Source organism: Cydia splendana, chromosome 11, assembly GCF_910591565.1.
Source record: "Cydia splendana chromosome 11, ilCydSple1.2, whole genome shotgun sequence".
NCBI classification, from domain to species: Eukaryota; Metazoa; Arthropoda; class Insecta; order Lepidoptera; family Tortricidae; genus Cydia; species Cydia splendana.
The window spans coordinates 7,952,250-8,024,338 of record NC_085970.1 but is presented as its reverse complement, the minus strand read 5'-3'; the positions used below and the strand labels follow the sequence as shown (position 1 = coordinate 8,024,338).

Sequence of the window (72,089 nt, the reverse complement as noted above, 5' to 3'; positions counted from 1 at the left end):
GCCCCTCCCGCTCAACCTCCCGTAGCCCGCACCGCATACCTACCTATTTAACCGAATCTACTTTTCTAGTAGCATTTCGTTATGCTACTAGAAAAGTAAGTTAAACTGCTATCAGTTAAGTGGGTTAGGTTAGGTTAGCACTGCGACCCTTACAGAAACGAAATGGTACTAGAAAAGTAGGTTAGGTTAAGTTTCAACTGCTGCCCATACAGATACGAAACGCTACTAGAAAAGTGGGTTAGGTTAGGTTTGAACTGCGACCCTTACAGAAAAGAAATGCTACTAGAAAAGTGGGTTAGGTTAGGTTTGAACTGCGACCCATATAGAAACAAAATGCTACTAGAAAAGTGGGTTAGGTTAGGTTTGAACTGCGACCCTTGCAGAAAAGAAATGCTACTAGAAAAGTGGGTTAGGTTAGAACTGCGACTGTTACAGAAATAAAATGCTACTAGAAAAAGGTGACGAAGTGGATTAATTAATTTAATAGGATAACGATATATTAAATGATTGCACATTTTTAATTAAAATGTGGTTACAATTTTGTGATCATTTACTATTTTTGCGTTTACAATGATTATTTTGGAGCCATTTGCTTTAATAGGATAGCAAGATTTAAAAATTTGGTTATCATTTTACATTAAAATGGAGTTCTAATTTTGGTGGTCATTTACTATTTTTGGGTTTACAATGATTATTTTGGTGTCATTTTCTTTAATAGGATAGCAAGATGTAAAAATTTGGTTATCATTTCACATTAAAATGGGGATTGAAATTTGGTAATCATTGACTATTTTTGGGTTAATAATGATTATTTTGGTGTCATTTCCTTTAAAAGGATAGTAAAATGTAATAAAATTGGTAATCATTTCACATTAAAATGGTGTTATAATTTTGGTGATCATTCATGATTTTAGGGTGGTAAAATAGATTTTTTTGGTATTAAATTTTACTAAATCTGGTGATCAGTTAAATAGCAGCCCTTGTTTTTGCTCCCGCGATAACGATGTATGGTTATATTACAATTTATGTAGTCATCTACACGATTTGTTAGATGTATTTTCCGATATATTTTTTTTCTTGTATAATAAATTCCGATCGTCTTTTTTCCCTGTATAAAAATTTCCGCACGCCTTTTTTCCCTATAGATATATTTCCTGGTATATTTTTTTTCTTGTATATATAAATCTGAACGCCTTCTTTCCGTATAGACATATTTTCCGATAGATTTATTTTCTTATACACAAATATCTGAACGCCTTCTTTCCCTGTATTTTTGTTGTTTAACGAAAAATTTCATGGTCATTCATTTTACTAGGGGCAAAACTTCTTATTTGCTTGGACCCTGTTTGCAATCTTGTGTGGAATATTTTGTGTATCATGGTTAGTTATCTTTAAAGGAATTTTACCAATCAGTAATCAAATCAAACGAGTGAAACGTTGTACTTAGTTAGGCACTTGACAGAAGTACGCCTATTAATCCTCTATACAGTTTATACGTGTAGATAACTTTCTGTCTATTTAGTTTATTACATGTTTGTCTTTGACTTTGTAATTGTCATTTATTGTTACTTGCATTATCTTCGCCTTGAATTTAATTTTGTAAGTACGAACAAATTGTGAAAATGGAGCCTGCTGGCCCCAGTGAAGTAAATGTTCAGTTGAAGTTTATTGAGAGTAGTCACGGCGGCGAAATTTTGATTCGTGGTGGCTATAGATACCATCATAAAAGGTGTAACAAAAGTGGTACATCGGTCTGGACGTGTGCTAGAAGTATTTGTAAAGGTTCGGTGGTATTGGACGGCAATCATTCAAAAATAATAAGAGAAACCTACCATAGTTGTGTTCCCGACTTCGAAAGTATTGACATTGAACAAAGTCTCATAGATTTAAAAAAAAAAGTTTCCACTGATTACCGACCAATACCACAAATTTGGAAAGAAGAAATGGCAAAGTATATGTCCGAGCCCTACGCTGACAAATTACCATCTTTTTATCAAAATAGAGACTGTCTTTACAAACACCGGCGTGCCCAATGGGCCAAAGTTAATGTACAATCTTGTGACGACGTACAGCTACCAGAAGAGTTAGCCAAAGACTTTTTATGCACAAATAAAGGCGGCATACTGATTTTTATAACACCTGACTCCCAAAACAATTTAAAAAATATAGAAAATTTCTTCATGGATGGGACGTTCAAAATTACCCCGAAACCCTATGTTCAATTATACACAGTTCACGGAGACATCGGGAGCGACTTGGAGTTCACAAAAATGGTACCATTTTTTTCGTATTACTGCCTAACAAAAAGCAGCGAACCTATGAAATGATGTTTCAATCAATTAAAGAACTTGTGCCTAACTTCAATCCAAAAAATGTTAAAGTGGACTTCGAATTAGCTGCCAAGAATGCCCTGCAAATTGTATTTCCTTCAACGAAAATAACTGGTTGCTATTTTCATTTCTCCAAGGCAGTATGGACAAATGCAGGCGAATTCGGTATTTGCAACAGTCGGGACGGCTGCATTTACGTCAGAAAATGTGTTCAGTTAGCTCACCTACCTAATTCGAAAATTATGGAAGGTTGGTTCGGTTTACAGGCGAAAGCACCGGCCATCAACAATATTGGAACTTTTAATGAATATTTAGAGGGTCAGTGGTTCACGTTTAAAAATATAGATTTACTGTCATGCTACAACCACCGCCACCGCACGACTAATGTCGTCGAAGGGTGGCATAGTAAACTAAACAAAACGATAAGAAATGATTTAAATTTATTACATTTCATATGGACACTTAAAGAAGAAGCAATTTCGCAAGACTTTAAATTTAGTCAACACGAATTAAACCATGACGTGTATCGCAAGAGGGCTCGAAAATATATCGAAATTGACAAGAAAATTCAAAGAATTGTTAATGCTATGTTAGTTGGTGACATAACCTTAGATAGGTGCATAGATAAGTTGTCATACTTAAAATACTGACTTTCCTTAAGTTTAAACATTAATTACAAGCAGCTTATTTTTCAAACTTGTCCGGTCACATTGCCGCGGTGCCGTGTGTCTAGATTAAGCTTTTTTTGTTGACAATAAGTATCATTTAAGTTAAGTTTAATAATATTGTGTGAGATATGCGTGAAATGCTTCTCTCTATTGTTTATCTATTTTATACACTGTGCCCGTTAATAACCCGAAAGATTCTAACCACTTATTATCGTTAGACTAGGCGCCACAGTGGTAAAATCGTCTTTGTACGGGCATATTTCATTGAGTTACAATAATTTTTATGTTTTTTTTTAATTGGCATTAACTCCGGAACTCAGGCGAATTTGACCTAAAGTCATATAATGTTTTTTCCTTTCTTTTGACCTCAGGAATGCTTGTTATGAATCTTTCGGGTTATTGACGGGCACGGTGTATATGATGTTTAATTCAAAATTGGATTTAGAATAAATGCTTAAAAAATATCGCCGTCGATTTTTACTAACTTTTTACAGGATTATCATGTATGTATTACAAAGTTCAGAGAACTTCAAACAATGTATTACCGAAGTGTAAGCATTTTTTTTTTGATGTAGGTACAAAAAAACCTAACCTAGTAGATTAATAAAATAACCTAATCAGGGGCCTTATTCTACTTTGGTTTTACACCTATTGTACAGACGACCACAGAGCTGAGTGACCATTGAAGACAAACTGTCAAAAACTGTCTCTGTCCCGCACGTGACATTAATATGTAAAATCTATATTCATCTCTTTTTACAGTTTCTCAGTTCCGTCTTTAATGGTCATATAGGAGTGTGGCCGTGTGTACAGTCGAGTTTAATAGACAATAAAGACGTTAAAATAGACAAGGCACTAAAGTGTACTGTAGAGTGGGGGGGGATCGTCCTACCGTCAACCTACTAACTTAGCTCCACTTTCACATCTGACATTCATGTTTTTAATATATGGGGGATATTCTATTATTTAAACATTTAACATGCCAGCACACGATTAAAACCTAAAAAGTACACATTTATGAACTTGACTGTACCTAATCTTATTCTTTATACCTAACTCTAATGCCTGTGCCTTTACTATAAAAGTCAATAAAATCCGTCACAACATCGGTAAAACTCTGATTTGATTTCAATCGGAATACGACGGCACCCGAAGTGTCAATCAATTATTGTTTTAAATGAGTGACATTTTCATATCCATTAATATGGAATTTTATTATTCAGTGTCAAATGTCAAACCGTTTCGTTTCGTTCGTTTGTCGGGTACTAGGGCCGTTTCTCGAAAAGTTGTAACTAGTACCTTGTGAAAGTCCCTTTCAAACAATATGAATAGAAAAGAGACTACCGCAAGTAATATTAGGTACCTACTTACTAACAAGCTTTCTAGAAACAGGGCCTTTGGACGCTGACTGAAACAGCACGCTAAATACGAACTTTTTCGATAAAACACGATGGAAAGTAATTATGCACTACATCTGTATCAACTTTTATGTTGTAGTGTAAGTAGGTAGTAACGTAAACGGGCAAAATTGCGAACATGCGAATACATATTATATAATTTTCTATCAAGAATCATATCTATTTTAAAATTTCTGATCAGGAAAAAAGACAGCCGGGAATTTGTCCCCTAGTAAAATTAAGGACTATAAAATATTGCATTATGTTAAAAAAATACAGGGAAAGAAGGCGTTCAGATATTTGTGTATAAGAAAATAAATCTATCGGAAAATATGTCTATACGGAAAGAAGGCGTTCAGATTTATATATACAAGAAAAAAAATATACCAGGAAATATATCTACAGGGAAAAAAGGCGTGCGGAAATTTTTATACAGGGAAAAAAGACGATCGGAATTTATTATACAAGAAAAAAAAAATATCGGAAAATACATCTAACAAATCATCTACACTTGATGGCTGCCTCTATCCGAATGCCGATCCGCACCCCGTTCCATTTGACAGCGGGCTCATATTCTAAATTTAAATAGCGTGACTAGCCAGTCACAGATAAAAAAGGCTGTAAAGGTGGCAAACCTTTACAGTACCTGTGTCCTTCGTTGCACTCGTGTAAGCGACGTCAATTAGTTGCGCGCCGAGGCACGAAGAAACCTACGTTAACAAGATTAAAAAACAAGATGGAAGCATCTTATATTAAAGACAAAGAGATGTTAAAGCTGATGGTTGAGAAGGCCCATGTGCCAATCAACGATTATGCAGAGCTTTGCGAAAAAATAGGTGATGAGGAAGATCCCATTCCTATTGAAACAACTTACTATGAATGTGTCGCAGCGATCCGTCACCGAATTGCAGATTTATCTGAACCTGGGGGCCTACCGCGAGCCACGTTCGACGTGTTGCCTCTTTGTCGCACTTGTAAATTCGTACTTAAGTGTGACAGGAAGGCAACACGTCGAACGTGGTTCGCGGTATGCCCTCTGGACCCACCCCTGCCGTTTTCCCGGCAGCGACGCCTCAAGTTTCGTCAAAAATAAATCCAATATACAGATACCATCATTCAATGGTAAATATACAGATTATAGACCTTTTATCGAAATGTTTACTGCGCTTGTGCACAATAATGAAGGGTTTGATAGTATACAATAGTACATAGTTCGTGTTACAAGGGATCACAATGATATATTTCCGTCAAGGGCGTACATTGAGTCCTGAGCGTAATGAGGGATTCAAGTGTTAACGCCCAAGACGAACAATTTTGATACCTTGTGACACATACTGCTTTTCACATCAACTATGAGGAAATTGTTATGTTCCAAAATATGTATTATTTGACCAAAAAAAATAGCATGCAAGAAAGAAAAAATCGTGTCCTAGAACAGAAAAGTACAACTTTGATCCCTCCTAGCAGGGAAGAAAAGTGCCACTTTGATCACTCCTAGCGGGGAAGAAAAAGCCCTTTCGAATAGGTGATGTGAAAAAGTTTTTCTACTTGAGAAGCTGAAGTCTTAAAAGCTGAAGACAATCTTGACGTGTCTTTTAATTGAAAAACGCTTTTTAAAAATCAGTATCTATTACTTATGAAAGCAAAATAATGTAAATAATCGTATATGATTCATAATTGTTATATATTTGCCGTGACTTATTTTTCAAGTGTTTTTCAATAAAAAGACACGTCAAGATTGTTTACGTTTTTTCTAATGGTAAAAAAACGAACTATATATGCCTGCCATGTTGGTCATAAACGTAAAGTTGATAGTAAATATCAACCAATCAGCATAAAACGTAGATAAATTCAAACCTTCGTCCCTCAAATATCCCAAAGTTAAAATTTCTCCATTTGCAATATTAATAAAACTTGAGTCGGCTAAGACCAACAGAAATCAGGCCAATTCATGAAACATTACGAGCGTAGTAACTTAGTAAGAAGCGGAGCGTCAAGCGGGAAGAGAAATTCAAGGTCAGACAAAGTAGTGTCCACTTTGAATACGCAAAATGTTGCCACTGATATTTAATATTATTCGGTTGTAGGTGTTACCATCCGGCTTTTAAAGAAAGATAGAACTACGAATATAGAGAAAGTTCCACGTCTGTCCAAATGATTTAAACGTTTTCCTACTATGCATCGACAACGATTGCGAGCCACAATTTTCGCCCTTTTTCCGATACCTGTTTGATACGTAATAGTCAGTTAACTTGATTTCTGGGTCACTTAGTAACTTGTCATAGTAACAATGATATGAGATCCCTTGCGGCTTTCATGAGTTCTCACTGTGACAAAGTACGAAATGGCCCATAATTGAAACTGGTTGACCGCACACAGATCGCAGCCCAGCTATGACGCCGCGCGTTCATCAGAACTTTTTTTAATTTCTTAGCAACCTTTTAGTATTGGACGTGCTGAGCTTATTTCACTTTTATCCTTTCGTATATTTCCAAAAAACCGCAAAAGTTTTCAGGCTGCACTTAACATAAAAGAAAACTGTCCTGAAGGAGGTAGGTAATATACACCTTGTAAATTGAAATTCATGCATTAATTTATGTGCGATATAAGATGGACTTTTAATTCTAATCTGGGCTTAGAGAAATAACCTTTATCCAAGCTTAGGGTATTTTCAATGGGCTTAACTTATTCGCTATCTAAATTGTTCTATCTTCTCCAATTAACGGTGTCGTGATATTTAATAGATACATAGTAATAAATGAAGAAGGTAATTTCGACACCACTGTTTCAAATAGCTAGTTGTAAAAATTAGGAAAGTAAGTGATGTTGCTTTTTTTATATTAAGTATATTTGTTTATTCGTTTGCATTTGAATCCCTAAATCAATACTTACAAAATACGCTAAATTTGTGACAATTGATTCCAGAAATCTTAGTTATATAATATAACTTAATTTTATTGGAGTATGTATCCATATAGCATCCAACTCCAACCATAACTTGGCTGAAATCAGGGCAACAAAAATACAAATGTATATGTATATGTATATACAGGGTGGAAAGATAAGTCGGGCCCTGGAGGGAAACTACCTTAAATCCTTAAGCTGGCTCATTTTACTTAAAGGACACATTCCTTTATTTTTAAAAAGAAACAAAACTGCATTCAAAGATTTTCTAAAACTCGCTTGCCTCGCCGGGGACTCGAACCGACTAAAAATTCCAAAAAATAAAAACTCGCAATTTTATTCTACTAGTCGATACAGTTAATGTTAATGATAACATTTCTCCAAGAAACATTAGGTCTTACACTCGTCTGTCGTTCAAAATATCCATAAAATCTAATATTTAGCACTCAAGATTTTTTTAGACAAGCCAAATTGAAGAAAAAAAGAAAAACACTTTAATTTGCAGTTTTGTTTCTTTTTAAAAATGAAGGAATGTCTCCTTTAAGTAAAATCAGCCAGCTCAAGGATTTAAGGTAAGTAGTTTTCCTCCAGGGCCCGACTTATCTTTCCACCCTGTATGTATTATTATATATTATGACTGTCTCTGTTTTTATTTTTTATTACAATTGTCCCGTTAGATGGCTTAAGCTCTTCCAGTTCCTACCGTTCGGATGCTAACTATACTTTACTCAGAAAATACGGCACACAAATTAGACAGGTTTCGTTGCTCTATAAATTGTACACCTTCTTCCAGGGCTAGTGGCTAGCTACAGCTAAATAGGTAGGGTATAACTATTTAAAAGAACAGTTATCGAAATAATATCGTTAACTGTTCGAGGTTGTAGCAGATCGGGCCGCAAATGATAAATATACAGCAAACAAGACACTGCACACTACAACATATTCGAAAGGCAATTACTGCAAAGGAAGCATGGGATAACTCCAAAACGGTGTTGGAGAACAAAGGTCTGTACAGGCGCGTGCTGCTCTTGCGGCAGCTGCATCGTAATAGAATATAAACAATTTAATTGCATCTCCCGATTGTCCCGTTACCTGGAATTGATCGATTGTTGTTTGACGATCTCTTTGTGAAATTCTTAGTGTTAAATTTGATCTGTATAAAAATCCAATGTTATTATGGAATAATATTAACATCAATAAATTGCTCTGATAATTAGATTAAGATTAATAACGATTCATAACAGCTTGTTGCTAGGCCTACATCAATAAAGTATATTTTTGAGTATCATACAAATACGACGGAAATAAAAGATCAAAAATCATGCCTCAAAAAAAGGTCTAGGAAAATAGCTATTTACAAGACGCTGCACACTACAACATAATATATTCGAAAGGCGACTACTGCGAAGGAAGCATGGGATAACTTCAAAACGGTCTTCGAGAACAAAGGTCTGAACAGGCGCGTGCTTCTCTTGCGGCAGCGGCATAGTATAGAATATAAGCAATTCAATTGCATCTCCCGATTGTCCCGTTACCTGGAAGCGGTGATGTCGTTCGTGCATCTATTAGCGCACATTGATAAAACTATAGAGGACAAAGAAATGGTGAAACTACTTCTTAGCGGACTGCCAAGACGAATACGACGCCCTGATAAGCAACCTCGAGACTGCTAATATCGCCGACAACAACCTTTCCCGCTAATATGGCCTTCTTCAAGAAGAATCGAGGAATAAGGAAGGCTCTTCCTATATGGATGAAGCTGCTATGTTCTCCAAGGCAATAAACCATTGCATTCTGTCGGTACAATACCCAGCCAATAAAAACAAGTTACTTGTCACTACTGCGTGAAGAGAGGCCACATAAAAAGCAAATGCTTTAAATACAGGAATGACAAGGTGAAGAAGGAGGGATCCCTGTAATTAAACAAGTCGAAGTTACCTATATTAGACAATACTATATCGTCGGCTATTAGTACCGCTTATCCAGCCAACGCGCAGCTTATGATTTGCGACATCTTCTCACTCCAGATTTATTCACAGACCCATGTCCAAATCTCTCCAGCCCTTACGCTCTTGAAATTAGTAAATGTCTCTCAATAGTGTCACGTGGAATTTCCCGGCTATGGGCTTGCCCGGAGGAAAACCGCTCACAATAATAATTGGCGGTCTCTTATCCACTTGTGTTTTGAATCAAGTACCTAAATAAAATCATCGATCGGAAATCAAATTGCTTTGCTTTAATAAATTACATGTTGAAACCATTTCCCAGAAGAGTGGCTTGATTAAAAACGGATAAGGGAATTTATAACTAAAATAGAACCAGTCCGACGAGGCACAGAGAGGGGTGTTTGACAAATGTTTAGAGTTTTATACGCTAAAGCTGTAGATCTAGATGTCGCTGATATTAACAACATACTGTCTACATAAGCTACTTCGTGGCGGCTATCTCGAAAGAAACAACTTGCAGTTCCACATATATGTCGTTTTAAAAAATACAAAGATAATTTGACTGAATTATTTGACTCTAGCATAAGAAGTTGTTGGGTTGGTTAGGTACGTCAAGTGCGTAAAATACCTATTGTTTACATAAATTATCTCAATTTCATTTTTATTACCTTAAGTTGTAACAATTCGTTTTATAATTTTCCGACAAATTAATAACATAAAAAGCGCCTCCTTTCGTCAACCTAAGTATTTATAATAATTTCAAAGGTAATATAAAACCTACATAAGTACGTATCAGATTCGCAATCAGATTTTATTTACCCTCGTCGATTTACTCGTTTATTGCTAAATATTACGTGTTATTGGTGTTCGCGAAGTATTCAAATAAAGTCGCCTATTGAATCCTCAAATTCAATATCGGAGGGCTGCTTCCCTGTGATTAGAATTATTTCAAATAGGTCAGAAAGGGTGGGATTTATCGTTCTTTTGCAGGTTAAATACTCGCATAGCAACCTATTTATATTTAAGGGATTAAGGGTAAGGGTAAGGGATACATAGTTTATTTTACTCGGGCGAGAGAAACCGTACGAGGAAAAACCATCTACGTATTTATGCATTAAGTATCTCTAAATGTTTCTGTTGTCCCAGACTTCCTCTTACCCCACCCCACCTTAATTATTTTAAAAACTCTCATATACAAACGATGAGGCCATTGATTTGTGAATATATAATAATGTATAAACACCTTTTTCAAAGTTATGGAATCACGCTTGAAACTCATTAAATTTAGCTCGTTTCATTGGGTACAAATATCAACCTATACCTAACAAATTGAAAGGCCCTGGGCGCGAAGCCAACGTGCCAATCGTTAACGCTCTGTAGCGTATCGTAGTCCTCTCTATCACTCTTCCATACTAGTGCGACAGTGACAGTTGCGTTTCGTTCGCTAGGGAGCGTTAACGATTGCACGCTGGCTACGCACCCTGGGCAGTAACTTTCTTTTCTGGAAACTTCGAAAACTTGGCTCCCTCCACCTAAATATAATAGTCTGTCCATGCGCCCGTCCTCCCCGTGACTTGAAGTTATAGTTTTAGCACAGTTTTAGTAACTGTCAAAGAAAGGTGCCATATAAGGAAATCACGTTCCTACAATTTACCGAAGTTTTGTTAATTAACAGAAGTTTCAAACTAGTGGCTTCTGGGAATCACAAAAAACGGGAAAATATCAGCTGCATTCGCCACGTGGGTTGCATAACTAGTTTAAGGGCCATTTCGTTTTGTTTTCTGCACTCTACGGGTATAACCGATGAAAATTTTCTTCTATTCCTGGTACATCTAGTTTTAATGATCAATGGATATTTTGCAGATATATTAATTGGAATAACCTTAAACCTTTAACAGATCCCTGAAAGGGATAAGTTCGCCTTTGTACTCATGATGTGTGTTCTTTCATGTTTTATGTTCTTTTTGTACAATTAAGTATTTTACTACTACTACTACTACCTTTAACAATTAAAATATAACCGTTTTTGAGAGATAAGTCCTACTACCCATTATTTTGATAACGGGATTTTATTTTTTTAGTTGGATTTTAACAATAGGTACCTCCCCAACAACAAGGTACTTTCTCCATGGTTGAGGATTTTTGGGCCACTCATGTATTGTATGCGATTGGAAATTCTCCTTTGTAAATTTTCCAATGCTCATTCAAGGCCGCGGACTGGACGCTCGCGAACGGCGGCGCGGCCAGCGCCAAATCAAGGCCGTTCATACATTTGGTTCATAGCTGTTCACGGCTGTGGTTGATATACATATACATCAAATTCTGTCAAAAATGTTTTAATAATGATAATATCCAGAAACGAAAATAGGGACTACGTTTGTATGGAAAGGCGGTTTTGGGCGGTCGTCCACTTTCTTCTCAACAAGTAGTTAAGCAGTGTCACCTTGGTTAGTTATGAAAAAGTTTTTGCGATTGGTAGGCTAGCTAGACTAGCGGGTAAACAATTAGGTGACCTCGACTTTCGTTTCGTTTAGCAAAACACCCCGGGCAAAACGGACGTACCTTCATAAATATTCATCTACTAGAGCAGAACACCAACTACAAATATAACTAACTCCTACAAATATTTCAAATATTTGGACGGACGGCCAAATTGAGAAGTACGAGTATCGTTGCAGCTTTTGGAAGAGCTGAAGACCAAAATAGCCATAGAACAGAGTGAAAACCTTCAACCTGAAGGAAACACTTTTGGAAGGGCTGAAGACCAAAATAGCCATAGAACAGAGTGAAAACCTTCAACCTGAAGGAAACAATATTGTTGAAATTGAAGCCATGGAAGTTTGAAGCGAGGTAGACGCCAACGGCGTGACGTATTACTTTAACCAACCACCCCCCTAAAGAAATTTAAAGCAAAAGTGATCCCACACATAGTCCAGTCCTCTTCTTAATATTTACAACCTATTTTTAGTTTTTCTGCCTCTTAAATGCTACTCTGCACTTACAGTTTACACTCACACACGTTTAAACTCCACCGTCTCCACCCTACTAATAACAGATATCTAGCGTGCAAATTGTAAGAAAATCGTTTTTAATATGATGACTACGCTCCTTTTTCCTCCTTCATGGCTGTTTCTCGGGTATATTACAAAAAATACTATCTCCCAACTATGTACCCATGGCTACCTTAAAACTTGCATGACATCGATGACTCATATAAGATAAAATGTCATATTTATTTTAACATATTCCGAGGAATGCACACACACACACCATGATTGTTGAGAATTAAATTTGCCCTCACCAAAAAGTAAAAAAATAGGAAAAAGTGTGGTTGTTTCTCCTAAATACGACGGTGATCGATCAATTATCAGTTACTGAGTGTGCAGGATTAGTCCTGCTCACGTCTCATGAATCATCCTGTATAATGTCTTTTGGGATCACTTCGGTCTTGAAAATCGGTTCAAAGCGTTTTTCTCAAAAACCGTTTGATACCTACCTACGTACCTAAAATTTGGAACATTTTTTTTTAAATTACAATATCAGAAGTATTCAAAAGAACTTCAATACCTTTATTGTAGTAGTTGTAGTGCTGAAACGCACAGGCATCGAGTTCGACGTTATTGTACTTTCTGAATGCTGGATAAATGTATATTCCATTATCTATCAAATACAAGGATATTCCTCTTTCAGAACTACGAAGTACATAAACAAGTCGGGTGGAGTGGTTATTTACATCAACAACAAATGGTGCCGTCTCTACAGAACTGAAAGTTAATGCTTACTAGTAGTAATATATGTGATTTTTCACAAATTTTTAACCGTTAGAGAAAAACGACGGACGGACGTTAGGGGGTCGAAAAGTGCTCGAGTGGAGACCACGGACTAGCAAGCGCAGCGTAGGACGTCCACCCAGAAGATGGACAGACGATCTTGTTAAGGTCGCCGGAAGACGCTGGATGCGGGTCGCTTCCAACCGGCACGTATGGAGGTCCAAGGGGGAGGCCTATGTTCAGCAGTGGACGTCTTATGGCTGAGATGATGATGATGATGATGAGAGAAAAACAGATGCTTAAAATATCGAGATGATTTCGTTTCGAGTGGACCGGAAATACCAGAGTGGAGCGGTTGGTTGTCTGCAAAGTTTTTTTTAATTTATGGAACACTTCCAAAAACATTCGTGCTTCCAAGAAAAATCGAGTCTTGTTAATTCTTGATAATCACGAGAGTCATGTTAAAATAGATGTAATAAAATTTGCCAAGGAAAATGATATCACCTTGTTGACGCTCCCTCCTCACTGCAGTAACAAATTGCAACCGTTAGATATTACTTTTCTCTTTAAAATCCAGATATAACACTGCGATGAGTAATTGGATGCTGTCAAATGCGTGGAACAGTTACGATCTATATTCCGAGCTTTACAAAAAGCTTAGCTTTATAATTTCGCAAGCCTGCAGTCAAACCAACATATTTAGTGGATTTAAACACTCAGGTAAAACATAAAAAACCGGCCAAGTGCGAGTCAGACTCGCGTTTCTAGGGTTCCGTACATAAGTCCGACTCACGCTTGACTGCACATTTCTTATAGGTTTTCCTGTCATCTATAGGTAAAGAACTATTTTGTGTATTCTTTTCAAAATTTTAGACCCAGTAGTTTCGGAGATAAAGGGGGGGGGGGGAATGGTCATTTTTTGGCTATTTTCTTAAATAACTTCGAACCTATCTGTTTTAAAATTATGAAAAAAACATGTCCATCTTTGGGTCACTAATTTACATGTATGTACCAAATTTCAACTTAATTGGTCCAGCAGTTTCCGAGAAAATAGGCTGTGACAGACGGACAGACAGACAGACGCACGAGTGATCCTATAAGGGTTCCGTTTTTTCCTTTTGAGGCACGGAACCCTAACAATAAACCTCTATTGACGATCTCAAGACACCGTTTCAACGTTTCATTGAGTAAATAGGTATATGTACGGCGTAGCCGGTGACGAACTGGTAAAAAGATGCATTTCTATTAACTTATATAATCAGATGTATGATGTCCGTATGTATTATGGTCAACGCCGGCCCCGTCTATTGGTTAGGTACCACCGTTTTGCGGCTAGACTTTATAAGTACATATTACATCAATTTTCGTTGCTGTCTGCGTTGCTATAATATAGGTAAATACTCAATTTATAAGATGGTAGCTAACCATAAAATCCTCCATCCATACCATATAAAGTAATTGCCGTAATACATCAGGTACAAAAAAGAAATAGACGTCACGCTACATTTCGAAGCACTCCATCAATTTTTGAAACAAAATTTAATTTCCTGTCGTACATTCAAAGACTAGTATAATATATAGGACACGTACATAACATTGAACGTTAGAAGTCGAAGCGAAAATATTAAACTAATTTACGTTACACGAAATGTTCGCATTTGCAAGACAAGTGGGTTATGAAAGCGTTGATTGAAAGGCGAAATCAAAATGGAAGATATCGCCTTTGTAGTACCTATATTAGAAAATCCTTCCATTGATAGGGAGTTTTGGAGGTTCGTTAGGACGGTGTTAAACTTCAATAAGTTCAATCAACTAGGATTGTAGGATTACCAGCAGCGTTTAGCTTCCTAGTTAGGTACGTATTTAAACTTAATCAACTGACTTTCAAAGTACAGTTGGTGACAGACAAGTTTGAAGTCAATGTCGTCCTTTATCAAACATATGGAAGAAACTATATCTCAACGGTGGAACCGCTCACTAAGCATAAGCACCATAGCAGCTGGCTGAGATGCAGGATCAATATCGCCGGTATACGCGCCACCAGCATGTGCTTCGGAGGCACACGCCACCGCTTTAAGTCCACTGCCATGTGGCTTGGGTTCGACGACAGTGCCGTCCTTCCACACATCGACTGAAACCCCTTATCTACCCTACCTATGTCTAGCCCTTTGCCTATGTATTATGATTGTTATGATTTTTATTACTATAATAAAAACTTCTTTATATATCTAATAAAAACTGACAAGTTTGAAGTTGACTGTACAATAATTTGAAAAACCCACATGCAAACACACCTTGGGGGCTAGCCAAGATGACAATCGTTGATAGAAAAAGCCAATGGAAACTAAAATAATGTATGGAAAGGTATAGAAATTCTCTTCTGAATCAACCATCGTTGTAAATGTACCGTGTTTCTGTGCATCAATACAATATTTACATACGGATCACTACCTATGGCTCTGTCAGGAACATGATGACATTGATGACCATACCTATATGTCCTGCCGCCGAAAAAAATCGATTACCCAATCATCGGTATCGGCATTTTCACTAAAACCATTTACAGACAAATAAGGCAATCAGCCAATCACACTCAATATCGGAACGTCAGTCTCAAAAACGGTCCTTTGTCACGGCCTGACATCGGTGAAAGATGGTGATTGCAAGCTCTTTGTACACTTTAATGATTTTAGCCGCCCCCAAGACGAAACTCGTCCCACGCTATAGTTTTAATTGTGAAATAAATAAGAATTGATTAGGCCATTTCTCTAACTGGGGTTCGTCAGTGATTGTTAGGGGTTAGCAAAGACTAGGCATCTACCTTTTATTATATCAGTCATAATGCTGCTAATACCTCTGAAATACCTCTTGATTTTAGCTTTAAGCTAGTATAAATTAGATGTATGCATGCACTTTAAAATGTCTCGGCGGCTTTGTTAAAGTGACTTAAGCTCAGCTGCGCTTAAAGCTCAAAGCAAACACTGATTAATAATCACTGAGAATTGTCTCGTACAATATCTCAACACGACATTCTGAGAACTGAAGTATTCTCGAGTGTTCATTCATCATGTAAATCCTGTTTCGGTGTGTCAGCGACGGCTGTCTCTGAGACAATTGATATTTCAAAGACGGCGAAAGACGCAAAATGTTGAAATATTGCATGCATAAATAATGTGTTATTAGATATTACTAATACTGGATTTTTTTAGTTATGTGTGCGTTTGCTTCTTGCTTGTGCGAAGTGTGAGTTTGTTCTCCAATTAGCGTTCCAGTAGTAGGTACTGTATAATAGGAAGATGAGTAACGCGTTTGTAGTTGCGGATTCAGTCTGTATTAAACTATATGAAGAATGGTTGATAGTGGAGCTAGCGAACAATATGTCACAAGCAGAGACCGAGACCGATCAATGTTTTCATCATTTACAAGCGCACTAAGGGGTAAATTCACGATCTACGCGGCCAAAAGTCGATTTATCAAAACAATAAATACCTCTGCGATAACAGCTACCTGCGGTAGAGGACCCTTTAGAGGCTAGATAACAACCCCTCCCACCCTCGTATGCACTTTCTAATTCGTTTCACGTCAGTCGGAATTTGATCGTGTCACTTCGTGTATGTTACTTGTTCTCGGCGCTCTTAGAAAAGCAAAACTTTGACGGTGTGGTTTATTGTTTTTAAGAGATCAAGAGTGAAAAAAATCATGGATTCTGAAACAGCAGGTTAGTAATTTATAAGCAAAAATAAAAATATGCTTTATTTATTTGTTTTTGAGGCTAGGTTAATGCTCTGAAAGAGAGACTGTTTTTGAGCGTCATTTTTCGCAAAAAATAAACTTCACTCGTTAATAAGTAATACAATAGGGTGAGATCGAGCAGAATTGTTAACGACATGTTATAGTCTATTGTTTTGGTTATTATAATTTAAAAAAAGACTTTCCGCATGCTTCCGCCAAATCATAATTTTTATACTTTAAAAATAATCCGCCATTTTACTCAAAAATAAACTTTTTTTTGTATTGAGTTTAATCGACATGTTTATTTGTTTTAGATGTACCAAATACGTCAGAAATGAAGATCGTGACTAGAAAACACATATTTTATCTCTTCAAAAGTAAAAATTTACCTACATTGGAAGAAAAACTGTGTTCCTTAAGAGATCAACCTTTTTCTCATGAAGGCTGCACTAATGAGCAAATATAATTATTTAAAAGCAATTTTGCTTATTTCAAGTCAGAATTTAAGACTAGATGGAGTAAAGCTCAGTATAAAAAAGACAGATTCATAAAAAACAATAATTCTTGGCTAGAAGGCTCTTTCGCGATTCCCGTTGCTGAAAGTCCGTTGTTTGTAGATATGCCAAAGGCAAATTTCGGCAACACGAATGATGGAAACACCAGCAGAAGGTTTTTTTATGATCCAAAATTAGCATCAGATATAACTGGAATCAGTTACGAGCTGATATATAGATTAAAAGTAATTTTAGAGACGATATCAAGCTGCCACAAAATTGACTCTGAAAAATACGACAGTTACGCAAAGGAAACAGGAGAACTATATATCAAATTATACGGATGGCATCCCATGACGCCCACGATGCATAAGATACTAGTCCATGGTGCTGTTATTATAAAAAAATGCGTTACTACCCATTGGACAGCTCACTGAAGAAGCTGCAGAAGCGCGTAACAAGCATTTCCGATCTTATCGACTTGATTTCGCAAGGAAGTTTACGAAAGAAAGCTGCAACACGGATATTTTAAATCGCTTACTTTTGAGTTCCGACCCCTTACTGAGCTGCAGGAGAAAAGTAAAAAAAACGAAAGCACAGTACTTTCCCGCCAGAGACGATAGAATTGCTATTGCCTGCCGATCCGAACCCAGAGTGCTCTTCCGGAAGCGAAGAAGAAAACATCATAGCAGAGACTGTAGCTTAATATGGCAACTGGTTTTATTTCAGTAATAAATTATTATACACATTTTACTATATTTTTAATTTTTTCCTCTTTTGTGCAGATGTCGAAATTTTACATATCAGTAGAATTTTGAAAAAAATACCCTATAAATTAAAAAAAAATATCATGAAACAGTTGTTTCAACTTCGTAAAACGTTAAAAAATACAAAAACCCGCAAAAATAATTTTGGCCCCGTAGATCGTGAATTTACCCCTATGTGAAGCGTTAGGATATATGGCAGTACAAGTTGACAATGGAACAGATGGGCCGTTCTCAATGTAAAGCATTGGAAAGAAGCAAAACCGTAAGCACCAGCACCTGTGAAAGATTACACGGAAACACTTGTCACTTGTCCCTTGGAAGAGGAATCAATCGGTGGTTTCAGATATTTTTGTCACACTGAAAGATGATTAGGTACTCTAACTTTAGAATAGTGTATTTTCTCACAGGTAAAGTAATAAACACTAAATCAAGTATTGCCTGAAAGATTTCTTAAATAAGACTGAAAAAGTAACTGGAAACCAAGTGCAATTACTGAGAACTGATAAGGGAATTGAGTTTGTTAACAAGGATGTTATTATCTTTTTGAATTCCAAATCACATTCAGCCTTAGTTTATTTTTCACAGAAAGTGAAACATCAAAAAAAGAAGTTAATAGGTACTCAAGCGCAAGACACAGCTGCGTCAACTGTCCTCGCGGATGCAGGAGATGCCACACTGGAATGAGAACGACGGCACTTCGTCCCCGTCGCTGTAAACGAGGAATAAACTCATCAAATAAAATAGTAAATAACGAATAAAAGCAATGATAACGAGAAGTCAAGCACGCGCAGCGGAATCAACAAACGCACGGCCATTAGACCCGGAACTTATGATAACACTATTAAAAAAGTATTTACCTTTGTTACCAATGTGGACGAACATACTGACCCCCGCCCGCGTCGTCTAGTTCCCCGTCCACATCATCGTCAGGCGACGAATTTGCAACAGCGCCTGACACAGACGGGTGAGTGAGGAGAGCGGGCCATCGTCGCCACGACCACCAGCGCAACGTGGGCGGCCACCGCTGCCGAGCAAATGGCAAAATCAACAAAATATAACCTTTTACGTCCTACAACGTCAAGTATAGATATTTTTTCTATCATAAATTGCCACGGCTGTAAATGCCGCCACTAATGTTATCATGGGTATTCCCGCTATCGAAAAGCTCGACGGGAATAACTATCTGAAGTGGAAGTTCGCTCCAAAGATGATCCTAATCACAGAAGGATTGTGGGATACTATAGACAGGGATTCGGACGAGGCTATGACGGGCGCAGATGCCGTGCGCGACCAGCGCCCCTTGGCACGTGTCTGTCTTAACATAAAGCCGGCATTATTACAATACGTTCGAACAGCAACAACAGCAAAAGAAGCATGGAAAACTTGTCGGACATATTTGAAGACAAAGGGCTGTATCGGCGTGTGCTACTCTTAAGTTCTCTTGGGCTACACAGGGTAGACTTCACCGAGCATGCAGACACGACTGCATACATTGAACACGTTATGTCCCTGGTTCATCAACTCGCCGACATCGACAGGGTGGTCGATGATAGAGGTTGCTGAAATCTTATTAAGTGACCTTCCGGTAGACTATGACACTTTGGTATCAAACTTAGAAACAAACTGTATATCTTCAGAAGAGCTCAATTAAGCGACCTGGTGTGTACTCATCTCCTTCAAGAGGCGCAAAGGAAGACTTCAAATAATGGGAGCTCAACAACAGAGTATATTAAAAGGAGTCCTCCAAGTCTGCCACCGCAGCTTTTTTTGCCTAGGACCGGACGAATGTCTTTCTGGACGATACAACAAAAGATACAGAGTATAACTTTATACAAACAATAACGCTTTAGTATTACTATAACTAGCGCCATCTACTCGCAATCAGACAAACTAAAACAGCGCTTCGTCAGAACCACCTTCGTAAAACATCATTTAGCGCCTCCCGTATGAATTACCTTGCTGGTCATAGCAGTAGTGACGTAATATTAGATGTTGCGTATAGGGGTCAGCACTTTATTATATGAAGTTTCGAAATTTAATACAGAAGACAATTTTTATGTGAATGTGAAAAAGCCGTGGGATGATTATAATGTAATGTCTGAAGTAAAGACGACGATTTTCTTTCGTTCGTTGCCTCTCTCTGGAATATGCAAGAGCGATAAAGAGGCAGATAATGATATTTCTATTTTTGGGTGATAGACAGACACACACAAAGCTGTCAAGCTTATCACACGTTGGGGGTTATAAACAAACCCAAAACGAATATATTGGTCAACCCAGACTACATGAAGTGAATAACTGTTGATTTAATGAAATTATTATGTGAAAACTGTCATTTTACCATTCATTATTTTCATAGATTTTCAATTGAAAAGTGCTTATAAGTACATGGTCAAAAAAATAAATTAAACCTTATTTTGAAATAACCCAAAAGTTTGGGATATATCTTGACTCTTGAGTTCTTTTGTTATGTAAATACACTGTAAATAATACAAAATATTATGATTATTGATGTCTTCAACAAGTACAATACATGACAAATCAGTATATCAGCATCAACCAACATATTATCCTGCTTTGCCCACTAATATATTAATTCTCAAGAGAAATTAACATAACTTGCAATGAAAAGATAGCATATTAAATATATATTTTATTGCAAGATCAATATTAAAATAAATTGCAAAATCTTTTTATTAAGTATCTACATTAAGTTTTCATAAAAGTAACACAAAAAATCCAAAAGAAAGCCAGTGAATTGGCAACTCTACAAGTACAAGAAACAAAAAAATATTTTAAGTAAAGAAAGTCTTATTTGAATCACTCATTGGGCATTTGCCCATTTGGGCATACAGTGGAATCAGTAAGCTGCCCCTTCCATATTATCTGAAGATTCAGAATCATTGATTTATTAAAAGATGCTTCTAGACACCACCAGAGATCCTAGGGCTGGCTCATTCCATGGCCAAAGAATCGAAATTGCCATTCAGCGGGGGAATGTAGCCAGCATTATGGGCACCTGTCCCTCTCTGTGGAAGGGATCAGATCTGGGGGACTTGTTGTTCCTAAGTAAGGAACGCGCTACGCTATCGCCACCGCTCGTTGCCAACAGATCCGGAGAGCATAATACTCTACACGACCCTCCCAGGCACATCTATTTTAAACTACAGTATATTTTAAATATTTTTATAATTATTTTGGACATTTTTATTTTTTATATTCTTAATTATTTTGACTGATTTTTACTGTTTACTCTTTTCTATTTAATAGGAAGTGGTTTTATATTGTATTACTGTTTTATTTTTTAGATTATTATTCTATTAAATATTATTATTGATATTGTGTTGTGACGATCTTTTTGTGAATGCATTTTATTTTGACATGTGAAATTTAATGTACATTTTCAATAAGTAGAAATAATTAGTATTAAGTGCTTTAAATCGTGTAAAAATATTTTTTGTACTTCATATCATGTTATTCAATGTTAAATAAATTCAATAAATATTGTTGATTAAAAAAATAAGAAATCAATGAAACTAAACTAAAACTAAGTTATAATTTAGTTTTTATTTAATTGTAATTTATTTTATAAGGTAAATTTTAAATATTAAGAACTTATCAATGTGTTGAAATGCATTTGTATTTTGTGAAATAAATTATTTACTTACTTCACTTTATTTATTTAGGCATAAGATTTATTTTTACTACTAAATTCTTTGTTGGTCAAGAATGATTGCAACAATACAACATAGCATAATGTGTTTGCTTCACCAATAAATTGAATCAAAACAAGTAGTAAGACACTATCAACAATGAAATGTTAGCCGAAGTCTCTTTCCAATTAATTTGATTAGAAAGAGACTTCCGCTAATATATTCAATCGGCCCCTGGTACCCAGGAAACATTACAAGGGAGCAGAAACAACCGAGGACCCAATGGCGAGACAAGCTGGCCATCTTCGCAGGATTATCATGGAGCAGACTCAGACTGGTAACTGACAAACGGAATAGGAATAACATTGGGAGGCCTTTGCCCATCAATTTCATTATTAAATTTGTAATACCTGTGCATTGTACTACTAGGCTAAATGAATAAACATATATTATTACACAGTGTGGCGGACAGAATGTCAGTGACAAACGTCACATTGCACTGGGCCCAGGACAGAGCGGCTTGGAGAGCGCTGGTGAAGAGTGCCCCAATCGTCACATCCCTCAGCCATGAGGTTATGACAAGGAAGAAGAGTATACAAAAGGTTGTTGGGGCATCAGGGAGACCTCTCTCTTGCACATTATAGCTTGGAAGCCATCTACGCAAGATTCCGTAAACATCCCAGACGTACTACAAAATCAAGGCAACCCTAACAACAATGAAATCTGATTATACTAAACGCGTAAGGCTTTGAGTAATCTCTGCGTACACCTGTCCCACAGGCTGCACGAATAAAGTCTAACAAAATCCCAGCAAAGTTATTTTGACATTCTTCGTGCATCGTGCAAACATGGAGCCAACATGTTGCTTCTAACTAAAATATTAGACAAATTATATTTTCAGATTATTATTTTACAAGTCTGCCGTCTGCGGCTGTCTGGAGAAACAAATGAAATAATTGCTTAGACAAAACCCGCTTCGTACCCGTACAATAGATTGGTTATGAAACAATAAATGCGGCCATAAGAAATTCTCGGTATTTGGCCGATGCCGAACCGAATATACCAAATTTCCATTCTTGATCCAAAACAAAATGTCCAATTCTACGTCCAACTGACATCTTTCGTTTTTTTTAGGCTTATGTAAGCAGTAACTTATTTAATTGAATGTTATGTTTTCACATTTTTAACTTTTTAGTGTAGATTGTTAAGAATGCAGAATTAATAAAATTATATTAAAAATAAATGGAATAATAATTATATACATCGTACAGTATGCATGATTCACGTGATTGACTGACAAGTGACAATTGCTATGGTGTTGCCTGTTTATTAAATTACATTCCTAAAAGGCATGGCATAACAGAATACCGCATCGCACTGCGACCTTGTGCGGTGCGGCGCACGTATCGATAGTCTGTAAGGCTCATGAACTTATAAGATGGACTGCACTGTCACTTTTTTTGCCATACTAAATTGAACTTTATCACCGAGCCAGAAAGACGTTCGTACCAGACTAGAGAAAACGGTCCACTTGAGATAGCAAAGGTGGGTCGCGGTGTCTCACTCGCACATGTTGCCAATGTTAAAAATATACCATTGTGGTAGTATTTATATCAATATACTACTGAAATTAAATACCTTCTTATATTATTTAAGTGCTATATTCAGAGTAAGGTTCTGATATCTTTTAAGAAATTTGTAAATAAGTATGATGTCAATATTATTAACTGATTTAACCAAGCATGTGCACAACAAAAAAAAAAACATTAATTTTGGTATGGTAGACATTGTAGAAACCTTGAATGTTAATTGGTATCCCTAACGTGATGACATTTTATCAAAACACGTGAATGGAAAATTTCTTAAAAATGGTGAATAAATGTTGCGTTAAAGGTTGTGGGAGTGAAAGAATTTCTAACTGTGGAATATTGTTTCACAAGGAAGCCACAATTATTACATTTGCGATAAAAATACAAGACAACATTGTCAAACTCATTAGGGTGACTATGATGTCGGCACGATGACGATCAGTGTCACTCAATTCTTATTACGTACTTAAGTAAGTTAATATAAATAGGAATGTATTTATTTCGGCGTGTTTAAATTGGTGAAATGAGAGCCAATACAGAATAAAAATAACTGCCAAAATTGAAATCCAAAGTTAAACATTACACACTATTTATGCGTTGCAATAATAATAAAAAAACACACATTGATAATAAAAGAAAAATAGAACTTTATCGTAATTTACTGACTTTTGGGACGATACCAGAAACGTTACTGGGAATTTACCCTCTTTGGAAAATTTACTAGGAACGGCACATCACTAGGTTCTTTACATTTCACGACTCTTCCCTTTTCGCACAGATGGCCTAGAGCCCCCTCCAGACTATGCGCGTGAATCGCGGGCGAAGCCGCGAACGCGAGTGTGGAGTCGATTTCGCAGGTCTGCGTTCAGGACTCCACACTCGCGTTCGTGGCTTTGCGCCGCGATTTGCGCACGAGTATGGAGGAGGCTTAGCACCGTGAACACCGAAGTTCGCAAATTACGGGCATCTTTCTCTTTTACTCCTATAAAGGAGTAATTACAGTGACAGAGAAAGTTGCTCGCAATTTGCAAACTTCGGTGTCTATGCTCCAGTGACAAGCGTCCTAGTTAAAAACTATAAACGGGCGTAGCGGACCCACGCGACCCTGATGCAGTTGTGAATTTGCCCTAAGCCCGAGTAGGCCCGGGCCTAGGGCGACCACTGCGACCAGATATTTTGGGCGGCAGTCTATATGATGGGTGCTGAGAAAAGGGGGGGGGGGGGGGGCTAGTGCTTGCTATGTAGGGCTTGCGGCCTAAGGCGGCAAAGACTGTATGTAATTCCCCCACTGTCCTGAGAGCCTACCCCGAACCACTTTCGACATGTTGCGTCTTTGTAGCGTACGTAAGTGTGACAGAGAGGCAACACGTCGAACATGGTTTGCAGTAGACCCTCTGGTTCTGTCAGCATATCTGTCTCTCTATCTCTCTCACTCATACCTGTGTTCTTCTTAACAGACGTTACGGCGGACCACCTTCTTGACGATCGACCATGTTTGTGGTCCAGAGCGGCAACCGCGAAAACCGAAATTCGCAAATTGCGGGGATCTTTCTCTTTTACTCCAACGAAGGCGTAATTAGAGTGACAGAGAAAAATCCCCGCAATTTTTGAACTTCGATTTTCGCGTTATAGCCCTGTGCCTACGCCTACTAGTAACAGCTTTTCTTCTTCTTCAGTTGGTCCCTCAATACTGAGGATCGTGACATCATATCCTTTTGTTGAAGACCAGGTTCCTCCATAGAGTTCTGTTCCCCGCCAAGCGCAAGGCCTCGTGCAGTTTTAATTGCATAGGTGCCGTAATTTGAGCACACCATTTAGTACAGCTTTTAGAACAACTAAATTAAGTACCTAAGGTTGTGTGAAGCGTTTTACAGAAGAGAAAAAAACTATATCTATCCCTTTTTAGGCGAAAAAACAGTATGATTTCTATTACTAATATAACTCTGTACGAATAAGAAAAAATCCTGGCCAAACTATATATTTAATGTTATCTTAATATCCCACATACATAAGACGTATGGTCACCCTAATTAGAAAGAGATGCAACGGCCCACCTTGACTTCTCATGTGGACACACTTTTTGGCCAATGGACTCTATCCAGTTTACTCTCTATGTCCGTGGTAAGGCTGTAAGTTGGTCGCCGTACGTGCGTTAAGCCCCCTATTCAATGACGCAGCTATAAAGTTAGCCGTAACAGACTATCGCACCGCACCGCGATCTTAGTGCGGTCAAAATATCTCTCTCTCGCTCTATAGCATAGCTGCGTCCTTACCGCACGTACGGCCTCCACTTTAAGGCCCCTGTACACAATGGGCCAGCGCCGGCCAGTTCAAGGGACGCAGCCATGCGGTAGAATAAGATAGCAATATCACTTGCTCCCTCTAACGTATAAATGCGTCCCCCAGACTGGCCCACGCTGGCCCATTGTGTACAGGGGCCAGAGGGGCCTTTACACACTATCGATATGTGCGCCGCACCGCACCAAGGTCGCAGTGTGGTGCGGTAGTCTGTTACGGCTTTTAAGGCTATAACAGACAGGCGTACCGGACCGCGATCTTGGTTCGGTCAGCATATCATAAGCATAGATATCTCTTTAGCCAAGGGACTCCGATTAGTGGTAGCGGATTATGGGGTCGTAAAAAGAGTGGCTTAGGATTATAGTGTTTTGTAGCGGCACCGGACCGCGACCTTGTTGCGGTCCGGCGCACGTTCGATCGTTTGTAAGGTGGTGCGCCGTACGTCCGTTAAAGGACGCAGTTATAAGTGAAACTGAGAAAGAGAAGAGATATTTTGACCGGACCAAGGTCAAAGTGCTGTACGTTCGTCTGTTATGGCTTTTAACTTCCCAGACCAAGCTTGCATGGATAGATAAAGGTCAGTAATGCACGACGCAATAATTAATGTTCATCATAGCCGCTAGACGCCGATTACTGGGTTGTTGTACTTGTTTGGTCGAGCTAATCGGGCTGCGCATTAGTGGTCCGTTGATTGTGATTACACTGGTAACACTAGTTCCGGTTCCAAAAAAAAAAGCATTGGATTGGAAGCATAGACTTATAATATATAGAGACGGTGTCTCAGCGAGCTGTCACTGTTGCCACTTTTGTTTAGTGTACGATTAACAATGAGGCCCACGTTGCTGTAGCCATGTCGATAAAGTCATATCGATAAACTATCGACATTTCTTGCAATTTTAATTTTACTTCAAAGGCTTAACGATACCTAAAATTACCAAAAACGCTTTTATTCTTTATTGTGGTTATCAGATCACAATTTTATAGTCACGCCCCAGCAGGGAACCAAGGGAAAGTTTAGATATTTAATTAAAATACATGAATACGTCCTAAAATAGGTGTTCCGCAATCATTGAATTATATTATTATATTATAATATATTCATTATCCATTAGCATTTCAATTATTTTTATGTTTAACGAAGATATTGAAGCTTCAATTAATCGCTATTTCGTTCCGCTGTGTAGCGTTTATCGATATATAACATGATTAAAATCGACTTTTCACATCCCTAAAAGAGCACACATATACGCTTTTACGCACACATACACAGCCTGGGCGCATCAAGAAAGGCAACACTTGATTTAAAGTCCACCTTGTCAACAGTATGGTTGTCCTTTTTTGGCATTTTTGAAAGAGCGAGGAGAGAGAAATGATACTAGTTGCTGCGACGTGAAAGAGAACAGAAAACGTTGGGCCCTTGATTGGAAGCAAAGCAAGCAAGGCAACAGTGTTGCCAGATCTCCTGATTTTCCAGGATACGTCCTGATTTCGGGGTGTATCTCCTGGTCTCCTGATTTTTCCTAAAAATCTCCTGGATTTTAGAAGTTCACAACGATTTAATATTACTACATACATTTAACGTCAGGGAGAACCCTGAAGAATCAAGCCAGTGTAGGGCATCCATAAATTCAATCTTAGTGTGTAACATCAACGTTTGCCACAGTTTCTGAACGAACCGAAATTAACGATTATGAGCGATATTACCGATAAAATGGAGTGCGGACGCAAGAATACCAATTTGTGATGCCAGTATTCTCGTTTTGGGGCATTTATTCAATTTAGCGGGCTCTAATAGCACCATGAATCTAAAATTGGTGATTAAATTGGAAATTGCCACCAATTTCATATCTGATCAAATCGGTCGATTTGATCACCTCTGTCTGGACACGCCTTAATATATGAATAAAAATTATATGACAAATTTTTGCCTCCTGATTTTATTTCAAATCTCCTGATTTTTAGGACATGTATCTTCTGGATTTTTCAGATTGGACCTGGCAACACTGCAAGGCAAGTGTAACGTCGGACTTTTTGGCGGGAAGTCGAAAAAAGCGGGCGATTTAATTTTCCCAGATTTTCACAAATTGATTTCTTTGTATATATTAGCTTAATTTAGGTGTAAATAATAAGTTTGTGTACATAGAACATTGTGTTAATAAAAATGGGTGAAAACACCGGCGGGGGCCAGCCCCCCGGTGATAAAGAACCGAAAGAACGAAAGAAACGAAAGTTGGCGACTCCGGACCTTAACACGAACTATAAAATGTTTGTTAAGCCTAATTACAAGCGACAATTCCCAGACAATCACAGTGCAGAGTGCGTCGTGTATGTAGAATCGCAGGAAAATGATAAGTTGGGCAATAGGAATCCCATTGCTCTGACTAAACTATTCACGGACAATGTTAAAGGAATAGTCGGCGTGCATCGAGTGAACGCGCATAAAGTAGGCGTCACTTTTAAAAAACCTGCACCGGCCAATAACTTTCTCAAAATGGACAATTTTTTGGGCAAACATAAGTTAAAAGCTTTTGTACCAGCACACCTTACAGAGACGACAGGCGTGTTACGCTACGTGCCTAAGGAGATGAGTAATGAGGAGATTTATAAAAACATTACCTGTGACACGGAGGTGATCTCGGTTAAGAGATTTATGAGAAAAGTGGACGGCAAATTGGTACCCATAGGTACGATTGCTGTTACTTTTGCGGCTACGACTTTACCCCAATATGCATACATGCAAATGTACAGATACCCCATACACATGTATATACCACCACTGCTGCAATGCTATAAATGCTTAAAATTCAACCACTCAGCAAGAGTTTGTCGAGGCGAACAAATGTGTTCAGCTTGTTCCGGACAGCATTCATATAAAGATTGTGAAGTAGAGGAAATCACTTGCATTAATTGCAAAGGCAATCACTTGGCGATCTCCAGAGATTGCCCTGTGAAACAAAGGAAAATGGAAGAAAAGAAAGCTAAGTATGAAAACCTCGGCCGAAGTTTTGCCACTGTGGTGAGTAGTACTGCACCATCAGCCCCTGTACCTACTACTAATCCAAAAGTATTTCCAACCATAACCAAACCAAATAATACTGTAGGCGTAAGCCAAACTTCCCTGAATATTGAGCAACTACTGAATGACGACACCATCATTAATGCATTAATCAAATCTTTGGTTATGCTTGGGAATGACAGAAGTGATACTCCAATTAATAATACAAGAATAAAAGAAATACTCAAAGCAAATTTATTAAATTAAATCATGGACACTTTTTTACATCTAGCACAGTTTAACATTCAAAGTTTGTTACATAAGAAAGCCCTATTAAATACATTTCTTGCAGAGCAACAGATAGACATTTGTTTATTAAATGAAACATGGCTCAAAAGTACAAGCACAATTCCTAACTTTGCCCCATACAACTTTATACATAAAATTTCAAAAAATGCCAAAAATGGAGTAGGTATACTTATTAAACAAAACTTACAATATAGTATCATAAACACAACTTTTTATGAATCCATTCAGAATATCTGTGTAGCTATAGAAACATCAGTCGGTAAATTATACATTCTTTGTGTTTATTGTCCACCCAATGGTAGCAGGTTTGATGTTCGTAAAATGAAAAAGGTGTTACTTGAAACCCCCAAGCCATGTCTAATCATGGGTGATTTTAACGCTCATCACATATTATTTGGCTGTCAATCAAATAACAGTAGAGGCAATAGTTTATACAATATTATTGATGAATTTGACTTGTGTATTTTAAATGATGGTAGTCCGACAACAGTGCAATATCCAAATAGGAATCCATCTGCAATTGATATAACTCTTGTCAGTCCCACGATAGCTCCTCTTTGTGAATGGCGAGTTCATGATGATCCAATGGGCAGTTACCACTATCCAACTCTGGTTGATGTAAATGTGAAGCCATCCATATATGAAGCCCGACCTGTGGAAGAAAAATATATTTATAATAGAGCAGACTGGTCCAAATATTATAATTTATCAGAAACCTGTTTTTCTCATTTAGACATTGATGATAATACAGAACCTCTTAATTTGTATAATAATTTTGTAAATATTTCATATGACATTCGTTCAGAAACAGTTCCAAAACTAGAGTCTAAACAATCCATGAAAGTTGTTAGGAAACCTGTTCCCTGGTGGAACCAAACATGCCTTGAGGCTGTAAAAAAATCTAAAGATGCTTTAAGTCAGTATAGAATATCACCCAGCATTGCTAATTTTATTAACTACAAAAAGGTTGATGCTCAGAAAAAAAGAACATTAAAAGAGGAACGCGTGAGGTCTTGGCATGAGTTATGCAGTAGTTTTAATAGAATGACACCGGTTTCTAGAATATGGGGATACATGAAAAAGTTTAAAAGAATTGGCTCTTCTCACAATAGATATTTAAATGATGAATGGGTGCCAAGTTTTTTAGATAAATTATCAGACTCATCTCCATTAAATAAAAATAATTTAAATAACATCATTAATCAGTCAGATGAAACTCCAAGTAACACTTTTCTAAATAGACCATTTGTGACGTTCCACGGGAAAAGGTACCTTATGAGGGTTTCTAGTTTCGGAGATATGAAATGTTTTGTAAAGAGGTGAAAAAATGCTCAATTTTTTTTTATTGTGTGATCTGATACCTTAATGCGTAACGTTTGTTTACCTGTTTTTATTTTTGTTATAAGTTAGTTATAAGCCTAGTAATGTCGTCTCAGAGTTTAGTAGAAAAGGTACCTTATGGAAAAAAGATTAAAAATTCCCAAAAAAACTAGTCAATACGGGAAAAGAAGTTTGGTAGAGAACTGTATTAGCATTCTGCAAAACTAATTTGATAATTTCAGTTCTGGTTGGGGCGCCTCGCAAATATTATAACCGTACATAGACCGACATCACAAATCCAAGTAGCCTGCTATTATACCAAAGCTACTCTCATCAAGTCTTTCTTAACTAGAATAATCTTCATTTGGTTTGGTCGCATGCAGTAAATCAGCCATTGGTTGGTGCTGAAAAATGCCAATATCCGACGCATTACCTTATGGAATATCTGAGGTCATTGAACCTCAATGCGGCTTATCTTCAATAGCAACCGAAATATATTATTGATAGGAAATAGACGATTTATACCATCTTAACCCCAAAATATTATTAGTTTATCCTAACTGTTCCATCATCATCATGCCTCATCATGTAACTTAATCACAAGGTACCTTTTCATTACATACAAATTATTGGTCTTTTTTAAGATTATTATGACGAAGAACTAATTAAATTTGGGGCAGTTTAATGTAAATTAATATTTTCTATTCATAAAAGATAAACTGTAATATGATTGATATTTTGTAGTGATGTATTATTAGATTTATTTCCATAAGGTACCTTTTCGTAAATGTATGGAGCAAATACTGTTATTGTTATGTAAGTTTAAAGTGGCATAAGGGGTTTAATATAGTATTTAGTTGCGGTTTTAGGATTTATTTCATTTGAATGACAGAATTTCTTTCATATGTGCTCAGAAAAATTGATTGTGTGTCACATTAAAAGTAAAAATATTCAATTTTGTGATTTTATATGAAAAAGTCAGAAAATACATTTTCACCTCTAAATCGGTATTGTTTTTTGCTTAAACTGTCTGTCAGTGTCGTTTTCTAATAGATAAAATTTAAATCTTGAGAGCGCATTGCAATCAATCGTGAAAATTAAATAAAACTTTATTTTCAAGAGATTGGTTAGTATACACATAAATCAGTCGATATCAAAAGTTTCTATTGGCATTACAGAACAAGTCGCAATATTTTTTTAATCTCAGATATATAAGGTATTATTATTTGTAGTCAACTATGTAACTTACTTCAGGAACATAGTTTTTTAGGCGGCTAAACTTAAAACTTCTCTATCGTAAAGTTGCTCATTTCACAACATTATTTTCAAAAAATCATATCTCTGTAACTACGCAACCTAGAAGGTTGATCTTTTGTGTTATCGATAGCTTATTTATTGTAGATTACTGGGGTATGCATAACTCCATACCCGCCATAAGGTACCTTTGACCGTGGGACGTCACATTTACACTTAATGAACTGTTTATATCACTCAAAAGTAGAAAAGACACAACACCAGGGTTAGACAATATACCATATATGTTAATTAAAAAGATGCATCCTAATGCTATAGAAATACTTTTGCATATTTATAATAAATTATGGGATTGTTTAGTCATTCCAGAATCATGGAAAACACAATGTGTCATTCCCATCTTAAAGCCAAATAAACCAGTTAATAGTCCTTCATCATACAGACCAATTTCATTGTCATCATGTTTAGGCAAACTTTTTGAAAATATGTTAAAGTTACGTTTAGATTACTACGCAGAAACTCAAGGAAAGCTACCAGATGTTCAGTTTGGATTCAGAAAAGGCAAAAGCTGCACTGAAAGTTTTGTTTCATTTATTAGTGACCTCAAAAAGGCTAAACTTAGTCATACAAATGTTATAATATGTGTTTTTCTAGATGTAAAAGGTGCCTTTGATAATGTTAATATTGAAAGTTTAATTTATGTATTACATCAATTAGATCTCCCTGCTATAATTTTAAACTGGATTTTTGGTTTTTTACACAATAGGACAGTATATGTAAAATTCAACAATAAGCTGTATGGCCCCACAACAGCTAACAAAGGAACAATGCAAGGTGCAACCTTATCACCCTTATTATACAACCTGTACACATCTCAAATCCTTAGCTTTGTAAATACATCCAGAGTTAAAATATTGCAATTTGCTGATGACTTGCTTTTATACAGTGAAAATCAAAATCTAAATATGGCTGTTGAGAATATGAACACTGCTTTAACTCAATTACAAAGATACTACAGCAACATTTTGAAATTAGAAGTTAGTCCTGATAAAAGTAAAGTCTTAGTAATTAGTAGAGACCCATATGCACAGTCCATTGTAAATATTAGTTATAATAATAATGTAATTCCTATTGTCAATCATCACAAATTTCTAGGTGTTGTTATAGATGATAAACTGAAATTTGATAAACATATAGACTACATAAGTCAAAACGCTATGAAAAGCATAAATGTAATGAGAAGCTTAGCAGGAACATTCTGGGGTTCCGACCCAAAAACATTAAACATGCTTTACAAGAGTATAGTCAGAAGCCATTTTGACTATAGTTCCCTAGCGTACATGAATGCAAGTAGCACAATTTTAAGAAAGCTGGATGTGTTACAGAACATTGGTTTGAGAGTTATAAGTGGAGCCATGCGCACCACTCCCATTCATTCAATGGAAATTGAAAATTGTATACCTCCATTGTCCTTGCGTTGTTTACAGCTGGCTGAGAGATTTTGTTTAAAGGAGTTGTCTTGTGAGAATCATGTTGTCTTGGATAAAGTGCTACACCCTGTAGAAATTGCGCAGCCAGCTAACATCTCAGCGAATACTCTGATTACAGGTTCTTTGCCTGAAATATCCGTAATAATGATGAACACCAAAAATGTGACAAAAAATATGTACATCAATAACCAGTGGCCAATTTATAAGTACTCATATAATACTATACTAAGTTATTTTGATGTTAAATCTCACTTAGACTTGATTAAAAACAAATTCGACTTTCTTGAATTTTTAAATGATAAACATAACTTCTATATTATGTATACTGATGGCTCCAAAAATGAACATGTTAAAGCTGCATATTATGACCCACAAATGAAAGTAACAAAATGTATCAAAATCAATAGTAATTGTAGTATATTCACAGCTGAAGCTTGGGCAATACTAGAAGCTTTAACATATGTAAATAGTAATGTAAATAATGTAAATATTCTAATTGTAAGTGACTCTAAGAGTGTTTTAGCTGCCTTATGTAATAGTTCGTTAGAATATAAGCAAAATTATATAATATGTCAGATTAAGGATATGCTATGTAAGTTACAGAAAAATGTAGAATTTTTGTGGGTGCCCTCCCACAGTGGCATAACAGGAAACGAGGTGGTGGATCAGGCGACTCGTCGGGACCACGACCTGGACCTCACAGAATCTTTTCAAGTACCATTTACCGACTATTACCATTACTTCAAAATTATTACTAAGGGAATGTGGAAAGAATATTGGAGACATAACACAGAAGTACTGGATAAAGGAAGATGGTACGCAGATATACAAAAAGACTTACCAACAACACCGTGGTACTATCGCTTTAAATATACCAGCAGGAAATTCATAACATGCATAAACCGTCTGCGATTTGGTCATTGTTTGGTCCCAGCACATCTCAAGAGGAAGAATATTATTACTGATGATAAGTGTACTTATTGTTTTAAAGAAAATGCGGACATAAAACACGTTATATTTGACTGTGTATCGTTTGCCATGCAAAGGCTGTTACTTGTCAGTGTCATTAGTGATGTTGCTGAAGATAACTCGTTAAGTGTTCCCCGCCTCGTTCAAGATTTATTATCTAACCCTGTTTATTTTATACCAGTATTCAATTTTATTTTAAATACTGTAAAAGAAATTTAATTTAATTTAAATGTATATATTTCATTGTCATAACAGATATAAATTACTTGTATATTAAGTTTCAAAAGTGTTAAGGTTAAATAAGTTGTGTTTGCTAATTGCTATAAAATTGTTATTCTTCTGTGTACTAGTTTATCTTATGTTGTTATGGCTATTATTGTGTATTTTTATGGTTTTTATGTAATGTTTATGAATACGACTGAAGGACTTGTATCCATGGTCATGAAATAAATTAAAAAAAAAAAAAAAAGTGTAACGTCGGCGTCGTTCTCATTGTTGTGCCTTGCATAAATTTTATTTTAATAAAATAATTATCTTATTGCCTCACAGAGAGATTCTCATCTCTTAAATGTCGTATTCCAAGTCTGTGAGATAAACTAGAGTGTAGTTCTATTTTTAGTGCTGATTTGTCAATAATTTTACAGTGGAATGTTAATTAAATTTGTTAACCACTGCAGTTAGTTTTGTGTATCGATAAGATAAGAGGTTTCAACGCAGAAAAGAAATGTGCATACGAAACTTAACAACTTGGTTAGGCCTGTGTCGCAATGATTCTGCGTTGAATTTCTTGCTAGCTCTTCTCAACGAGTATTTTACCCGTACTCCTTGGTAGTTCAATTCGTTTGTAACATCTGCCATTGTCTTGGAATTTCTTGAGCTTATTTTGCATCAGATTTTGTTACTAATCAATAATTTTACCAACTAATACAATGCATTAAATATAAGAGTGAAAAAAGATATGGGAGTCCTGGGCAAGTTCACATTGCTATTGCTACATTTCTTTTATAATTAATGTGACAAAGTCAATTTGCCCAGTTTAGTTGTATAAATGGTGTTATGAAGGACACTGTTTCAAAGTCGAAAAGTACTAGTTAGTTTTTGTTGAATGACTAAAAAGATATACCTATCTGGTTTTGTATTTGAGATGAATAATTTATTACAAATCCACTTAAAACTAATTACAACTACTTGAAACGTTATTGCCTTAATTAACTACTCAAAACAGATCCCGATGTTGAGTATAGACCCTTCGCCTGCAAAAGGGACTCCATCAACCAATCAGTAAAATCGTGTTTATGTTGATTTTCCCTAAATATTTTCTTTAATCCTCTCCGTGTGTTCCATCAGGTGCCACAAATCTGTTCTCCGGGTCACTATGGTTGACCTTTTTTTGTGTATATTCTCATGTTGAGGAAGGCAGTTATACACCAGTAATCAGTATGTATGATGATGGAGCCTTCCTCCACATGTTTTTTAATCAATGGCACCAATATGTATTTCATTCTGAGGACACACCTTGAGCCGCAGGGCATCATTCCAATGCCCTTTGATATATCTATCTTCCTCTGTTATATTTTCTTTTTCCAAATTTTGATTTGTTGATTTGCACAATTTAGTTAGGGCCTCCTATCTTGCCTTGGCCCTTTTGATGATGAATCTCCATTGTTTTGCTAGAAGACAGTGGGGTAGTTCCTGGAGGCAGGCTATATGTTTCATTGTAGCATTATATGACAGGCCCTCGCTGAAGCAAAACATCAGTCACTCAAGATTCTGAAATCAGAAAAATATGTTTAAATTAATTGCTACTGATTTAGGGGGTTCATTAATTCAAATTTTAACAAAATTTTGTCACAGTCTAAATAAATTTAATTAATTTACACTTTATACAAAACAAATTGGGGGTTCATTAATCCACTTAAAACTAATTACAAGTACTTTAAACTTAATTAAAACTACGGATGTACTTTATAAATATACTTTATTGCCTTAATTAACTCCTCAAAACGGATCCAGATGTTGAGTATTGACCCTTCATGTCCAAAGGGACTCCATCAACCAATCAGTAAAATCGTGTTTATGTTGATTTTCCCTAAATATTTTCTTTAATCCTCTCCATTCTTTGTGTGTGTTCCATACGGTTCCACAAATCTGATCTCCGGGTCACTATGATTGACCTTTTTGTGTGTATATTCCCATGTTGAGGAAGGCAGTTATACACTCCAGTAATCGGTATGTATGATGATGGAGCCTTCCTCCACATGTTTTTTAATCATTGGCACCAATATGTCTTTTATTCTCAGGACACACCTCAAGCCGCAGGGCATCATTCCAATGCCCTTTGAGATATCTATCTTCCTCTGTTATATTTTCTTTTCCCAAATTTTGATTTGTTTGTGCGACTTCAGGTCTTGGTAATTATCCCACACTCAAGGTCTAGGAGAGGTGGTGACCCATTGAAAATCCGATGTATTACTAATATATTTATTTTGCGTGTTTGCACAAGAAAGGTACAGTCAGAAGTGGCGGGGCCCGTGAACATACATGGACGCTAACCCCCCCGCGCCTCCCGCGCGTCGATTCTATTTCGCTGCGTAGTGGGATTAGCTATCCAAGTGTGTTCCCAGAGTAATCCCCCCCTTTTTGAAAAAAAAAGGAAGAAAACAAAAACAAAAAAATAATCAATTATGACGGAACCTTACTTAAAAATTACACTGTTAAACATAGACACAATTGTTTACACTTAATACACTTGCTCCGGTATCACATTGCCGGCTCGAGTTGCAGTAGGAGGCGGCAGCGATGCGACGGCTTTACGTAACCAATTTCGAACATGACTTACATCTGGCCCGTAGTATATACGCCAGCACTATGCACAGGACCACGCCAACTGCTATAGTCCTATTCCCACGTAATTTAGTTTCGCTTCGACCTGCCCGGAGATCGACTGTACTTGGGCTATCGCGATGTTGCTGTTCAGGGACTTCTCGTCTTTACTTTGACCCAGACCCATTCTTCCAAGTAGAATAATGATTAATAAAAATAATAACACAACGTAAGACAGTAGCGCTTACGCTGGTCTCTGGTGGAAATTGGTTACGTCCCATCGAAATCGCTATTTAAGTATTACAAAATTTGCTTACGTACAAAATACAAAATAAAATTACACAAGATTTATTAAAAAGTATGTCTAATTCAAAACACTACTTAACTAGGTTGCAACCTAAGATATAGCGCTTTAGGTAAGTATAATTTAATCACAATTTAATGATTAATTTGCATTACAGCGGACCTCGTAAACATTACTGATGTTGCATCTCGGTCGGCCGAACCGTGCGATGTTACAACAGCAATGCAACTTGGTGCCATAACTATTAAGTAATAAGTCATATTTTAAATAAAACATCCTCCTCCTTGTGTCGTATTCCTCATTGCTGAGGGTCGTGGCCTCCACGAATTATTTTGTGGACTAACTCCTTCCACTTGTTGCGATCTTCAGCAGTGTGCAGTGCATCGTGGATTTTAGATTTAGTGCCTTCGCGGATCTGATCTGTCCATCGCATTATTAGGCTTATTCCACGTGGTCGCCTTCCTTGGACTTTCCCCGTTACCAGAAGCATTTCCAGGTTGTCATTTTTCTTTCTGGCTATGTGTCCGAAGAATTCAAAAATTCTGCGAAGACAGATGGTTGACAGCCTGACAGTAACTCCCACTTCTTGTAGGATGGACACATTTGTGCGGTGGGCTGTCCATGGCACTCGAAGTATTCGCCTCCAGCACCACATCTCAAACGCATCAATGCGAGCTCTGTCGGCCTTTTTCAGGGTCCAAGTTTCCGCGCCGTAAGTGAAGATCGAGAACACCAAAGTCTTCACCAGTCCAATCTTGGTTTTTTTGGAGATTGCTAGAAGACACAGTGGGGTAGTTCCTGGAGGCAGGCTATATGTTTCATTGTAGCATTATATGACAGGCCCTCGCTGAAGCAAAACATCAGTCAGTCAAGTTTCTGAAATAAGAAGAATGTTTAAATTAATTGCTACTGATTTAGGGGGTTCATTAGTTCAAATTATAACATAATTTTGTCACAGTCTAAATAAATTGAATTAATTTACACTTTATACAAAACAAATTGGGGGTTCATTAATCGCGTTCACATCAGGTCCGTCGTTTCGCGCTGTCTCCATCCTCGTCCTCTCGCGACGATCCGAGGCCGGCGTAAGGGCGTGTATGGTGGTATTGGCTCGTCCGGCTGCTGCGTCGTTCCTTGCGAAGGTACCCGTGCGGTCCGTGGCGGTATTGGTGACGGATGCTATGGGACGTATGACGGTCCGTGGGTGGTCCGCTGGGGGGCTGGAGGCTCTTGGCGGGTCGAAGGGTGTTGGCAGCTAGCTTGGCTTTGGCTGGCCGGAGGGTCAATGGGTAGCGTCATTGTTATTGTTGCCATACGCCGCACTTGTCCTGTGCTTGCCACGGTCATCCGAAGATCTCGGTGCACTTGAACTCTTCTGTGATGCGAATCGATACGTGCATTTTTAATTTGTGTTGTTCTGTCGGTTTTGGTGTGGCCGACGGTTTCTTCTGGCTCGGTTCTGGTGGTGGTGGTTCACGGATCAGAAGATTCTTCACTGGTTCCTTAAATCAGGGTCGCCATCAAATATAAGACAAAAGTATTGTCTTGTAGCTCGGACAGAGTCACGGTATACGATGCAGTCAAATGAAAGATACGAGTAGTAGGTAGAGCGGAACGGCTTTATTGTATAAGGTATGTCTACATGTTTGGGTTGTCGCTGACCAAGCAATATGCGTTATGTCGCAGTAAACTATTGTGTTACTGTTAAACACTGAAAGTGGCTAATCGCCATATTACACACTTAAAACTAATTACAACTACTTAAAACTTAAATAAAACTACGGATCTACTTTATAAATATACTTTATTGCCTTAATTAACTCCTCAAACCGGATCCAGATGTTGAATATAGACCCTTCGTCTCCAAAGGGACTCCATCAACCAATCAGTAAAATCGTGTTTATGTTGTTTTCCCCTAAATATTTTCTTTAATCCTCTCCATTGGCTCTCTATTCGTTGTATGTGTGTCCCATCAGGTGCCACAAATCTGTAAATTGTTCTCCGGGTCACTATGGTTGACCTTTTTGTGTATATTCCCATGTTGAGGAAGGCAGTTATACACTCTCCGATAATCGTTATGGATGATGGAGCCTTCCTCCACATGTTTTTTAAGAATATCGCAGCAAAAGGCAGCTTAACATTGTCAAACCAGGTCCCTTTGGCACGCGGGACACTGACTCGGTTCAGCAATTGCTCTTCCTACACCAAAATTTTCTAACTTTGACTAACTGCTTGGTTAAAGTCATCAACTTGCCGTGGATCCTGCACATTTTTGTAGCAGGTACAAGGATACTCCGCAAACTGCACACACTGGTCTTCCGTCCCCAATTCGAGGACGATTTTCTCCCAATTCCACATATTTCTGAAATAAGAAAAATATGTTTAAATTAATTGCTACTGATTTAGGGGGGGTTCATTAATTCTAATTTTAACAAAATTTTGTCAAAAAGTGTTCTATGGATCGCTTTTACGACGTCTTTTATAATATCAATGGATTCGTTTCTAAACTTTGGTTTAAGTAGTATGCCAGTATCGTACTTAAGTAGTGCATTCCAGTAAGGCTTACAATGTCGCGCCGCACAAGATAGCCGTGGCTTTCAAAGGGTTAAGCGGGTTTTACTGTAACTTAGCTACGTACCTTCCTCATTTCTGTAGGCACGTTGCCACTTGGATACCTCTTTCGCAGCCCTTAGTAGTAATGTTCTTGTTCTCTGTAAATAAGCACAATATTGAGTTCGGTATTTCTGTAGGCACGTTGCCACTTCGATACCTCTTTGGCAGTCATTAGGGTAATTCTTAAATTGTGTCCAAAAAAAATTTTTTTTTCATAAACGTTTTTATTTTTCACATATTATTACATATATCAAAAGTACATACAAAAAGCAATTTTTTGATTCATATGGTCAAGCTTAATACCCTCAGGAAAGGTAAATAAAATGAGTACATAAACACGGTTGTGACAAAGTGTCCCTCAGTCGTGACATTTCGGCATTTTGGTGGCCAACTCGGCTATTTTGATTTATATAGTTATTTTAACATAGCCTAAGTCACTCCTATGACTACGACAAACCTAATGACAGCTCAGACGTTGAAATCCGTCAAACTATAGAGGCTGTAGAGCGTGACAAAGAATTCGATACACATCATACATACATACAAGCGAAAAACATTTTTTTTGCTTTGGCAGTCGGGCAATAATAGCAAATGATCTGTAGCTAATAAAAATGCATTTCTGAAAAGTGCATGTGCCTCTAAATTAATCAAACGAATTAAGAATGACACGACCACGTGTCTATATGTCACGAACGTGGACTCAATAGTCCGTGGCGGTGACAGATTTTTGAGGCCACGGTCGTGATAATTTGGAACATGTTCGATATTACATAAACATTTCCTTTGATTTTGCAAATGTTAAATAATTAGCTTAATCTGCAATGTATGAGGTATATCTTATGTTACAAACAATAACGTGAAACTGTAACTTTTAAAACTCTAACACGGCGGTGACGCGTTAAGGTTGACCGTTTTTTCAAATGGACACAAATAAATAATTTTTGACAAAACTTCTCCCTTCAGCCATTTGTAAACCTGACAACAACACAGTGTTGCTGTTCTAAAAAAACTTTAATAAGGCTGCCAGTAGTAAAGATAATTTTCTACCGAGTAACGCATGTTTATATTACCACACGCGGCGGTGACACGAAAACTGATCACAAAATGTATACAATTTAAAATTATATAAAGTCGTTATATATCCATACAATTTTTAAACAGTGTTGTAGAACAGGGATTAGTGTTTTATATTTGATATAAGATATTGCAAAATCACTTCATAATTTTTCAAAAAATAATATAATATCACAAAATCCGGGGAAGTCACACTACACGGTCCGTGACATTTCGCACTTGTAATTTTTTTTTATATGTTTCTAATACTCTTAGGACAATACATTTAGGTTGACCTAAAACTAGAGGTAAATCGCTAAGTATATTGATATAGAATTTACTTATTTTCACAAAAATACGTGCTATTCTTACGTGTTACACAAAAAATGCATAAGAATAAGAATTACCCATTAGTGACATTCTTGTTTACTGTAAATAAGCACAATATTGTGTTCAGTTACTATAATTACTCATTAAATACCTAAAACTAAACGTAATCTATCGCGTATAAAATTTAAAATACATCCCAACGCTTTGAACCCTTTAGGTAGCGATCGTGGTCAAGGAGAACCTGAGGAAAAATATATTTAAATTTATACAAAGTAGGGTCCCGTTTAGTGTATGTAGACGTCTTTCAGATATTCGTCGTTTCAAAGCCGCCGTAATTTTTTGAGATTGGATCTTCATGGCTCTCTAGTGTTTTGAGCAAAAATAGCCCCCAGCGTTTTTGGTTCGAAACTTATATTATAATATATTTGTAATATAGAATAAAATGTAATGTCATTTATTAATCAAAAATACATTAATAAATAAAAAAAATAAAAAATTAATACCTTTAAACTAAACCGTAAAACCTAAATGGACTAAAACTAAAATACTATTAAATAGAATTTATGACGATATAAAGAAAAAATACACGCTTGTGCAACGGGTCCCTCCATTCTTCTTGTAAAAAAGTGGCCGCTTCTTCTTTCTGCGGTTGAATGACCACACGAAATGCAAGTTCATATAATGTGTTTACCTTTTTTTTAAATATATTTGCAATTGTTTTAGATTTGTTTGCATTTAAACTATTTTTTGCAGACATTCTGGCTTCACATTAGAAAAGCGTAACCCGCGCGCACACGTTGAAATTCGAACGCGGGCGGCAACACGGCCGCGGGCAGTGTTTTTTTTTAAATTATTTTGGCTGCAGGACCGAGACGTTGCGTATTAAACATTATATAATGAGTAGTGCCTACTAAATAGTACATTCATTTTAATTTCGCAATGTTCGTTCTGGGCTACGTCGATGAAAATTTTGTATGATGTTCAATATAAATTGGTTCATATTTGAAAAAAAATGGTGTGTGTACCAAGAGTCGCACTTGTTATACAGGGTGATTTTTTTTATACAAGAATTTAAATGGTTAGGAGGGTCATATTTTTTTAATATATAGCTTTTAGTCTCATTAATATTTGTACAAAATTTGAAATTTGTCACTTTCATAGTTTAGGAAAAAATAAATAAAACAATTTTGGGGTTAATCGGGTGTTTTTCACCCCCTGGGGGTGCTGGTAACAGAGGGATGAAACTGTGCAGGGTATTACCTCTTCAAAAGGCATCATTTGAATATAGTTTCGACCCAAAAACGCTGGGGGCAATTTTTCAAAGGCTATCCTGCTTTACCCTTTTAGACCTTATACCCAAAATCATGTTATTTATTAAACGTCAAAGCAAATGAAAGTAACAGCTTTTCGCATTCGTCGGTTTTTGTGATTTTGGCGGTTAACTGTTTTATGTTAGGCATTTAGTTTGCCTAGCTAGAGGCTACAAATACAATGAAGATGTAGTAGAAAAGCAACATACATTTTTAAAGAGAATGTCGGGCATATTTAAGCTAAGATGTGCAATTTGGATTGCTAAAACACTTAGATTTGTAATCCTCGTGGCTTTCGGTTTGGTTGCCAACGGCTGGCTTCCTTTGTCAACCTAAAACCTGAACCAGACATATCATCATTGGCCTTTGCGTCTATTGCAGACGATTTATGATGTAACATAACATTACACCGCCTGGGACGGAATTAAGGAAATGCAGGGGTGCCCAATTGCCCAGCACCTACATTACCCTCTAGGCTTCACTGTCTTATCCCACAAGAAAGGCGAGGCAATGCCAAATACGTGTGGAGATAGGTCTGTTGCAGGAATCTGCCGCTTATTTCAGGTTGGACCCTACTCGCGCCTCCGGGTTTTAATTTTGGAGTATCCTTCTCCTAGATGGATTGCAAGCCAATGCTAAGAGGTCCATCTCCCCTGTGACGAAACAGCTTACCCATTGTTTCGTTTGTGGACTTAGTCGCCTTGTACGACGCCCTTATCCTATGTGAGGGTTGGCGATAATCTAAAGCCGGCCACCACACGGACGAACCAGACATAAGTGCAACATTAATTCATGAACTCTTTAATGTTTGTGGTGCTGAATTACATAAGCTATATGGAAAGCAATTTGTTAAAATACCTGATAAAACTGATACGCTCAGAATAGTCATAGTCATTTATTTTATAAAGCCAATTAACGAGTCTGAGTAGGTAGTCAATATCTTGCAATACTGGAGAATATAGATGACAGAGGCCTAAAGATCAGATTGGAAGTGTTCTTAAAAGAAGGATTAAATACATCCTCTTCTCTGAAGACCAGATGATCCCGCCACGACCGCAACCTGTTCTTGAATACCTAAATGTTTTAAAATCTATTGATGCGTTTATTCATTTTAATAAGTCTATTCCGATCAATCCATGGTAATAACGACTGATTCCAACGATTTACTCGATGTAGTGCTTGAAATTTCTGTAGCCTTTCTTAAGTTTCTTAACATTTCCGAACGGAAAAGCAGTTTTTGGTGAACAAAAAAAGTTTGCATGATTGGCAAAAGCAAACAAAAAACGAACATGTCATCATTTTGCACGAGTTTTGTGTTCTCTTTCAAAATGTCTCCATTTCTTTTTTTTTATTAATAAAAAAACGCCCGTCTTCCTCTGGAAGTCTTCGTCGTCGTCGTTTTCGTAGGATGATTGTTCGTTTCATAAAGTTTTTGGAAGAATTTCCATTTCAAAACTTTTTCGTTTTGATCTTCATCCTTATAAAGTCAATCTTTATTTTAGAGGTTATTTCTGAATCTATTGAGAAGATGTGGAACGTCACTATGATATAATTTGCTATCTGTCAACTGTGACGCATGCCTGACGACATTGTTTACGGACTAAGAAGAAGTATTATACTTTTGTATCTCTCACGAGACTGTTGATGGTACTGCTGCTAGTTGTCCCCTTTGTCGCATACCGTACATATTACTCTTAGTCCCTTTCTATGGATCGCTTTTACGACGTCTTATATATCAATGGCCTTGTTTCTAAACTTTGGTTTAAGTAGTATGCCAGTACCGTACTTAGTGCATTCCTGTAAGGTTTACAATGTCGCGCCGCACAAGATAAGCGTGGCTTTCAAAGGATTAAGCGGGTTTTACTGTAACTTAGCTACGTACCTTCCTCATTTCTGTACGCACGTTGCCACTTGGATACCTCTTTCGCAGCCCTTAGTAGAAATGTTCTTGTTCTCTGTAAATAAGCACAATATTGTGTTCGGTATTTCTGAAGGCAGGTTGCCACTTAGATACCTCGTTGGCAGTTATTTGTGATATTCTTGTTTATTGTAAATAAGCACAATATTGTGTTCGGTTACCATAATTACTCATAAATTAAAACTCTAAACGTAATATATCGCGTATAAGATTTAAAATACATCCCAACGCTTTGAACCCTTTACACTACAGCGATCGTGGTCAAGGAGAGGCTGAGGAAAAAAATATTTAAATTTATATAAAATAGGGTCCCGTTTAGTGTATGTAGGCGTCTTTCAGATATTCGTCGAGCTCATTGGCTACATAGTTTCCATAGCTGGACAATTCATCACTTTGCGGCATTTCGTTTATTTGGGCAGCGTTTCTTAGGATTCCCATTTTGTTTATAATTTAGTGATAATGCTGAAGTTAACGTTTAACTTTTGTTGATTTTTAACGTTGTAACTGTTGTTCTTTGAATTGGCCCCCAACATGTTCATAACCTAACACAAGTTACAGTTATATAAAAACTCTTTAGGTTTTTTACTTTTGTCTATGATAGGAAACAATTAAAAAGTAAAAAAACCCAATTGAATAGAAACAGGAGAAGAGATTAAGTTGTCATGACATAAAAATGTTGTAAGTTTTAGTGGAGGTGAAATAAATTTAATACAAGTTGCTGGGAGTTGTTGTTGTTCACGGAGACACGGTCAGGACCAGGGCCCCTTTTGTCACGCACATAATAAATTACTGATTTCCTGCGAAAAACTACTATTTACGGTCGTTTTTGGCAGGAGGCGCTTTAGATTTGATAAAGCATTTAATGCTTACTCGTCAAAACTGGCATGTCAAGAATGCTATTTACATGGAAATTTACAATTTTGGGCCAATCTTTATTTAAGAGGCTATTTCTGAAACTATTGAGAAGATGTGGAACGTCACTATGATATAATTTGCTATCTGTCAACTGTGACGCATGCCTGACGACATTGTTTACGGACTCTTAAGTATTTTTCTTTTGTATCTATCACGAGACTGTTGATGGTGCTGCGGCTAGTTGTCCCCTTTGTCGCATAATGTACATATTACTCTTAGTCCCATTATATGGATCGCTTTTACGACGTCTTTTATAATATCAATGGCTTCGTTTCTAAACTATACGTAACTTAGCTACGTAGCTTCCTCATTTCTGTAGGCACGTTGCCACTTGGATACCTCTTTCGCAACCCTTAGTAGTAATGTTCTTGTTCTCTGTAAATAAGCACAATATTGTGTTCGGTATTTCTGTAGACACGTTGCCACTTCGATACCTCTTTGGCAATCATTAGTGACATTCTTGTTCACTGTAAATAAGCAGAACATTGTGTTCGGTTACCATAATTATTCATAAAATAAACTCTAAACGTAATATATCGCGTATAAGATTTAAAATACATCCCAACGCTTTGAACCTTTTAGGTAGCGATCGTGGTCAAGGAGAACCTGAGGAAAAATATATTTAAATTTATATAAAGTAGGGTCCCGTTTAGTGTATGTAGACGTCTTTCAGATATTCGTCGTTTCAAAGCCGCCGTAATTTTTTTGAGATTTGATCTTCATGGCTCTCTAGTGTTTTGAGCATACTTTTTAGACTTTATACCCAAAATCATGTTATTTATTAAACGTCAAAGCAAATGAACGTAACAGCTTTTCGCATTCGTCGGTTTTTGTGATTTTGGCGGTTAACTGTTTTTGTAAGGTTTATCCACAAAATAAAGTTATCTAGGCATTTAGTAGCTAGAGGCTACACATACAATGAAGATGTAGTAGAAAAGCAAAATACATTTTTAAAGAGAATGTCGGGCATATTTAAGCTAAGATGTGCAATTTAGATTGCTAAAACACCTAGATTTGTAATCCATGGCTTTCGGTTTAGTTGGCAACGGCTGGCTTCCTTTGTCAACCTAAAACCTGAACCAGACATATCATCATTGGCCTTTGGGTCTATTGCAGACGATTTATAATGTAACATGCCACTTGGATATAACTCTTTCGCAGCCCTTAGTAGAAATGTTCTTGTTCTCTGTAAATAAGCACAATATGTGTTCGGTATTTCTGTAGGCACGTTGCCACTTGGATACCTCTTTCGCAGTCCTTAGTAGAATGCTCTTGTTCTCTGTAAATAAGCACAATATTGTGTTCGGTATTTCTGTAGGCACGTTGCCACTTCGATACCTCTTTGACAGTCATTTGTGATAAGCTTGTTTACTGTAAATAAGCACAATATTGTGTTCACTTACCGTAATTACTCATTAAATAAAACTCTAAACGAATTAAAACCAAAATATTACTTTGCTAATCCGCGAAAAGGTAACGTGCTAGTCAATCAGTGCTAACCCGTTATACTTACTTGCGTATTTTTACATGCAATTAATCTTCCCACCCTCCCACCGCAAAAATAAATACGCAAATAAACACTTTATCTGAGAATCATTCTTTTGATATTTTACATGTTTGCGAAAAGGGATTGCGTTTGGGTGTTCTGGAACAACTGGAAATAATTAGGTACAACAATAGGGGCATGATTCTTAACGAACAATTGAATGTTGCGTCATCGCCGTTATTACGAATTTTTCCATCTCACTCACACTTGCACGGTAGGGGGAGTGGTCAAGGTATAAATATGGCCGACCATTCTAGACAGGTCATTCCGTTGCCGGGCGTCAGACCGTCAACAACTCCTGAGGATGCCTCGTAGAGAGGCGAAACACGTGTCGAGGTTTATTCTTTTGGTGGTGGTTTGTTATATTTATTTGCGTATTTATTTTTGCGGTGGGAGGGTGGGAAGATTAATTGCATGTAAAAATACGCAAGTAAGTATAACGGGTTAGCACTGATTGACTAGCACGTTACCTTTTCGCGGATTAGCAAAGTAATATTTTGGTTTTAATTAGTATGGATTTCCGCAAAGTAACGCCTGATTCTATTCACTAAACTCTAAACGTAATATATCGCGTATAAGATTTAAAATACATCCCGACGCTTTGAACCCTTTACACTACAGCGATCGTGGTCAAGGAGAGGCTGAGGAAAAATATATTTAAATTTATATAAAATAGGGTCCTGTTTAGTGTATTTAGACGTCTTTCAGAAATTCGACGTTTAAAAGCCGCCGTAATTTTTTCTAAATTGGATCTTCATGGCTATGGCTCTTTAGTGTTTTGAGCATACATTTTTAGACTTGTACGCTGTTAAAAGAGCACATCACATCACATCTTTGTGGCACAGAATTTCGACAGTTGTTTTCATGATTTCGAGAGAAGTATACACACACTGAAGCACATTTTATCAACGCTTACGGTGGCCATACACCATCCTTCCTATCGTCCAAGCGGCATGACGCTGCAGACGTGATTCCATTTAAGTACACCAAATTCAGTACATACTGGTTTTTTAACAACACTACCCAAGGGTAGCATCCAGATGTAGTAACCGTTCATTCTGTTTTTGGGATTTCAAAACTTACATTTGTTCTTTGCTGTGTATTTTAACTGTAAACGGAAATGTAACTTCTCGAACGTAATTATGGTGGTCTTGTTGAAATAAAACCAGATCTGTAACATCATTTTTAGATCGGTCATTGATACAGAGTGCTTCGGATTTTATTTTTCTTATGGCGTCATCGGATTTTCCATTTTGCAAAGATTTGGTAGTATGTTCAAATCAGTATTTAAATTCAAAAGGTCGTCTTTTTTGGCTGTTGAGGGTTTGATATTATGTAATTTTCTTTTTGTTAATAGTCTGTTAATAATCTGCACGCACGCTTTACCGAGAGCTCATGCACTTGTTCTTCTGTGGTAACTGATTACTTTAATGTTAATTCTACCAGCTTTTCCGGGTCAGGTAAATGTGTATGATCATGATTCTGTGAAATAACGGTATGTATATTATCCATAAACTGGGTGGTAACAAACGCACTGCACTGATTTGTATCTTTTTTCGTATACACCTCGAGTAAACTTGATACCGCGTTGATTCACTAACCAATATATCTTTGCCACGTTTTGACTTCACAATTTTACACTGTTCACTCATTTTAATAGTTTTTTTAATTAACTATTTGTGTTGAGACATGAGTAAGACGCAAAAGTAACGAAGACACACTTTTGACAAGTAAATAAAATAATCCGACGAATAAGTACCCACATTTTTTAAGCATGTCATTTAAAGAAGTTGTCCCTACCCCAAATTTTAAAACACTTTATTATAAAAGCCATATCATACGAAATTTTCAGTCCAACCCTCGTATCTTCAGCGAGTGGAATGCACATGAAAGACAAATATAATACTTTCAATGATTATTTTACTTCAATAGGGCTTAATACGAACAATAACCAACTAAGTGGTGGCCCGGTACTTTTGCCTTCCTGTTGTGCCATTTTAATAGCATCCGACAACGCTTCTTCTCGGCATGTCAAACTTAGATTAATTCGTTGACATTGGCGTCATATAGGTGGGCTATAGTGGAGAAAATGTTGTCCAACACAAAGGTCACATACGGTATTGAATAATGTCACAGCATATACAAATACGTCTATTCTATGGAGACTTGTATCCCTACGTACGTACCGTTGTGTTAGGGATTGTTTTTCGCCCCACCATCCTCTTAAGGTGGTGATTGACTAGTAACATTTCGGCGTAATGTATCGTTCGCGGCGATCGTGTTACATTACAGTTACATTACAGCTACGCGGCGAACGCTCGCCCTGAGCGCTCTGTTCGTTTGTGCTCCATTCTGTTTCAAAATGTCGGATATGGAGGTCGCGTGTGCTTCACTTATTGTACTAAGTTATTGCTATCTAAAATACAAGAAGAAAAAAACGAAACGATATTGGATATCTAATTTGTACCAAAGAAGGAACTATGATACGAATATAATGAATATTCTTCGAAACCAAGAGTTTACTGGACAATACAGAAACTTTATTAGAATGTCGTCTACCGATTTCGACCGACTCATTAATTTAATTGGACCGTTAGTGGGCAAGCAAGATACAAGATTGAGAAAAGCTATATCTGTTACAGATAGGCTAGCAGTTACACTACGTTTTTACGCTTCTGGAGATTCTTTTACAAGCTTGCAATATCTTTTTAAAATTTCTAGACAGAGAATAGGCTTCATAGTAAAGGAAGTCAGTGAAGCAATAGTGAAAGTATTGAAGAATTGTATAAAGGTAAGCAAACCAACATGTGCTTTAGTTATTTTTTATTTAAAAATGTAATTTGAAAATAGGAAACCAAGACTTACACATTCTATATATCTAATCAATCAAGTCGCCAAATTCTCGCAAGAACCTGGCAGTTTCTTCACTGTTCTCCGGTATTTGAGGTGAAGGTGAGGAATAATTGCGTTGGGATGAAGTGAGGGTGTGAGTATCTGGACGTTGTAATCCAGCAGTATCTTGACTGCACTCCGACATTTGAGGTGAAGGTGACGAATAATTGCGGGCTGAAGTGAGGGTGTGAGTATCTGGGCGTTGTAATCCAGCACTATCTTGACTGCAATCCGACATTTGAGGTGAAGGTGTGGAATAATTGTATTGCTGCGAAGTTGTTGTTCTTGTAGAATGAGTTTGAATTGGTCCAGGTGTAGAAAAATAGCCTTGACGAGTCGAATAACCGTAACCATAGTTGGGTTCATATTGTCCCCGATCAGCATTGAATAAAATATTTGAAATATGGTGTTGTACGTAGTTTCTGGTCTGGTTAGAGTACGATCTCAATTTGTTTGCAATGAAAGCTCCGTAGCTGTCACACTCGTCCAAACTTTTCGAACTTTTCTCGCTTGACGTCTTTTTTAAAATGTCATATGTAGAAGCCATTATTTCCTCGGGATCCATGACTGCTTTTTTCTTTTTTTTAGCGACATGAATCGGTCGCTCGGTATGTGACCCGTTGTCCAAAACTGTATCCACGGTCGCACCACGTTGCTCGCTTTCTTCATCGGGGTTTAACTAAAAAATACATAAAAAAATATTATTATTGTTTGTTGCAGATGCCAACAACACCTGAGGAATGGCAAGGTTTAGTACAACAATATGACACATTATGGAATTTCCCCCATTGCCTGGGCTCTATGGATGGCAAACATGTAATAATACAATCACCGATGAATAGTGGAAGTGATTTTTATAATTATAAAAATTTCTTTAGCGTCGTATTATTTGCTGTAGTTGACGCTAAATACAACTTTGTATATGTAAATGCGGGATGTCAAGGAAGAATATCGGACGGCGGTGTATTTAACAACTCTGAACTTTGTCAAAGAATAAAAAATAAATCGTTAAATATTCCTGAACCCAACCCATTACCTTTGCGAACTCTAGACATCCCATACTATTTCATTAGTGACGAAGCTTTTGCCCTTTCAGAAAATGTAATGAAAGTTTACTCGGGATTCCATGCAAAAGGGTCTATAGAGAGAACATTTAATTACAGACTTAGCAGAGCGAGAAGAGTAGTGGAAAACGTATTTGGTATAGTTTCAGCAGTTTTTCGAGTGTTAAGAAAGCCTATGTTATTAGAACCAAACCACGCCTCTTCAGTAGTAATGGCAATAACGCATCTTCATAACTATCTCAGAAAAAGTGATGAATCCAGTGACATTTACACACCTTCAGGGACATTTGATCATGAAATAGAAGGAGTTGTTAGACCAGGAAATTGGAGAAACGACAGCGAACTTACAAGCCTTTTCGCTTTGGAGAGGCGACCGCGTAGAACAAGTACAACAGCGAAACAAATACGCCACGAAATTGCAGAATACTGTTCACGGGAGGGAGCTTTGAACTGGCAAGAAAGATATACTTAGAAAAACTTACCGTATCATTTGTATTTCGTGGTTTATTTCGGTCCAACACAAATAGTAATGGTTTAAATGCAAACCATGTACTAGTATAGATTTCGTCGGCACCTGAAAAATAAATAATATCATTAGGACACTTTAAAAATAAATACTATAAACAAGCGATTTGAGGCCTTTTTTTATTACCAGGGAGCGTACCTTTCATGCCGATGACATCAAATTGACGTCAGGTTGCATATAGGATGATACAATTTTTTCTGAAATTATCAATCATTCATCATGATACTTATGATGTATGTAACACATATGAATAAACGATTGATGATTAATGATTGATGACTACAATAAGACTAACTGGAATTATCCTACATATTTATATGCAACGTGACGTCAATTTGCTATCATCGGCACGAAAGGTACGCTCCCTGTTTATTACCTACCGCCCGTGGTTCGAATTTAAGTCTTGTCCTTTGCGGTAAGTGAGATTTGCCGCTACCCCGCGGCAAATCTCACTTACCGCCCTGGAGGGTGATTTTTGAGCAAGTGAGTGACTCGATATCACGTTTTTTTTGTATGGAAAAAACGTGATATCGAATCACTCACTTGCTCAAAAATCGGGGCCCAGGCCCAGTGACGCGTAAAAAAACATTTTAAACTTACCTTTGCCCGTTCCAGTGCTGTTCTTTATTTTAGCCTTCTCTCTTCTTAGTGAGGCAAGTAAACTGGTAATTTTTTTCTTGGCCTCTTCAACCGTTATATTCATATCCTCGGATAATTCTACCCACGCATCGTTTTTTTTAAACTTATTGAAGTGATCTCCGTGCGTGGGGTCCCACAGTATTTCTTTATCTCTGTATTTGTCAATAAATAATAGAACTTTCTCTTTATCCCATTCCATATTTATTAAAATCCTGTTCCAAAAGCACAATCACGGAAGAAGTGCACTCGCGGCGACTTGCGAACCTGTACTGACTTGTAATGTAACACTCAAAGGGATTCGCGTAAAAACCGACAGCTGAGTGGAGCACGCGGTGCTCGCGTCGAGCGGCTCGGCTCGCTGCACTGACTGTTGTAATGCTCGGGTTGTAACACGTTACATTACACCGAAATGTTACAAGTCAGTCGCCACCTTTAGAAGTATATAACTGTACGCGTCATCATATTTAATATTGTCTATGTAGATCTGGGGTGACAGTAAAAGTGTTACGGTATTGGTCGCATTCATGCACCTCGTTAATTGGTGACGCTAGTTAACCGCTGACATGCACTGATTGGTTCTCTATAGATGCTAATTGGTTTTCGATTTCGGTAGTTTCAGGCCCTTCCGGTAGACTTAACGCAGGGATTTCCTCGTCGCATGAATCAGCACAATTGTTAGCATCAGGATTTTCAGTCGATTGAGGATTATCAAAATTGTGAAAGTCAGTCAGTAGGAAGTTATTATCTTTTTGGCAGTTTGATCCTGCACCCGGTCCCCCGTCAGCCCAGTGACAACTGCAGTCATCAGGGCTGCCATAAAATGTGTGCCAGTGGGGTTGCTATTTGTTGGGATCTGTTGTCGTATTACGCCAAATAAGTTCTCCAGAGAATCTTCGTTTAATTAACGTAAGTTTAAGTATTTGGAGCCCATTGATTTGGTTTTCAGCCAAATCCCTCTTAGAGATTCTAATGACGTCAAGTAACCTAGGATGCACTTCACGTTGGTGGCGACAGTTCGAACAGTATTAAGAAATTTGTCTGTTTTTAACTTTCCTTCAAGTGCTTCCCACTCTTCCAAATGAGTTTGTTGTTTTTAGCGAAACATTTTGCCGCAAACCTTTTTTTATATCTTCTGCAGATGGCCCATTGGTAAAGTCATCGATAGAGGTGAGACCGCTTTGCCTTTTCTCCGTTCCAAGATAAAACGCATTGTTTTTTAGAAATTTATTTCACAGCGATTTAAACAGATGCGGTATATCATATAGAGTAAATATTTCCTCCCCATTTAATAACACGCTTGAAGGTACGGACATTTTTTTCAACAGTTTAATGGTGCCCATATTTGTGGGTCCTTGATCACAGACAGTATCTTGTGCGAATAGCATTTACGGCGGTTATTATATCTTTTATTATGCATCGAGAGTTTTTCAGTGAAAATAGTTCCTTTCACAAAGTAAAATGCTATTGGTTGCTTGTTATTTTAAAGGATAAAACTTACCGGAATGGTAGGTCAACTTGTACATTCAAACAGTCGCATTTTGTGCGCCCATTTCTCATTCCTGAGTTGAGTTAGGACACGAACACTTTGTTTGCTTCGTGATATATAAGTTTCACAATTTAAATACATTCATACAAGTGTCTCAGTCTCTTCTGCATGCATATGCTAAGAGGCACTCCATACCCCCAGCAAGTGCGACCATCGGCTCCCACGTGCAACTCCGACCTGTATAATAAAGGTGGTGCAGCCTGTTAGTGTCCACAAACTATATATTTTATGAATCTTGCTTTTTTATACTTGTTGTTGTTATGCATGCACATGCTAAGAGGCACTCCACACCCCCAGCAAGTGCGACCAACGGCTCCCACGTGCAACTCCGACCTGTATAATAAAGGTGGTGCAGCATGTTAGTGTCCACAAACTATTTATTTTATGAATCTTTCTTTTTTATCCTTGTTGTTGTTATGCATGCACATGCTAAGAGGCACTCCACACCCCCAGCAAGTGCGACCAACGGCTCCCACGTGCAACTCCGACCTGTATAATAAAGATGGTGCAGCCTGTTAGTGTCCACAAACTATTTATTTTATGAAATTTTTCTTTTTTATCCTTGTTGTTGTTATGCATGCACATGCTAAGAGGCACTCCACATCCCCAGCAAGTGCGGCCAACGGCTCCCACGTGCAACTCCGACCTGTATAATAAAGGTGGTGCAGCCTGTTAGTGTCCACAAACTTATTTATTTTATGAACCTTTCTTTTTTATCCTTGTTGTTGTTATGCATGCACATGCTAAGAGGCACTCCACATCCCCAGCAAGTGCGACCAACGGCTCCCACGTGCAACTCCGACCTGTATAATAAACAGCCCAGTGACAACTGCAGTCATCAGGGCTGCCATAAAATGTGTGCCAGTGGGGTTGCTATTTGTTGGGATCTTCTGTCGTATTACGCCAAATAAGTTCTCTAGAGAATCTTCGTTTAATTGGCGAAAGTTTTAAGTATTTGGAGCCCATTGATTTGGTTTTCAGCCAAATCTCTCTTAGAGGTTGTAATGACGTCAAGTAACCTAGGATGGACTTCACGTTGGTTTCCTTTAAGTGCCTCCCGCTCTTCAAAATGAGATTGTTGTTTTTTTGCGAAACATTTTGCCGCAAACCTTTTTTTATTTGGCCCATTGGTAAAGTCATCGGTAGAGGTGAGACCACTTTGCCTTTTTTCCGTTTCAAGATAAAACGCAATTTTTTTTTGCAGCAATAGTTTGGCAGCGATTTAAACAGATGCGGTATATCATATACTTAGAGTAAATATGTCCTCCCATTGACGTATTATATCCAAGGACGGGCCTTGCGGGCACTGAAAACGGTACTAGTTCAGCGGTGTCACTCACGAATTCGAGCCAATCGTGCAGCGTAACGCAAACAGTTTTATGGCGCCCATATTTTGTGGGTCCTTGATCACAATTCACAGACCGTAGGCATGCAGTATCTTGTGCCAATAGCATTTACGGCGGTTATTATATCTTTTATAAGCATCGACAATTTTTCAGTGAAAATAGTTCCTTTCACAAAGTAAAATGCTATTGGTTGCTTGTTATTTTAAAGGATAAAACTTACCGGAATGGTAGGTCAACTTGTACATTTAAACGCATTTTGTGCGCCCATTTCTCATTCCAGCACGGTTAGCACATGATGGGCGCGACAGTCGACAGGCGAGAAAACGCCGCGACATAGAGCTCTCTCGCGAATCGGTAGCATAAGATCCGCGCGACAACCCGCTCTCCCGCGGACATATGTCAAAGCGACATAATTTTGTCGCTTGACAGTTCCACGCGGGATACTCTCGAAACTCGTAGCACAAGTGCATTTTGGGCGACAAAATATCCCGCGTTTCAACGTCAAAATTAGAGAAACTGTCTTCGAGACATACAACTCCGACCTGTATAATAAAGGTGGTGCAGCCTGTTAGTGTCCACTAACTTTTTATTTTATGAATCTTTCTTTTTTATCCTTGTTATGCATGCACATACTAAGAGGCACTCCACAGCCCCAGCAAGTGCGACCACCGGCTCCCACGTGCAACTCCGACCTGTATAATAAAGGTGGTGCAGCCTGTTAGTGTCCACTAACATTTTATTTTATGATACTTTCTTTTTTATCCTTGTTGTTATGCAATTGCATGCATATGCTAAGAGGCACTCCAAACCTCCAGCAAGTGCGACCAACGGCTCCCACGTGCAACTCCGACCTGTATAATAAAGGTGGTGCAGCCTGTTAGTGTCCACAAACTATTTATTTTATGAATCTTTCTTTTTTTATCCTTGTTGTTGCTATCCTATTAACTATATATTTTCTGGGGTGCCGCCATTTACTCCGACTAAAGAGTATTTTAGCGAATTAAAAATTCTAACGGTGCCCTCGTTATATATTCTTGAAGTGGCGAAGTACATGTATAAACACAAAAGTGAATATGTGATGCGTCGACCTGAACAAAGGAGAACTGATAGGGACATTAAGTCTGTCTTTGTCAGGCTGGCGAAAACATCCAACTCGTTGGAGGTAGTTGGAATTAAAATCTTTAACAGCCTGACCCGTGAGATTAGAGGCGGCTTCTTATGGCCTGTTTGTTGAAGTTGAAAGCCTATTTAATTGATAAGGCATTCTTTACGGTTAGGGAATTCTACAGTAAATTTAACATTAAATAATTTCGTAAATAATGACATTTGTGATGTATAAGTTTTAATGGCCGTATCAATTAGCCGTAATCTGGTCCGCCCCGAATGCGAATTTCAACAATAAAGTCACGCAAGGGGTAACGTAAGACTTAGTACTGAAGGTTCTTACCTCAGGCATAGGCGCAGGGGCACCCCACACGCCCAGCATGATGTGTTTGTTGGAGCCGCCGGTTGCTGTCTCACCTCGTCCGCGACCTCACGTGTCCTAAAGCTTCAAACAAACTTATCCCATTATGAATTTGTAAATCTAACTCAAATATTAATAGTTACGGAACTTAGTCGTCGGAGCGTGTCGAAGTCGGCGCATACACCTGTATGACCTTCAACGAGTACCTCTTGGATACCCTGAGTATAAGGTACGCCAACTCTCGATCTTCACTACGTTGTTCACGAGGGACTTGTGGACGATGAACCCGAAATAAAGCAAGTTGCCGGACTTCAGCGTTATCGTGTACTCCCCCTCTCTTCGGACTTCAGATAACCCTATGATATCCCAGCACAACTTGCTCAATCCTTCCTCCAGTTCCACTATCTTTTCGTCGGTCCGCAGTGTACGCGTATTATATGTTGCCAGGGCCAGGAGTCGTCGGTGGTGGTAGCCGGACCTTTGCCGGAGATTCTTAGCACCCCTGACCCCGCTAATACCCTGGCCGCTACCATAACCAGCTGCCGTGGCTGGCCGTGGTTTATGTGACTTTTCCATGGGGGGTGAATGCCGTAATCGCCACGCTTGGCATGCGGGTTGTCGATCGCAGTATCTCCACCGCACTCAGGGGACGCTGCTGTCCATCCTCCGGTGGTCTTGGTCGTAATTTAAGGACATACCCGGGTCCCATTATGGTGGTCTTGTTGAAATTATTTATTTAGATAATGGATACATTTTACAATATTATGTACAAAACTTAAGAAACTAAAACCCGTTCTGAGCCATGCCGGGTCCAAAGGTCCCCATCACACTAGCAGCGTTACCCCGCTGTATGGCGATGGAGACCTGTTGGACAAGCCATGACTCAGAACGGGGGTCATTCCCTTTCTCTCTCTGGAGAGCTCACGTGCCTCCCGTCACTAGGGGCCGGCTGTCTCGACAGCGACGGGCACGAAGTCATAAGTGAAATAAAACCAGATCTGTAACATCATTTTTTAGATAGGTCATTGATACAGAGTGCTTCGGTTTTTGTTTTCCTTTTGGTGTCATCGGATTTTAAGGTGTCTTTGTTAGGCATGTGTGCTCCACGTTCGTGGCATTTCCTGAGTACACCGTTGTACAATTTGTGCTGGAGTATCCATGGAACAACTCGCTTTTTCTTTTATATCACACTTTAATGTTAATTCTACCAGCTTTTGGTTATCGCGGACCAAGTACGACCCAGAACGAGGATCACCACCCCTCTCCCGCAAACGTCGGCCTAATTCTCTAAATAATTGGCGGGCTTCCATACCCCACGGCCCCGCGGTCTCTGCGAATGCGAGAATATGTTAGAAAAATACTTTGAACAAAAGAAAAAGTATTTTTAACTCGATACAATTGTCCATTTTTTTTATTCCCGAAATTTTCAGTGCAACTCTCGTATCTTCAGTAAGTGGAATGCACATGAAAGACAAATATAACACTTTCAATGATTATTTTACTTTAATACAAACAATAAACAACTATTTGGTGTCCCGGTACTTATGTAACACCCTTTTTCTATCACCTGTGAATCATATGGAAATTGATAAAAGCGTAAACAAATAAGAATAACTTTGGTATAGACGATATTTCACCATCGGTAGTAAAAAAATGTGGCAACGAACTCACGCTACCACTGACATTTTGAATCAATCAATCGTTTTCAACAGGAAAATTCCCCGACGCCTTGAAAATAGCGATTGTTAAACCAAAAACGGGAGACTTGTCTGACCCTGGCCAATACGGCCCATTGTTCTGTTGCCGACGATCACAAAAATCTTTGAAATGTTATGTTAAAAATATATTTTAGTTGTTGCAATTTTTTTCTTTCTCTCTCTCTCACACCGTCATCACATAGTCCTCCGTTCGCAATGTTTTAATAATACGCTTTTAAAAATTATAGTCTTGTTAATAACAGGGGAACCCAAGCTGCTAAATTTTAAGTTACACGAGCTTAAAAAAAACTGATGTTAAACAACATTTATTCAGATATTGCCTTGCTGTTGTGCCATTTTAATAGCATCCGACAACGCTTCTTCTCGGGATGCCAAACTGAGATTAATTCGTTGACATTGGCGTCGTATAAATAGGTCGGCCATAGTGGAGAAAATGTTGTCCAACACAGATTTTGTGCAACGCGCAATTGAACCATGTGGTGTCACATTCGGTATTAAATAATGTCACAACATATACAAATACGTCTATTCTATGGAGACTTGTGCAAATATCGGTTTCCATTACTTCCGTAGCGCGTTTTACTAGACAACATAAATTCTTTGAGGGGTACGTTAGGGATTGTTCTCCACCCCACCCCTCTCTTAGACGTAAATAACTGTACGCGTCTTCATTTTTTATATCGTCTAGATCTGGGGTGACAGTCAAAGTGGTACGGCATTGGTCAAATTCATGCACCTTGTTAATTCGTCACGCTAAATAACCGCTGACATATACAACTGATTGATTTTCCATAGATGCTAATTCGATTTCGCAAATTTCAGGCCCTTACGGTAACACAGGGATTTCCGCGTCGCTTGAATCAGCACTATTCTTAGCATCAGGGTTTACAGTCGATTAAGGACTCTCAAAATTGTGAAAGTCTGTCAGCAGGAATTTATTATCTTTTTGGCAGTTTGATCCTGCACCGGCTCCCCCGTCAGCCCAGTGACAACTGCAGTCATCACGGCTGCCATGAAATGTGTGCAAGTGGGGTTGCTACTTGTTAGGATCTGTTGTTGTATTACGCCAAAAAGTTCTCCAGAGAATCTTCGTTTAATTGGCGTATGTTTAAGTATTTGGAGCTCATTGATCTGATTTTCAGCTAAATCCCTCTTAGAGATTGTAATGACATCAAGTAATCTAGGATGCACTTCACGTTGGTGGCGACAGTTCGAACAGTATTAAGAAATTAGGCTGTTTTTAACTTACCTTCAAGTGTTTCCCACTCTTCCCTTCGAGCAACACCGGCTTCCGACACATCGGAAGGGAGGGGCCCAAGCGATATCTCACCGTACAAATCTTTCTGCCATTTTTCGCGGGGGGAAAGGTGCACACAGTCGCACTTCTCACACACTTGCATACAAAATCCAATCTGTAATGACGACACAAATGCATAGAAAATGACACACGTCAAGTATCTTGTGCCAATAGCATCTACGGCGGTTATATTATATCTTTTATGAGCATTGACAATTTTTCAGTGAAAATAGTTCCTTTCACAACGTAAAATGCTATTGGTAGCTTGTTATTTTAACGGATAAAACTTACCGGAATTGTAGGTCAACTTGTACATTCAAACAGTCGCATTTTGTGCGCCCATTTCTCATTCCTGAGTTGAGTTAGAACACGAACACTTTGTTTGCTTCGTGGTATATAAGTTTCACAATTGAAATACATTCATACAAGTGTCCCAGTCTCTTCTGCATGCACATGCTAAGAGGCACTCCACACCCTCAGCAAGTGCGACCAACGGTGAAACGTGCTATTTTTAAAGGGTAAATTAAATTGCAAAGCTCCGGCTTGTTCAAAGAAAGCTATAGCACGTTAGCACAAAAAAAAATGAAATGAAATAGAAAAAATGTGGTGTCCAAAATTTGCTTGCTGGAGGAACCTATTTTGGGAGATAAAAAGCGAACAAATTTATATTTAAGGAACTTTATTTATCGCTAAAATCTTGCCTATGCAATGTTAGTGGCTTAATCTAAACTTGTGACCTCTGTGTGAACCTCTAACTTGATTTGACGACACCTAATGGTAGAACTTAGCTCAGTGGACAGCGGGGCCGCTTACCTATTAAGCGGCCCCGCTGTTGTTTAGAATTCTGTGTGAAGCTTTATTCTGGACCTATCCAGAATAAAGCTTCACACATAATTCTACTTATTTAAGAACTAAATTATTGTAATACTAAATTCGATGTACCAGGATTTTCAAATGTCTTTATGTTACTTTAATGATTGCTCACAGTTTTAAATTTATTTTACACTACAGCTGGCGCTGATGCCCTACAAAATTAAAACATGGAAAGGACCGACCTTAGGATGAAATCCTCAGACGCTGCGGGGTGTCAGGCTGGTTTCCCCGAGAAGGGTAGAAGCTGAGCGGAGATATAGAGCTCAGGGGCCGCGCACGTGGTACCAAGACGACGTGGCAGAGGCAGATGGGGTGCTTATCCAGGAGGTCTCCCAAACAATATTCTTAAATTGACTTCCAAGATTTTGAAATGATGAAATAAATTAATCAATAAATTTAATTTAAATTCCCGGCTCCTGTAAACCGAGAAAAGGATATATTAGTCGATGCCCTTTATGGCCGCTAGAGAACAAACAAAACAATTGTAAATTTAGCTCACCGCACTGGAAGCTGCTAAGACTTCTGGCGGAGCGCTCCCTTCCCTCGAGCAGGAGTCACTCTGCAAAGAACCAAAACCTGGTTAAGAACAAACCCACAACGTTTCGCGATTTCGCCATTGTGGAGTTGATCACCACGAAATTTAATTTGTATTCACTCAGTGGAGCTTCCGAAAGACTCAAGCCGTTTCCATCTTTCAGACCACCATGTCGAAAGTGTGGTCTTCCCATAAATTGTGCTCTTGCGAGCGAGTGTCCCCAGAGGGGTTCCCAAATCAAATGTGCAAATCATTCTCGAATGACCTCCTCCAATATGGAGGTCCCTGAGGGCCTAACAAAAGTAGGGTGGCAGTCCCTTGAAGACACAAATCCTTCGAAAATTCTGTCTGAATTGTTTAGACAATTTCACTCCTGAGCCTAAGAAATGACGGAGGCACGGGCAACGGCAGTGGGCATAGTACCTCAATGTATTACTTCACAGCTAAATCAGTATGCTACCTTTGCTACCAGTGCATGAAATAAACATTCGAACTCGTTAACCATACTAGTGCCTACTAAAATATCTAGGCGTTATTGGGATGTATTTGGATTGCACTCAAATAAAAGGATCGCATAAAATCGTTCAAGTCTTTATTCAAGTCAAGCTAGGCCGGCTCCAACCGTACACCTCTGACCCGAGAAGATTTAGCCCTATTTGGGACCGGCAACAAACTCGGCGGGACACGTCTTTTCAAAACAACACTTCTTCTCTTTATTTTACAAAGGTAAGGTTCTAATCACACGTAAGAAATCAAAATAACACTTGGAATAAAACACTTAGCTAAATGGTTAAAGAACGTTGGATTCTATAAGCTATCAGAATAATCCTTCAGGTATAAGCCTTCAGGAACGTGGCGAGTTAGGCACGAGGTTGGCCAACGAGTACGTCCGACTTCTAGCGCGGTCCGATCAAGACTGTCCACCAGCGGCGGAGCCTCGCTGCTCCAGTCCTCCCGCCTCAACGTCAACTTGGTCAACCTGTTTGACCAGTCTACCAACATAACGACAAAAATGCCAACCTTCGTGCCTACCTTCACCCAAGAGAACCCTCTTGACGTTCCAAAGCCTTCTACCTGTCATCTTAGTTCAACAACACGCCAATAGATGGCGTTACTCTCTACGTTATCGATTTCGTTACAACTTCCAAACAGCAAACATCGCTAGTAGCCAAACATTGCTAATCAATTGTATACAGGCGTCTAAAATAATGAACTGTAACGCTGCAATACGTCCTTCTGGAGTCACGCCCCGACATATTTTTATCATTAAATCTAATATTGTTTCATTCCAGAGCCACTTTGTAAGTCTGTAATTTCTATGTTTTGTTTTATATCAAAATTATTTTTTACCTGAAAAAACATACCTAAATCATACAAAGTTTTCCTGGAGTGACAATATAAACATCTCAAGTTTTAATTATTATTTTTTTCAATTCAATTCAATTATTTATTTCAAATCCAGAGATCCATAATATTGTTAGTAGGTACAACAAATCTTAAAATTAATTAAGGTTAGTGACATTAATTACAAAATATTAATAATAAACCTATCTACATACTAAAAAATAAATATAACTAGGCAACCTAAATGCACCACTTCTCAGCATCTGTGGCTGCCACATGCAGTCCATTCCAGTGCATGAGCAGTGGTGCATCCATCTTACCTGCCAACGTTTTCACGATGCTATTGGTACTGCCACACAGTCTCTGCATAAGTGACGCCGATCTGTTGCGTATAATTGCATAAAAGTCATCTGTGTGCGCCTCCGCGAACATTCCGGACGCACTACAGTGACGTGGCAGCCCCATTAGCATCCTGAAAACGTTGTTATATTGTATTCGTAGAGCATTGTACGCTCGCTGAGTATAGCTGGCCCACAGGCTGCAGGTGTAAAAAGATTGGCAAAAAGCTTTGAAAAGCGTCTTTTTCACGTCTTTGTTACACCTGGCAAACCTGCGCGCCAGCATATTTCCGCGAACGGCCAACGCTCTACGCTCCCTCTCTATGTCGAGGTCATCTTTTAGGTCCTCGGTGACCCAGTGACCAAGGTATTTGAACTTTTTAGTGACCCTGAGTGGTTCCCCGCCCAAGGTCACAGGAGGTACTGTTTTATAGAATTTTCTTCCTGCTTTGAAAACAAGTACCTCACTCTTTTTCCCATTGTACCTTAGCTCATGTCTCACCGAGTACCTCTCACAGATATCCAGCAACTCTTGAAGTGCACTCATGGATGGGCTTAACAACACCATATCATCATAACACCATATTTTTACTCGTATGACAACCCCGGCAACAGATAAGCATCTAGAGGTGCATCTGAATGCAACAGATTATGCAAAGAAGTGCAATTAATATAGTTCGTTTCGGACACTGTTAAAAACGTTGAAATAAGAAAAAGTTTTTTTCTTTTAATTATGAATCATCTCAATAATTTAATATAAATTTAGAAAAATGTGCTACGTTACAACGGCTCCCCACGCGCAACTCCGACCAGTATAATAAGGATGGTGCAGCCTGTTAGTGTTTACAAACTATTTATTTTGTGAATCTTTCTTTTTTATCCTTGTTGTTGTTATGCATGCACATGCTAACAGGCACTCCACACCCCCAGCAAGTGCGACCATAGGCTCCCATGCGCAACTCCGACCTGTATAATAAAGGTGGTGCAGCCTGTTAGTGTCCACAAACGATTTATTTTATGATACTTTCTTTTTTATCCTTGTTGTTATGCATGCACATGCTAAGAGGCACTCCACACCCCCAGCAAGTGCGACCATCGGCTCCCATGCGCAACTCCGACCTGTATAATAAAGGTGGTGCAGCCTGTTAGTGTCCACAAACTATTTTATGAATCTTTCTTTTTTATCCTTGTTGTTGTTATCCTATTAACTATATATTGTCTGGGGTGCCGCCATTTACTCCGACTAAAGAGTATTTTCGCGAATTACAAATTCTAACGGTGCCCTCGTTATATTTTCTTGAAGTGACGAAGTACATGTATAAACACAAAAGTGAATACGTGATGCGTCGACCTGAACAAAGGAGAACTGATAGGGACATTAAGTCTGTCTTTGTCAGGCTGTCGAAAACATCCAACTCGTTGGGGGTAGTTGGAATTAAAATCTTCAGGCATCACAATCCAGGCATCACACGCTGTATTGACTGCTTTCTTGAAAGGTCCGAATACGGAGCGGTCCAATGGCTGCAGTTTATGGCTACCGTGTGGTGGGTAAGATAGCATCACGATACCGTTTTCACGACAGTAGTCAATACACTTGATTGACGCATGAAGAATGATTGTCAAGAAGCAATAATACTTTGTGCTGCAATGAACTATTTGTATGTCGTTGAAAGTGTTGTAGGAATACGAGGAAATCATCTTCCTGCATCCATCCAAATTTGTTTCCAGTTCCGATACTACCAATTGGCCCACCATTGATAAAATGAGGTTGGTAATTGACTCGTGGAAACGTAAACATTGGCGGGAGTACATTACCAATTGCATTAACTACTACAGTCACTGTAACCAAACAACCACGTTCAGCTGACGTTATTGCACCAACTTGTCGCATGCCTCTCTTGGCAATAATCCGATTGGGTTTCTGAACTGTCGTTACTCCGGTTTCGTCTACATTGTAAATATCTTTGGCTTCAAACTTATCACGGTCAAGAACATTCTCCAAATTATTAAAAAATTCATTGACATTGTGCTTATTAAAATTTGTGGCTCGAGCCAAGCTTGTGGCTTGAGCACATCTAACAGATAATTGTGGGTGGCGGTCTAAGAAGCCTTTAAGCCACTCTATTCCAGCAGTCTCATTTGTATACAAAGAAGCTGGTCTTGGCAGGTTGTACTTTATTGTTAGGTCGTAGGCCAGTTTCCTTAAGTCTTTGGTAGACAGTCCGAAGTAAATATCGGCTGACCTTATTGCATATTCTGCAATCTCGTCTTCTTGAGCAGTTGAAAACACTTTTTTTTCAGAATTGTAACACATTTTTATATCTTCTATAGGTGTATTTGGCGCAGCTTCTCTCTTTTTTTTGTATCTCGCCAGTGAGACATGATCAAAATCAAACATTTGGGCCGCTTTTCTTAAGGATTTTCCAGAGATCACTTCGTCATAAGCCTGCTGATAGACAAACATGGTTTTTGAGGTTCTCTCCGTAACATGCTTCCGTTTTCGGGGCATCTAAAAAAAAAGTTCAATTAATGTATTTTACAGAAATAGGATGTAGTAGTGTAGTATTATATTTTTAATATGCAACTAATAAACCTAGGTAGGTATACATATACATGATTGGTAATGTGACACATTCCTTTAAGGAACGTATAGTGCAGCTTATTTGCAGTAGGTATTAAAATTCCTTCGTTTCTTAATTTAGATCGCGGTGCCTGTTGGATAATAGTTATTTGTTTCACTCGGGGGCAACGTTGTTGTTTAACCGCTCGTGCTAATATTGATACCCGAGCAAGCGAAAGATTCCAAAATTGAAATTTGAATGTCAATTCTGCCAGCAAACATAAGAAAACAACTCAAAATTTGCATTTGATTGCTTTGTCTCACATGTGAATAAAATGCAACTTTGCTATCAGTTAAAGTAAGCCTTTCCCAGCTGGCGTGGTGAACACTTTTCTTTGGTTTGAAACCCTCGCAACTCTCAAAATTCCATTTTTCGAACCACCCGCTACGCTCGTGGTTCAATTTTGGAATCTTTCGCTAGCTCGGGTATCAATATTAGTACGAGCGGTTAAGCAACAACTTTGCCCCCTTGTAAAACAAATAACTACATATTACGTAAGGTTTGTCACCGACTTTAAAACGTGATTAAAATTGTAATCTGTACCTACATGAACGGATTATTTTTGGTATTTCAGTTTTTATTTAAGGGCGTTATTTTTTAATTGTGATTGAAAAGAATGCAACTTACATAAAATTTCATTCTTTTTTTATTTAAAAAAATATGTTTTTGCTTTCATCATCGGCTTATCGCACGCTTATCGTCACAATCACCAAATGATTATTTTCGAGAGCAGCTGCATGAGTTACTAACCATTTGTTATGTTGTATATAGTATAAATTCTCTCAGATGATTTTTTCGGGTTCGGGTGCTAATCCGTTAAACAAAAGCCTTTGTTTCTTTTAAGAGCGCTCTACAGCACGCGCCAAAGCAACCATTTCGTTTAAAAAGCAACTATCGTGATAGTATTAAGGTTCAAATTCAAGGGACAGCTCGTTCAGAGAACAATCAGGGTGGTCTTGTTTTTGGAGATAACAAAACGTGTTATCTCCGTTATGGGCTTGTTTTATGAATTTGAACCATATAAATAGAATGGTAAGTTTGCTTTTTAGACGGGCTTGTTCCCGTTACTTATGTCGGGGCTATTGGCAGTAAGTAGTGTAACCACTGCATAAAGGAAACAATACCTTTTGTTTAACAGATTAGGGTCCGAGCCCGAAAAAATCACCTGAGATAATTCATACTATACCTACAAACATACGGGTGATCCTCTTTTGTTTTCAAATCTGTTAATTACCATTTGTTATACATATACACAAAAACCTTCTCCAGAATGTAACAAATACTTTTCTGAAAACCGCACCAAAATCGGGTTAGCCGAACGCGAGATATCGCGATCATACAAACATACATACAAACATACGGGTCAAACTGAAAACTTCCTTTTTTATTAAGTCTGTTAAAAACAAATGTTCACATAAAAAAACTGCAGATTTCTAAAAAAAATTCGTAGATATATAATTTATCAACTAGGTCAAAAACTACATAGATAATAGTGAACATCAATAGAACAAACATGTGCATCGATTACAGAACCTCCTTATATTTTGAAGTCGGCTACTTTTGGGGACGATTAAAACGCGAGGACGATTGAAACGTTTCAAGGTCAAGGTCAAATATTATATATAAAAAAGACTCGAACGCTGATCAACGGCCATTAAAAACATTCGTTTATTCCTAACTCGAACACCAAAATAATTTGATTAGTCAAAATACAAGAGTAAACGAAGTTATAAGAAAATATACGAGAGCACAAGTACTTACTTTTTACCGGGAAAACTGGTTTGGCTCGTGGACACTCCCGTCTCGCACCGCCGCTCGAGCGCTACTGGCCAAGGATTCAAACATGGCCGACCGCGTGTACCGAGTGTTGCGTCAGACGCCTAGGTATTATAGTTTTTGACAAATTTGACTTGATTCAATCATGACGTGTTTCTATTGTCCCCGGTCTACCCTATGTTATATACAACTTTTATTAAATGTTATTTTATTTTTCGATATAGTCACCTTTTAGCATAATACACTTAGTAGGTATATTTTTTTTCTAAACTTAAAATTTCATTTCTAAAAAAGGTTTCATCTTGAGTACCTACTTAAAAAATCTTGTACTGCAGCGACTACCGCGTCGTCGTCTTCAAATTTCTTGCCTCTTAGGTATTCCTTCAATCTCGGTAATAGGTAGAAATCACTAGGGGCGAGGTCTGGTGAATACGGGAGGATGCTTAAGGATATCGAACCCAGCATCACGTATTGCAATGAGCGTTCAATACTACTACCGATATCTAGCGGATTTGTTCCATATTATTACGACGCGCAGTCATTACTCGATTTTATAGGCCGAGAGTTGACAACCCAAACCCACAATTTTACAGGTTATCTAGTCGCCTTTTTCTTGTATATCTTTTTTTTATACTTTCAGTTTTCTTAATTGCTTCTTCTATATAGGCTGAATTTCTGATGGGCATGTACCGAAGGTGACGAGGATCAATTAGTTCTGGAAGTATGCAGTCGATATAAAATTTTGTCAACTTTGGTTTCATCTCCTGCCAAAATTTGTCATGTTTGTTGTTAATTTCGAAAGCATACTGTCTGTGCGGGTAACTAGACCTTATTGAACGTATGAGATGAAATAGTAAATAAGTAGTATATTTTTTGCAGGAATTAATACTCTGTCAGTATTCTGTTAACTGGTTGGAGCGCATATCCTGAATAATTTTTTCGCATTTATGTTGTTCTGCGCATTTCTTCAGCAAATACCCACACACGTACACAAAAGCGTTCTTTTCTGGCAAGTCAAATCTCTGTAATCAGTCGTTTGTATTGCTAAACCGGTTGTGGACTCCTCAGTGAATTCAGTGTCGACGTTCCCATCTTCAACTACCTTGGATTGCCTATTTAACCCTATAGTGTCAATATCAAGGAGCAATTTATCTAAATCATCCGAACAGTTTTTACGTTCCGAGTGCTGCAGCAAGTTTGTCATAAAACTCATAACTGACTAAAAGCTCTTCTAAATTGAATCTGAGTTGATTCTCGACAATTCCCACCTTGCTGCCTAACTGAACCAAAAAAGTTCTCCAATGCGTCGTGTGGCCTATTTTATAAAGCTACAAGTTATAATTTACAAGTTATAAAATAGGCCACTGGTTAACTCTGCTCGTGAATATGAACCGGAATCCACCTGACTGCAAGGTCTGCTAAATACCCGTACACTATGAATTGTCATTTTCCAACTTTTTTTACTGCATTGGTGACATTTTTTTTGTCCACAGAAATAACAGTTACAGTGAACAAGGAATGATCGAATTCGTCTAATATTTGTCTCTGCTTTGGTGTATCAGCAAAAGCAATTTTGTTTACATTCGAATTCTTCACAACAGATGAATTGAATACATCGAATGTCGAAGAAATTTGACTGTTTTTAACTTTCCTTCAAGTGCCTCCCACAAGGGAGCAAAGTTGTTAGAGAAGGGCGGGGTTGATATGAAGAAAAAAAAGCTAATGTCCAAAACTATTTATGTACATTGGTCACAAAAAAAGGAAACATAAAAACACAAAAATAGAGCAAATAAACTTAGACTCTCGCGGGATTTTGGCGCGCAAATTATCGTAAGGTGTCAACTCTCGCTATGCGCCGCGAAGGAAGATTCAAGACTGGGTTGTGCCGCGTCTTCGCACAGACCGGTGCCGGCTAACCTTAGCTAGGTGCGGGGCCTCTCCCTTCCCCTTGCACGTCATGACGCAGCACAACAGAGCACCGTGGAACGGAGCATAATTATTTTCACTTATTTACTATCTTAATTTAAATGATCGGACAGTCGTGCTACTTAACAGTTGTTGTTTAACCCTCATGCTAATATTGAGACCCGAGCTAGCGATAAATTCCAAAATATGGAATCTCGAGCTTCCTTTAGAATCTAAACTTACCACTCGCCGTGCATGTCAATTGCATTGTTGCCGCTGTCCATTGATGACCGTTCCGCAGATGACCGTCGTCGTCTGCGTGGGTATAAAAAAGCGGTCAAGAGCATGTTAAAGCACAAAACAGTATTTTTGCATTTCTACCTTATGCATGTCATTCATGCTCTCATTATGGATCTTAACCGCTCCATGGTCCATGCGCCGCATCCATATATAGCTAACAAGATGACTGAACTGAACCGAAAGAATCGTTGAGGGGACTTAAGTTTACCAATTATACTTTTGTTTATAATATCATATTCACACGTAGAAATGTTTTGGTTACAATTTAAAGGGCTTCGAATAGTTAACACCGCCGAATAACAAAATAGGATACCTTTACTTTGAGGTTCGCCGCCGCCAGTAAAGACTTCTTATTAGTAGTAACAATGTATTTTGTTTGCAACACTCGTGTTATCTAACTTTTTTAAGGACTAATAGTCAAAAGAGGGGCCTTCCTTGTTGACTACGGAACCCTAATAACCTAATCATAAATATGAACATACTCTAGTTGCGTCGGTCTTGACGCGGAGTATCAATTGGCTGTGATCTGGTCCGCTGCGAATGCGAATTTCAACCATAAAGTCACGCAAGGGGAAACTTAAGACGTAGACCTTCAGTAGAAGGTTCTTGCTTCAGGCACAGGCACAGGGGCACCCCAAACGCCCAGCATGGTGTGTTTGTTGGAGCCGCCGGCTGCTGTCTTATTGCTTCTGTCGCCCTCACCTCGCCTGCGACCTCACGTGTCCTGAAGCTTCAAACAAACGTAGGTATACCATTATAAATTTGTAATAGTAACTCAAATATTAATATGTAGTTACGGAACTTTGTTTTATTTTATATTGCTGTAATCAATCAGGAAATCACAGATGACAAAAAATAGGTATATTACCAAAAAACACCAGCGAATGATGAATGCCATGTGTCCTAACAGCGGTCAAACTAAGACTGATGAATTAATTTAAACATTTTCATCTCTGGAGTTCTCCCACTGTGGAAACTCACTCACATCACGGGTGGAAACCTACTTTGTATTTGTATTACGAAAGTGGAGGTGACGGGGTATTCTTTTGTTACTGAATCTGAGACCCCCTTTAGTTTGAAGTTTTTTCTGATTGATCAAAAGCTGCCATCTAATTTTCTTGCCATCTTCATCAAAAAACAGTTTTTTTTTTCAAAACTCTTATTAATTTAATTACATGGCATGGATCAAGAAATATACATACCTTCTCTTGAATACTTGGGTGTGGAAAATGGGTCACAAAGTTATTTGGTTTACAATCTAGAATGTCAGCAGCTGACAAATTTGCGGAGCATCCATCAAATGTAACGCTTACTACTGAAACTCCAGCGTCATGACACTTTTGTAAGCATGTTGTGATTAAATTGGCCTTTGTTTCGGCCGTTATGCCTGCTATTAAGCCGGGGTTACATTAGAGCCACGCCGCTGGCTGGTGATTATACTACAGTGTCGTGTCGCCGCGCGTGCTGATAATTTTTTGTGTCAGTTCAGTTGTGACCGCGTGAACGTCCGCACCTACAATGTTCTCTTCTGACTCAGATACTGATCTTGAAGAAGATATTGCCTACTTATTTATGTTAAGCCAACTCAAGAAGAAAAGAAAGAAGAGGAGATACTGGGTGCACCCAGTAAATGCATTAAGAGGAATTCGAAGTGAATATCATTTATTGGTGAATGAACTAAAACGCACGAACGAGAGATTTCAGGATGACAAAAACACAATTTGACTACGTACATTCTTTGATTGAAAAAGATATTTAAAAAATTCATACCAGACTTCGCAGACCCATTGGAACCAAAGAAAGGCTGGCAGTATGTTTAAGGTAAATTTATTTTTATTATAAATACGTTATTATTTCTTATTATTATTATTATGTTATATTAAGACTTGTATTTACTGGACTAACAGTAGATAGCTATTATGTATGAATTAAACAATTGTTATTGTAGCATTTATTTATTTTTAATCAATTTTAACAAAACATGAATTTTTAAGTACTGTATTCGTCATCTACAATATTGTTATAAAAACTAAGAATATTTTCTTCTGAATTTTGTGCCCGAGGATTGAGTATTGACTCGGAGTCGGGTGGGCTATTGCATGTCTGGCTGTCCGGTGAAAAGTAGTAGGTGCTGCTGGATGATCTCACACACACACACACACAATGTAGTCCTAATTATTTAAAAAATGTGTATTCTTCTGTAATTAAGTACGTCAATGTACGAGTATGTAACCATTACTTAATTAAAAATAAATGAAACATAAAATTTACCTGGTAGTTTCAATCGTTGGCCTATTTCTTCCCACGCTGCTGTTCTTATCAAATGATCTTTATAATCCCTATGTTTCGGATCATATAAATAAGGATACTCTCTCACTAGCTCAATAAGTTCGTCGGCGGACATCTTGCGCGCGTACTGAAACTGCACTCGTCCAACGCGTGAATGCGCGTTGCCACGCGGTGATTATACTAGCACGGAGCGAGCCAACGCGTCACTTCCCCCACCACCTAGCCCACGCCGATCGAGATCGAGCGGTCTGCGTGGCGTGGCGTCAGTTCGCCCGGCGACACGCGGGACTGAGCTAATGTAACCACGTTCATACAAAATGTATGTAACCGATTGCAATCCTACGCGTTGCGACACGCGGCGTGGCTCTAATGTAACCCCGGCTTTAAAAAGTAGCCCACAGGGAGCTTCCAATTTTCGGTTAGCAGCGGTACCAATTAGTGTTTATCTTTAACATCAACTTCTTGTGGGCCTGCTCCAAAATTAACGGCTCCGAGTTTGTGTACGCTTGTTTTCAATAGTCTGAACTATTTTGTAGGACATAGCACTGAAAATTGAAATAAAGTTTACTCTTTCAGTACCTACGACATCGACAGCTGTCCCTACTAGTATTATATTCCGCTTTAAAAATAAACTTTTACTATCCACACAGTGTCACATCTCTTAATTTTTAGTCTATGACAAATGACGCAACATGGCGTCCACTAAACGTTTTGCTCAAATTATGATTTAAAATGATTATATAGTTAGTTACCGATGGAAAGTTACTCCTTTGCACTTCGACGTTTTGCTTGAATTATTAGTGCAATATCTCAGCACACACGAGGGCATATTTAATGAGATTTAACACTGTTTCGTTTTAAAACAAATACGACTGCGGCGCTTTAAGCAAGCGCAGCGGTATAACTCATTTATTGTGT

General features: G+C 38.1%; 1 protein-coding gene and 1 long non-coding RNA gene across 2 annotated transcripts; one reads left to right on the top strand and one right to left on the bottom strand.

Moving 5' to 3' along the window:
• Window positions 1-48,924: 48,924 nt before the first annotated feature.
• LOC134794755 (uncharacterized) lies at window positions 48,925-51,284 on the top strand. Its single transcript, XR_010144717.1, has 2 exons — window positions 48,925-49,488; window positions 50,310-51,284. It is a non-coding gene; the product is annotated as an uncharacterized LOC134794755 (long non-coding RNA).
• On the bottom strand, window positions 49,506-52,253 carry LOC134794754 (uncharacterized). Its single transcript, XM_063766536.1, has 3 exons — window positions 51,780-52,253; window positions 51,136-51,227; window positions 49,506-50,268 (listed from the first exon to the last, which is right to left on the bottom strand). The coding sequence occupies exons 1-3, from the start codon at window positions 52,015-52,017 to the stop codon at window positions 49,576-49,578; spliced, it is 1,023 nt and encodes a 340-aa protein (XP_063622606.1). The 5' UTR covers window positions 52,018-52,253; the 3' UTR covers window positions 49,506-49,575.
• Window positions 52,254-72,089: the final 19,836 nt, after the last annotated feature.

Bases quoted from the DNA above. Each gene is read 5' to 3' on its own strand.
- LOC134794754 (XM_063766536.1), bottom strand. From the start codon at position 52,017: ATGGAATGGGATAAAGAGAAAGTTCTATTATTTATTGACAAATACAGA. The intron at 51,228-51,779 runs GTAAGTTTAAAA...TTTATTTTTCAG, and splicing joins CAGCACTGGAACGGGCAAAG to GTGCCGACGAAATCTATACT. The intron at 50,269-51,135 runs GTAAGTTTTTCT...TGTATTTTTTAG, and splicing joins CACGAAATACAAATGATACG to TTAAACCCCGATGAAGAAAG.